Source organism: Globicephala melas, chromosome 18 (genome assembly GCF_963455315.2).
Source record: "Globicephala melas chromosome 18, mGloMel1.2, whole genome shotgun sequence".
NCBI classification, from domain to species: Eukaryota; Metazoa; Chordata; class Mammalia; order Artiodactyla; family Delphinidae; genus Globicephala; species Globicephala melas.
Genome location: NC_083331.1, coordinates 21648468 through 21720556, shown reverse-complemented (window position 1 = coordinate 21720556; position 72089 = coordinate 21648468). Strand labels below are relative to the sequence as shown.

Here is a 72089-nt window from a genome sequence, read left to right as displayed (position 1 = left end):
GTGACACCATTTTACAGATGAAAGGACTGAAATGTGACCTGAAACTTAGCCAACATCTGAGTTCTATGTAGAGGCAGATATTTTGCAGACAGCCCGGAAAAGAATAAATAAAATAACACGCAAGTTTCATTAACCCTAATGAAAGTTTCTGAATATGGGTGAAAATGAGGAGTCAGGGATACTCACATTTAAGAATTCTGTTGCGCGCACGCGCCTGAGCGTGCGCCCTTGGGCCGCGGCTTGGCGCCAGCTCCGCCTTCCGCTTGAGACGCGCTGTCGGTAGAGCCGGTGTATGTGCGGCAGTAACATGTCGGCCCCGCTGTCCGCCATTGTGCCCGCCGTCCGGAAGGCCACCGACGCGGTAATTTTCCTTCATGGATTGGGAGACACGGGGCATGAATGGACAGAAGCCTTTGCAGGTATCAGAAGCGCCCACATCAAATACATCTGCCCGCACGCACCAGTTATGCCTGTAACATTAAATGTGAACATGGCCGTGCCTTCTTGGTTTAACATTATTGGGCTTTCACTAGATTCCCAGGAAGATGAAACTGGAATTAAACAGGCAGCAGAAAGTGTAAAAGCTTCAATAGAGCAAGAGGTGAAGAATGGCATTCCTTCTAACAGAATGATTTTGGGAGGATTTTCTCAGGGAGGGGCTTTATTTCTGTTCACAGCACTGACCACACAGCAGAAGCTGGCCGGCGTCACCGCTCTCAGCTGCTGGCTGCCCCTGCGGGCCTCCTTTCCACAGGATCCTATCAGTGGTGTGAATAGAGACGTTTCTGTTCTTCAGTGCCATGGAGAGTTGGGTCCTTTAGTTCCCCTAATGTTCGGTTCTCTTACTGTTGAAAAGGCTAAAAACATCGGTAAATCCAGCCAATGTAACCTTCAAAACCTATGGAGGCATGATGCACAGTTCATGTGAACAGGAAGTGATGGATATCAGGCAGTTCATTGATAAACTCCTACCTCCCATTGTTTGATGTCACTGAGAGGCCTTGTGGAGAAGTGCACACCAGCATCATCGTCGTAGAGTAAAACTTTTTCCTGTGCCCAATCTTGAAACCTCTAATGTTTGCAGTGTTAAAATGTTTTGCAAATACACACAAGTGACACAGACTAAATAAATCTCCTCATGGGAAATTTATGATCATTTAAGTTTCTATGTATGTATTTGTATAATATGATCCAGAATATATGAGTATAAAAATAGGTGAAGCAGCTAGCATCTTTCTCCCAAATGTAATTAAGAAAAATAATAAAATACGGCAACCAGACTTTTTATTACATCACTTGGAAATGATTAGTATGCTTAATGAAAACTTGTTCAGGTATAAGTGAGCAGTTAAGACATAAACAGTTTATGCGTGCTGTGACTTAGTCTCTGGGCTTATTCCCAAATTACTTAGTCACCATGCAGTATCTGTATTTTTATTATATGTGTTCATAGGTACTTAATGATTATAAAACATAATAAGAATGAGGTGTTATTACATTATTCCTCATAATAGGATAATGCTTCTAAGTGTCAATAAATAGTAATATTGCTGTCTTCAAAAAAAAAAAAGAATTCTGTTAACTCAGCAGTGGGGCATTTCCTAACCATCATGGGTGGACAAAATGACGGCTTATTCAAAGCCAAATGCTACCCTGGAATGCCACCGCAGAGCAGCGCGAAGAAATACAAAGTTTAATTAAAAAGAGCTCCTTGAGAGTGCCAAGATCAGCCCTGTTGTTTAATTAAATTGTTGATATTTTGGAGAACTGACTGTTCAACTGATCTCATTTCTCAGGCACCCTTTGTCTCATCTTAGACTCTCCAAAATGCAAAGCCAGTGAGATGGTGGATGTCTTGTTTCTCCCCAAGGACACTGCTCGGTGCTCTACAATTCTACCTGCTAGTCCTCTTCCAGGCCTTGAAGAGTGGGAGTGTGGTGACGTTTTCACCCCATGCTCCTCAAGGGGGCTTCTCTCTAGACCGTTTGCACATTTGGAAGTGGCATCACAATCCGGTCTTTAAAAGGCCACAGGAGTCATCCTGTGCCAAGGTGACTCCTGGATGGTTCTGGAGATGCAGAGGGAAGGATAATGGTGGGACTTCAAATCTTTGCTTTTCATGTTTCCTCTTACGTCATGACCCTGAGGCAGGCAACCTGTGAAGAGCTAGGTTATCTCTCTGGATTTAGCAGAGACCTGAGGATCCTTTCTGCCCTCTGGGAGCTAGAACACAGGGGTGATGTCTGGTGATGACTTTCCTATTATCTTGACTCTCCACCTTCTTCCATGGGAGAAGACCCTTGGATGGTTATTCTTAGACCACTGGGGGCCGGGGGGTGGGGAGGGTGGGGCGGGGCAGGGCTCACAACCAGTTAACTGTAGTCTTTCATGTTTCCATCAAATGATCCCCACTGGAATGAGATGTACCCTATGGGCCTGAAGCATAACGCTACTTTATTTGATTGTTCTCACTGACCTATCCCCAAATCCTTTCCATTTAAATAACTGGTCCTCAGGGACCTCCCTGGCAGTCCAGTGGTTAAGACTCTGTGCTTCCACTGCAGGGGGCACGCGTTTGATCCCTGGTCGGGGAACTAAGATCCCGCAAGCTGCACCAGGTGGTGCGGCCAAAAAGTAAAAAATAAAAAAAAGTATCCGGGGCTTCCCTGTGGCGCAGTGGTTAAGAATCCGCCTGCCAATGCAGGGGACACGGGTTCGAGCCCTGGTCCGGGAAGATTCCACGTGCCGTGGAGCAACTAAGCCTGTGCACTACAACTCCTGAGCCTGCACTCTAGAGCCCGTGAGCCACAACTACTGAGCACACGTGCCACAACCACTGAAGCCCGTGCACCTAGAGCCCGTGCCACCGCAATGAGAAGCTGGCACACCACAACGAAGAGTAGCCCCCGCTCGCCACAACTAGAGAAAGCCCGCGCACAGCAACGAAGACCCAAGCAGCCAAAAAAAACCCCCCAAAATTAAATAAATTAAAAAAATTTTTTAAGTATCTGTAATTATAAAAAATAAATAAATAACTGGTCGTCACAGTCCTGACTGTCAATGGATGTCAGTGGAGAGAGTGACTTGAGGGCTACTAGAGTCTGGACTCCCTGAAGTAATATACTCCCATAGGCCTGCCTCAATAGTTACATACAGTCAATATGGAAATAAACCCTTTGGAATAAGGGAAGACAAAATTCCTCAGGGCACCCAAGGTAAACTTCAAAAATGTGACCTGGAAGAGGAAATATATTAGCCCAGTTAATACCCACTAACATTTTACTGAGGTTTGGTTCCTCATATCAGACTGGTTTTGTTGAGTGATGAGGACATTAATGTTCATCTAAACCATGCGTTTTTCACAAGTGGAAAGTGAGACTCAGCATTGAAGTGACCTGCTCAAGGCCTGGAGTGGCACAGAACCGGAATCCAGGTCTTTTACTCTAGTCCAGAGATCTTCCCACACCTGTTTCTTGTGACTTGAGAAAGCTTGGCACACCTGGAAGAGGCTGGGTTCGGCCATCCACAGGGAAGAGGCAGCACTGGGGGACACACTGAGTTCTAGACCATGGGAAGAGGGGGAGCCACGTCCAAGAGTGGGAACCTGCATCCTCACCTGTTAAGGACTGAATTGTTCCCACAATTCCCACAGGCCCTGTGCCTATGGGTGACAGCTGTAGGACAGAATGTGGATCGCACGCATCTCTGAGGCACAGCCCCCAGGGAACAGGAAGCCTTTCCACATCTTAAGGGAAGAGATTTAGGAAAGGTGGTCCGCATGCAAGACCCTTGCCAAAAACAGGTTCAGGAGATCCACTTGAGTCTGATGAAGTAAGGCTGCAAGTGCCTTACAAAGACATGAAGCAGCTCAAGACCAATTGTTCTCCACATTTTTATCTAGAACGGGGCCTGTCGTATAATAATGACTCAGACTGGTGCTCTCAGGGGCCAAATAAGAGCCATACTGAACCCAGAAGTGGGTAAAACCCCACCCTGATGCTTAACACCTTGAAACTGTGAAGCAAGTTGTGGTCTCTTGGCTCCTCTGTGAGATTTTTCACACAATTTTCCTGTGAAATAGGTCAGCAGTATGGATTTCAAGTTATTTCAAGAAAGGGAAAAAAAAAAAGAGAGAGAGAACAAAGTGGCCAAAACTTGCCCAAGAACATAAAATGCTTGAAGGCTAGCAGTGGTCTGTACTTCAAGTCCTTAAATCCAGAACTTTGTCCATGGCTGAACCATAGTTTCAAGTGGAATTCTGGGAGTTGCAGCAGTCTCTGCTCCTCTGTTATTATTTGTGTTACAAAATTAGGTTTTTAAGTACAAAATTAAGGCACATTTTCTAATTAAAATTCTTTTTTTAAATTGAAGGATAGTTGATTTACAAAGTTGTGTTAGTTTCTGGTGTACAGCAAAGTGATTCAGTTTTTTATATATATATATATATATTCTTTTCCATTATATGATAAACTATTATAAAATATGATATTCAATATCTTATAATAAAATATTGAATATAGTTCCCTGTGCTATACAGCAGGACCTTGTTGTTTATCTATTTTATATATAGTAGTTTGTATCTGTTAACCCCAAACTCCTAATTTATCCCCCCACTTTCCCCTTTGATAACCCATTTGTATCATATTTTAGATTCCACATATAAGTGTTATCATATGATATTTGTCTTTGTCTGACTTACTTCACTTAGTGTGATAATCTTTAGGTCCATCCATGTTGCTGCAAATGGCATTATTTCATTCTTTTTTATGGCTGAGTAATATTCCATTACACACACACACACACACACACACACACCACATGTTCTTTATCCATTCATCTGTCATTGGACACCTGTGTTGCTTCCCTGTCTTGGCTATTGTAAATAGTGCTGCTATGAACATTGGGGTGCATGTATCTTTTCAATAAAATTCTTTCTTTCTCAGTATTTCTTTAAACATCTGTACTATCTTCCTGCCTCACTAGCTGCTGCTTTACAGTGAGTTTTCCCAGCTCCTTCCTTGTCTTCGGACCTCAAAACATTGCCCTCCAGAGCAATAGATATAGTCTCTCCTTGGGTGATCTCATCCTGTACCACGACTTTACGGATCCACTGTATACGCGGGACCCTCAAATGTAGTTCTCCAGGCCTTAGCCCCTTTCCAAGCCCCACACCCATACCCAGCTCTCCACTCAGCCTCCCCATGCAGATGACTAGTAGGCATTTCAAATTCAACATGTTTAGGAAGGAGCTCTTGGTTTCACAGACCCTTCACTTCCCACATCCAAACCTACTCCTCCCCAGCCTTCTCCATCCTGGTGTCACCACTATTCACCTATTTGCTCTAAACCTAAAAGTCTTTCTTCTCACGCGCCCATATCCCGCCAAATTCTGTCAGTTCTGTCTTCCAAATACATTCATAATCGTGACCTCTTTCACCACTTCCACCTCTACCATCATCTCTCAACTGCCTGGCCTTTTAGGATCTCCAGGACGCCACTCTTCACCTCAACAATCCTTTTCCCACTCAGCAGGCAGAGTGGCCCAATACTTAAATCAGATCATGTTGCCTCTCTACTCAGACGCCTCCCATAACTTCCCACTGCCCATAACATAGAACCTCAGCTCCCCATGTGGCCTTTCTAGCCCTCATGACCTGGTCCCCACCCACCCAGTCCAGCTCCGCTACTAACTTGCGACTTCACTGCGGTCATGCTGGCCTTCTTGCTTTTCTCTAACCTGTGAGTTCTTAGCATTTTCCATGCCATGGATCCCTTCAGCCGTCTGGTAAAGCCTAGGGATCACCTCTCAGAGGAACGTTTTTCAATGCATCAAAGAAACTACATAAGGTTACAAAAGACAATATTATGTTGAAATATGGTCATCAGAATATTAAAGATCAAATTTGTGATAAAGATTATTAAAGATCATATTTGTGCTTCTCCAGCCACATATTAAATAACAGAATGGAGCAGCAGCTCTGATAACTATCATAATTTTGAAGTCATGATGAGCACCCCTGACATTTGCAAATATACGTAGCAACTGTAACGTGATATGAAAATGTCCGTGATTTCTATTAGCGACAGGTTCACAGATGCTGTTAATACTCCTGCAGTTTGGTTGCCTGTATTCACTAGCGGAGGAAATGCTACATTTCAGTTAGAAGTTAGTGAAAATAGTGATGTACCTTTTCCCCCATTCGAGCTCAGGGACCCCTGATTCTATCCATGGACCACCCCCCCCCCCAAGCCCAGTGAAGAACACCTGCTTAACACGCCAAGCTCCTTTCTGCCTCTGGGACTTTATACTTGCTATTTCCTCACCTGGAATGCTCACTCTCACCTCACTCAAGCTTCTGTCCAAAGGTGGCTTTCCCAGAGGGTCCCGCCCTCATCCCCCTAGGGAAGACAGTACCCCCAATCTGCCTGTCACACCCCTTCCCCTTGTTCTGCTCCATCTCCTGACCTTACTTACCACTCTTTGAGGTCATGTCACTTTTGTGTCTGTTTGCTTGTTCACTGATTTCCTGAAGGTAATGTGTGCCTTGTTGTCCAAGGCCTCCCAGCATCTAGAACTGGACCTGGTATAAGAGAGCACTTAGCAAATCTCTGTGGGATGAGTAAATGGCTATAAAGGGATGAACATGGTCTAGACTTTTATACACATAAAAGTATGTCTCTCAGGAAGAGATGTTCTGTTCCAAATTCCAATCAAAATGAACATATTTCTACAGGTTTTCCATTTTTTTTCCAATATCAGATTTCTAACAGAGAAAATTATGTTCCATATTTTATAGTCTTATAAATATGGTTCATGACACAGCTGGGGCATGTGCCTGGATCCCTATCCAGAGGATTGACTAGTAGACCAGCAGAAGGTTGGTAAACCTTTATCACAATGAGTAATGACTTGGTTTGACTACCTCAATTCAAATATAACAGATTACTTTGAATAATAGCTATTTTCTTTTAAACTCACTCTTACCATTTTGAATTTGGCTGACTGTGAAATGGGAATTTCATGGAATTGGTATTATGTTCACTCAAAAGAAAGTAAAATTACAGAGCAAACATGATGGCTTCTCACGTTATGTGGAGGCAAATTAATCCTTTATCAAAAAAAGGGGTTTAATACTGGATACAAGTTTGAGGCACTGGAAGACTTCCTGTTGGTAACTCATGAGTCATTCAAAATATAGGTCTCTGGACTTCCCTGGTGGCACAGTGGTTAAGAATCTGCCTGCCAATGCAGGGGACACAGGTTCAAGCCCTGGTCCAGGAAGATCCCACACGCCACGGAGCAAACAAGCTCGTGCGCCACAACTATTGAGCCTGCTCTCTAGAGCCCGTGACGCAAAACTACTGAAGCCCACGTGCCTAGAGGCCATGCTCCACAACAAGAGAAGCCACTGCTGTGAGGAGCCTGCACACCACAATGAAGAGAAGTCCCTGCTTGCCGCAACTAGAGAAAGGCCGTGCGCAGCAACGAAGACCCAATGCAGCCGTAAATAAATAAATTAATTAATTAAAAATATGGGTCTCGAACTCAGGAATGTAGACATGGCCTTAGAGATAAACGGATGTCATTCTTGCACTGTGATGCTGGAGCAATGGCTGTGGGTGGGATTTCCCAGGTAGAATGGGTAGAACAAGAGAAGGAACTCAAATTAGCTTCCAAGGAATCCACAGAAGAGAAAAAAACCAGGAAAGAAAACTTGGGATCAGAAATACGAAGTTGTGGGACTTTCCTGGTGGTACAGTGGTTAAGAATCCGGCTGCCAATGCAAGGGACATGGGTTTGAGCCCTGGTGTGGGAAGATCTCACATGCCGCGGAGCAACTAAGCCCGTGCACCACAACTATTAAGCCTACGCTCTACAGCCTGCGAGCCACAACTACTGAGCCCGTGTGCCACAACTACTGAAGCCAGCATGCCTAGAGACCCTGCAGTGCAATGAGGAGTAGCCCCCACTCACTGCAACTAGAGAAAGCGCGTGCAGCAACGAAGACACAACACAGCCAAAAATAAAATAAATAGGGAGACCTTCAAGATGGCGGAGGAGTAAGACGTGGAGATCGCCTTTCTCCCCACAAATACGTCAGAAATACATCTACATGTGGAGCAACTCCTACAGAACACCTACTGAATGCTGGCAGAAGACCTCAGACTTCCCAAAAGGCAAGAAACTCCCCACGTACCTGGGTAGGGCAAAAGAATAAAGAAAAAACAGAGACAAAAGAATAGGGACAGGACCTGCACCTCTGGGAGGGAGCTGTGAAGGAGGAAAAGTTTCCACACACTAGGAAGGCCTTTCACTGGTGGAGATGGTGGGTGGGCAGGGGGGAAGCTTCAGAGCCATGGAGGAGAGCACAGCAACAGGGGCGCAGAGGGCAAAGCAGAGAGATTCCCGCACACAGGACTGGTGCCGACTAACACTCACCAGCCCGAGGGGCTTGTCTGCTCACCTGCCGGGGTGGGCGGAGGCTGGGAGCTGAGGCTCGGGCTTCGGAGGTCAGATCCCAGGGAGAGGACTGGGGTTGGCCACGTGAACAAGCCTGAAGGGGGCTGATGCGCTACAGCTAGCCGGGAGGGAGTCCAGGAAAAAGTCTGCCGCTGCCAAAGAGGCAAGAGACCACTGTTTAGGGGTGCACGAGGAGAGGGATTCAGAGCACCGCCTAAATGAGCTCCACAGAAGGGCGCGAGCCGTGGCTATCAGCGAGGACGCCAGAGATGGGCGTGAAATGCTAAGACTGCTGCTGCAGCCACCAAGAAGCCTGTGTGCAAGCACAGGTCACTCTCCTCACCTCCCCTCCCGGGAGCCTGTGCAGCCCGCCACTGCCAGGGTCCCGGGATCCAGGGACAACTTCCCCAGGAGAACACATGGCGTGTCTCAGGCTGGTGCAATGTCATGCCGGCCTCTGCTGCCGCAGGCTCACCCCGCATCCATACCCCTCCTTCCCCCCGGCCTGAGTGAGCCAGAGCCCCCGAGTCAGCTGCTCCTTTAACCCCGTCCTGTCTGAGCGAAGAACAGACGCCCTTAGGTGACCTACACGCAGAGGCAGGGCCAAATCCAAAGCTGAACCCCAGGAGCTGTGTGAACAAAGAAGAGAAAGGGAAATCTCTCCCAGCAGCCTCGGGAGTAGCGGATTAAATCTCCACGATCAACTTGATGTACGCTGTATCTGTGGAATACCTGAACAGACAATGAACCATCCCAAAATTGAGGCGGTGGATTTTGGGAGCAACTGTCGACTTGGGGTTTGCTTTCTGCATCTAATTTGTTTCTGATTTTAAGTTTATCTTAGTTTAGTATTTAGAGTTTATTATCATTGGTAGGTTTGTTTAGTGATTTGGTTCTCTTCCTCCTTTTTTTTAATATATAAATATATATATATTTTTCCTTTTTCTCTTTTTGTGAGTGTGTATGTGTATGCTTCTTTGAGTGATTTTGTCTGTGTAGCTTTGCTTTTACCATTTGTCCTACGGCTCTGTCTGTCCATTTTTTTTTTGTTTGTTTTCTTTTTGTTTTTGTTTTTTTTAAGTATAATTTTTAGTGCTTGTTATCATTGGTGGATTTTTTTGGGGGGTTGGCTGCTCTCTTCTTTCTTTTTGCTTTTTTAAATTACTTTTTAATTTTTGTATTTTTAATAATTTTTTAATTCTTTATTTTAATAACTTTATTATTTTTTATTTATTTCTTCCTTCCTTTCTTTCTTTCTTTTCCTTTCTTTTTTTCTCCCTTTTCTTCTGAGCTGTGTGGCAGACAGGGTCTTGGTGCTCTGGCCGGGTGTCAGGCCCGTGCCTCTGAGGTGGGAGAGCAGAGTTCACACATTGGTCCACCAGAGACCTCCCAGCTCCACGTAATATCAAACGGCAAAAGTTCTCCAGGAGATCTCCATCTCAACACTAAGACCCAGCTCCATTCAACGACCAGCAAGCTATAGTGCTAGGTGCCTATGATAAGCACCTAGCAATACAGGAACACAATATTAGCAGAGAGGCTGTATAAAATCATAGGGTCACAGGCACCCCCAAACACACCACCAGACGTGGTCCTGCCCACCAGAAAGATAAGATCCAGCCTCATCCACCAGAACACAGGCACCAGTTCCCTCCACCAGCCAACTGAACCAACCTAACCCACTGGGGGCAGACATCAAAAACAATGGGAACTACGAACATGCAGCCTATGAAAAGGAGACCACAAACACAGTAATTTAAGTAAAATGAGAAGACAGAGAAACACACAGCAGATGAAGGAGCAAGGTAAAAACCCATGAGACCAAACAAATGAAGAGGAAATAGGCAGTCTACCCAAAAAAGAATTCAGAGTAATGGTAGTAAAGATGATCCAAAATCTTGGAAGTAGAATGGAGAAAATACAAGAACCATTTAACAAGGACCTAAAAGAACTAAAGAGCAAACAAACAATGATGAACAACACAACAAATGAAATTAAAAATTCTCTAGAAAGAATTAATAACAGAATAACTGAGGCAGAAGAACGAATAAGTGACCTGGAAAAGGAAATAGTGGAAATAACTACTGCAGAGAAGAATAAAGAAAAAAGAATGAAAAGAATTGAGGACAGTCTCAGAGACTTCTGGGACAACATTAAATGCACCAACATTTGAATTATAGAGGTCCCAGAAGAAGAAGAGCAAAAGAAAGGGACTGGGAAAATATTTGAAGAGATTATAGTTGAAATTTCCCTAACATGGGAAAGAAAATAATCAAGTCCAGGAAGCACAGAGAGTCCCATACAGGATAAATCCAAGGAGAAACATGCTGAGACACAAATTAATCAAACTATCAAAAATTAAATACAAAGAAAAATGTTAAAAACAGCAAGGGAAAAACAACAAATAACATACAAGGGAAAATCCATAAGGTTAAAAGCTGATCTTTCAGCGGAAACTCTGCAAGCCAGAAGAGAGTGACAGGACATATTTAAAGTGATGAAAGGGAAAAACCTACAGCCAAGATTACTCTACCCAGCAAGGATTTCATTCAGATTCGATGGAGAAACTAAAACCTTTACCAAGCAGCAAAAGCTAAGAGAATTCAGTACCACCAAACCAACTTTCCAACAAATGCTAAAGGAACTTCTCTAGGCAGGAAACACAAGAGAAGGAAAAGACCTACAATAACAAACCCAAAACAATTAAGAAAATGGTAATAGGAAGATACATATCAATAATTACCTTAAATTTAAATGGATTAAATGCTCCAACTAAAAGACATAGACTGGCTGAATGGATACAAAAACAAGACCTGTATATGCTGTCTACAAGAGACCAACTGTAGACCTAGGGACACATACAGACTGAAAGTGAGGGGGTGGAAAAAGATATTCCGTGCAAATGGAAATCAAAAGAAAGCTGGAGTAGCAATTCTCATATCAGACAAAATAAATTTTAAAATAAAGACTATTACAAGAAACAAAGAAGGACACTACATAATGATCAAGGGATTGATCCAAGAAGAAGATATAACAATTATAAATATTTATGCACCCAACATAGGAGCACCTCAATCATAAGGCAAATGCCAACAGCCATAAAAGTGGAAGTCGACAGTAACACAATCATAATAGGGAACTTTACACCCCACTTTCACCAATGGAAAGATCATCCAAAATGAAAATAAATAGGGAAACACAAGCTTTGAATGACACATTAAACAAGATGGACTTAATTGATATTTATAGGACATTCCATCCAAAAACAGCAGAATACACTTACTTCTCAAGTGCTCATGGAACATTCTCCAGGATAGATCATATCTTGGGGCACAAATCAAGCCTTGGTAAATTTAAGAAAACTGAAATCATATCAAGTATCTTTTCCAGCCACAATGCTATGAGACTGGATATCAATTACGGAAAAAAATCTGTAAAAAATACTAACACATGGAGGCTAAACAGTACATTACTTAATAACCAAGAGACCACTGAAGAAATTAAAGAGGAAATCAAAAAATGCCTAGAAACAAATGACAATGAAAACACGATGACCCAAAACCTATAGGATGCAGCAAAAGCAGTTCTAAGAGGGAAGTTTATAGCAATACAATCCTACTTCAAGAAACAAGAAACGGGCTTCCCTGGTGGCGCAGTGGTTGAGAGTCCGCCTGCCGATGCAGGGGACATGGATTCGTGCCCCAGTCCGGGAAGATCCCACATGCCGCGGAGCGGCTGGGCCGGTGAGCCATGGCCGCCGGCTCGCCGGCTCTGTGCATCCGGAACCTGTGCTCCACAACAGAGGCCACAACAGTGAAAGGCCCGCGTACTGCAAAAAAAATAAAAATAAAAAGAAACAAGAAACATCTAAAATAAACAACTTAACCTTACACCTAAAGCAATTAGAGAAAGAAGAATTTAAAAAAACCCAATGTTAGCAGAAGGAAAGAAATCATAAAGATCAGATCAGAAATAAATGCAAAAGAAATGAAGGAAACAAAGATCAATAAAACTAAAAGCTGGTTCCTTGAGAAGATAAACAAAATTAAGAAACTGTTAGTGAGATTCATCCAGAAAAAAAAGGGAGAAGACTCAAATCAATAGAATTAGAAATGAAAAAGGAGAAGTAACAACTGACACTGCAGAAATATAAAGGATCATGAGAGATTACTACAAGCAACTCTATGCCAATAAAATGGACAACCTGGAAGAAATGGATAAATTCTTAGAAAGGCACAACCTGCCAAGACTGAACCAGGGAGAAATAGAAAATATGAACAGACCAATCACAAGCACTGAAATTGAAACTGTGATTTAAAATCTTCCAACAAACAAAAGCCCAGGACCAGATGGCTTCACAGGAGAATTCTATCAAACATTTAGAGAAGAGCTAACACCTATCCTTCTCAAACTCTTCCAAAATATAACAGAGGGAGGAACACTCCCAAACTCATTCTATGAGGCCACCATCACCCTGATACCAAAACCAGACAAAGATGCCACAAAGAAAGAAAACTACAGGCCAATATCACTGATGAACATAGATGCAAAAATCCTTAACAAAATACTAGCAAGCAGAATCCAACAGCACAATAAAAGGATCATACACCATGATCAAGTGGGGTTTATCCCAGGAATGCAAGGATTCTTCAACATACGCAAATCAATCAGTGTGATAAACCATATTAACAAACTGAAGGAGAAAAACTATATGATCATCTCAATAGATGCAGAAAAAGCTTTTGACAAAATTCAACACCCATTTGTGGTAAAAACCCTCCAGGAAGTAGGCATAGAGGGAACTTACCTCAACATGATAAAGGCCATATATGACAAACCCACAGCCAAGATCATCCTCAATGGTGAAAAACTGAAACCACTTCCTCTAACATCAGGAAGAAGACAAAGTTGTTGTCTCTCACCACTATTATTCAAAATAGTTTTGGAAGTTTTAGTCACAGCAGTCAGATATGAAAAAGAAATAAAAGGAATCCAAATTGGAAAAGAAGTAAATCTGTCACTGTTTGCAGATAACATGACACTATACATAGAAAATCCTAAAGAGGCCTAGAAAATTACTAGAGTTCATCAACGAATTTGGTAAAGTAGCAGGATACAAAATTAATGCACAGAAATCTCTGGCATTCCTATACACTAATGATGAAAAATCTGAAATAGAAATTAAGGAAACACTCCCATTTACCATTGCAACAAAAAGAATAAAATATCTAGGAATAAACCTACCTAAGGAGATGAAAGACCTGTATGCAGAAAACTATAAGACACTGATGAAAGAAATTAAAGATGATACAAGCAGATGGAGAGATATACCATGTTCTTGGATTGGAAGAATCAACATTGTGAAAATGACTGTACTACCCAAAGCAATCTACAGATTCAATGCAATCCCTATCAAACTACCACTGGCATTTTTCACAGAACTAGAACAAAAAATTTCACAATGTTTATGGAAACACAAAAGACCCCAAATAGTCAACGTAGTCTTGAGAAAGAAAAATGGAGCTGGAGGAATCAGGCTCCGGGACTTCAGAGTATACTACAAAGCTACAGTAATCAAGACAGTATGGTACTGGCACAAAAACAGAAATATAGATCAATAGAACAAGATAGGAAGCCCAGAGGTAAACCTATGCACATATGGTCACCTTATTTTTTATAAAGGAGGCAAGAATATACAATGGAGAAAAGACAGCCTCTTCAATAAATGTGCTGGGAAAACTGGACAGCTACATGTAAAAGAATGAAATTAGAACACTCCCTGACACCGTACACAAAAATAAACTCAAAATGGATTAAAGACCTAAATGTAAGGCCAGACGCTATCAAACTCGTAGAGGAAAACATAGGCAGAACACTCTATGACATAAATCACAGCAAGATCCTTTTTGACCCACCTAGAGAAGTGGACATAAAAACAAAAATAAACAAATGGGACCTAATGAAACTTCAAAGCTTTTGCACAACAAAGGAAACCATAAACAAGACAAAAAGACAACCCTCAAAATGGGAGAAAATATTTGCAAACGAAGCAACTTACAAAGGATTAATCTCCAAAATTTACAAGCAGCTCATGCAGCTCAGTATCAGAAAAACAAAAAACCCAATCCAAAAATGGACAGAAGACCTAAATAGACGTTTCTCCAAAGAAGATATACAGACTGTCAACAAACACATGAAAGAATGCTCAACATCACTAATCATTAGAGAAATGCAAATCAAAACTGCAGTGAGGTATCATTTCACACCAGTCAGAATGGCCATCATCAAAAAATCTACAAACAGTAAATGCTGGAGAAGGTGTGGAGAAAAGGGAACCCTCTTGCGCTGTTGGTGGGAATGTAAATTGATACAGCCACTATGGAGAACAGTATGGAGGTTCCTTGAAATACTAAAAATAGAACTACCATATGACCCAGCAATCGCACTACTGGGCATATACCCTGAGAAAGCCATAATTCAAAAAGAGTCATGTACCACAATGTTCATTGCAGCTCTATTTACAATAGCCAGGACATGGAAGCAACCTAAGTGTTCATCAACAGATGAATGGATAAAGAAGATGTGGCACATGTATACAATGGAATATTACTCAGCCATAAAAAGAAACGAAATTGAGTTATTTGTAATGAGGTGGATGGATCTAGAGTCTGTCATACAGAGTGAAGTAAGTCAGAAAGAGAAAAATACCATATGCTAACACATGTATATGGAATCTAAATAATAAAAATAAAAAGGGGGCTTCCCTGCTGGCGCCGTGGTTGAGAGTCCACCTGCCAATGCAGGGGACACAGGTTCGTGCCCTGGTCCGGGAGGATCCCACATACCGCGGAGCGGCTGGGCCCGTGAGCCATGGCCACTGAGCCTGCGCGTCCGGAGCCTGTGCTCCGCAACGGGAGAGGCCACAACAGTGAGAGGCCCGCGTATTGCAAAAATAAATAAATAAATAAATAATAAAAAGGTTCTGAAGAACCTAAGGACAGGACCGGAATAAAGACACAGACGTAGAGAATGGTCTTGAGGACACCGGGAGGGGGAAGGGTAAGCTGGGACGAAGTGAGAGAGTGGCATGGACATATATACACTACCAAACATAAAATAGATAGCTAGTGGGAAGCAGCCGCATAGCACAGGGAGATCAGCCCGTGCTTTTTGACCACCTAGAGTGGTGGTATAGGGAGAGTGGGAGGGAGATGCAAGAGGGAGGAGATATGGGGATATATGTATATGTATAGCTGATTCACTTTGTTATATAGCAGAAACTAACACACCATTGGAAAGCAATTATACTGCAATAAAGGTGTTAAAAAAAAAGACACACACAAATAAGTACATTAAAAGATGTTCAATGTGATTCATCGTTATGGCTATGGCAGTGCAAATTAAGAACATGATGAGCTATCACTATACACCTATTAGAAGAGTCAAATTTTTAAAAAATAGCAATAATGGCAAATTCTAGCAAGAATACAGAGAAACTCGATCTCTCATATATTGTTAAAATATAAAATGTGCAGTATCTGTAGAGTGGTTTGGTGGTTTCTTAAAAAATTAAACACACACTTACAATAGGACCCAACAATCACACTTTCATGGAATTATCCCAGAAGAATGAAAACTTATGTCTACACGAAAACCTGCCCACTAACATTCAAAGGAGCTTTATTTGCTATAGCCAAAACCCAGAAGTAATCAAAAAATCCTCTGAAAAGAATGGTTAAAACACCTGTGGAATATCTATACCATGGATTACTACTCAACAATAAAAAGGAATGAACAATTGATATACACAACAACTTTGATGGAATTCAAAGGATATTAGGCTGAGTGAAAAAAAGCCAGTCTCAAATCAGACATACTGTTGGATTCCAATTGTATAACATTCTCAAAATGACAAAATTATGGAGATGGAGTAGAGATTAGTTGCTGCCAAAAATTACGGATGGCGAGGGCTGGGGGGTATCATGACAAAGACTTTGTGGTGATAGAGTAGTTCTGTATCTTGTAGTGGCCGTTACACGAATCTACAGTGACAAAATGACAAAGCACACCACACATTATAAGAGTGTTATATCTCCCGGTTTTAATCTTTCTGGTCTAGTCACATAATGTGGGGAGGTGACTCCCCTATCTAGCCACAGGAAAGTCACACATGACAAAGAAAACTATGGCTTTTCTAAGTCTTTAAGGACTGAAGACGAGGATTTAGGGCCTTGCTTTCAGTAAAGCCTTTGGACGATCTCCATCTGCTGTTGCCACCAACTAACCCAGGGCTCAGGAAATTGGATGAAGGGGACATGGGACCTTGCTGTACTCTTTTTGCAATTTCCTGTGAATATATCATTATTTCCAAGTAAAAATGTTTTAATAAGTACAAAAATAAAATAAATAAATAAGAAATACGATGTTGTTCAAGTATCTACTTGTTCAAGTCTAAATTGACTTACTAATTGCCTAAGGTATGTAATTCCTGACTAGTTCTTGAAGATAAGGAAGAAGAAAGAGGGAAAGGTAATACACGTCCTATGACCTTTATAAAAAAAGAGAATGAGATATAGCACAAAGGTAGCAAACAACATCTGAAAAATGCTAATCATTTTGCAAATTATCTTACAAAAGCAAACACCTAAATGGAAGAGCTGGCAGAATGTAGAGCTTGATAAAGAAATCCAGAGAAAAATACTAGGGCAAACCTCAAGTGGATACAGGAATAACTCTGAGAGCTAAAAAGGAAAGTTAAAAAAAAAAATACACGACACTTACTAAATGCCAGCCAGTGAATGTGTCCCTGTTGTACCAAGAAATTACAGATGTTCCCAGAGTATCTGTGTTAAATAACTGAAACAAAAATTTTTTTTTCAAACAATTGCATTTTAAACAGGAAACTGAAAGCAAGGTAAAGCGGCAGTAACGCAATCCTGAAAGGAACTGACATCGTATTGTACGAACATGTAATAGTGAAACACAGAAGAGGAAAAATTATTTAACTGCATTTATGCAAGGGTTTTGACGAATAATCATTGACAAATAAATTGATAATATTTCTGAATGGCAGAGTACAAATCTGGGATGCATAACACTTGTTCCTGATGAAAATAAACTGATCGGAAAAAATTTTCAAACTTTTAAGCAAAATGCTTTCATTGAATGGAAATCTTTCATAGAGCCTCAGTAAATAAAACAGTTGATCCCAGTGCTGTGGCCTGGTGGGAAGGAGAGGCCTGGTAGACAGAGCTGAGTAAGTTTGTCCATGAGTACATGGAAACTTCCAGAAACACTAGGGATACGTGCTGCAGAGCACTAAGGACATCTGGGCTTAGCTGGCATGGGCACGAACTAGTGAAATTTGGTTTATTACTATGAATGTAGTCTCGCTTTAGGTAGGTGAGGCTGGGGAGACTAAGATTACGTTTGCATTCCCAGGGTGGGGAGTTGGGGCTCTCGGGGGTAACACAGTCAGGGGACCTGGGTGTTACCTGCTGTGTCACTTTATGCCTCTGCTTCCTCATCTGTAGAAGTTTGAAGTCGATGCCAGTGCCAGAAGGATGCCCTGTATAGCATCTGCTAGCTCTAAAATTCTACATTATGCTAAGTGAAATAAGTCAGACAGACAAAAACAAATTCTATATGATAATCACTTACATGTGGACTCTCAAAAATACAACAAATTAGTAAATAAAACAAAAAAAGAAGCAGACTCACAGAGAACAAACTAGTGGTTACCAGTGGGGAGAGGGAAGAGGGGAGGGTCAAGATAGGGGTCAGGGGGGAAAAGGGGGTTATTATGCGATTATATGAAATCATGTGTGTGAAACTTTTGACAATTGTAAAGCACTATAGAATTTAAAGAATCTTTCATTCAATTTTTTTAAATGTGAAAAACATTTTCTACGGTTCTCAATGAAACTCTTCATGGGCCTTCCAGGGTAACATGGAGCAATTACAAGAGATTTTTTTTTTTAGAAAAGAGGACACGTTGAAGAAAGGCAAAACAAAATGCTCCCAGCACGGTTGCCTCCTGGACATTTTTGCCAGTTTCAATAATGCGCAAATAAATGTCATCAAATGAGGAAGTCGGACTCTCTCTCACAGGCCCACACACACATACTGCACTGGGCATCTATCAACACAATAAAGATCTGATTCTTTTTCATCTGGGCTCACCATTCACTGCAGCATCTGGAATGTTGGGGAATCATCTCACTGGGACCAGTTAAAGATGAGATCTACCAGGTGATGATATATAGATGCTTCCCCCACTCCCACCACCCAAACGCAGGAGAACAAACCTATGTGTACAGAGACTGCTGGTTTCTGAAGACAAAGACAATCCTGACTTATAGCTTATCAGTTCTCGTGAGAGAGGGGGATATTTTAAAAGACGACATTTTTGAAAAAAATTATTTTATTCAAGTATAGTTGATTTACAATGTTGTGTTAATTTCTGCTGTACAGCAAAGTGATTCAGTTATACATATGTATACATTCTTTTTCATATTCTTTTCCATTACGGTCTCTCACAGGATATTAAATATAGTTCCCTGTGCTATACAGTAGGATCTTGTTGTTTATCCATTCTATACATAATAGTTTGCACCTGCTAATCCCAAACTCCCACTCCATCCCTCCCCTACCCCCTCTCCCCTTTGGCAACCACAAGTCTGCTCTCTATGTTAAATGGCCATATTTAATTGTAGATATTTATTTTTATTTATTTTTAATTATTTTTCTTTTTGGCTTTTTATTATGATCTTATGGACTAGAAGTTTTATTATATTTTTTATTAAAGTATAAATGAATTACAAAATTATATTTGTTTCAGGTGTACAACAAAATGACTCAATATTTTTATGCATTACTAAATGATCATTAGTATAAGTCTAGTTACAACATGTCACCACACAAAGATACTACGATATTATTGAATATATTCTCTATGCTGTACATTACATCATTCTGACTTATTTATTTTATAACTGGAAGGTTGTACCTTTTAATCTCCTTCACCGTTTTCACTCAGTCCCCCAGCCCTCTCCCCTCTGGAAACCACCTGTTTGTTTTCTATATCTATCTATGAGTCTGTTTCTGTTTTGTTTTGTTTTTTATTTGATTTGATTTATTTTTTTATACAGCAGGTTCTTATTAGTCATCCATTTTATACACATCAGTGTATACATGTCAATCCCAATCTCCCAATTCATCACACCACCACCACCACCACCTCCCGCCTCTTTCCCCGCTTGGTGTCCCTATGTTTTTTCTCTACTTCTATGTCTCAATTTCTGCCCTGCAAACCGGTTCATCTGTACCATTTTCTAGGTTCCACATATATGCGTTAATATACGATATTTGTTTTTCTCTTTCTGACTTACTTCACTCTGTATGACAGTCTCTAGATGCACCCACATCTCTACAAATGACCCAATTTCGTTCCTTTTTATGGCTGAGTAATATTCCACTGTATATATGTACCATGTCTTCTTTATCCATTCATCTGTAATTGTGGATATTTAGATGATCGTAAAGAGCTGAGCATGGCTGCTCTTTGAATGATATAAAGAGATGCCTTATAATGGGGGTTTCTTCCATGGTTGCTTTCTGAGAGATACTGGATCTTCATTTGACTAAGCTGGGAAATGGCTCCAAGGGATCATCAAATCTGAAATGGGTAAACAAGGGGCCAGAGGGAAGAATTCAGCCTCATATCTGGCTATTGAAGTCTTCAAATATTCTATCAGCGAGATTATATACAAATTGTTTCAAACGTGCACATAGCTGGGCTCCCACACACCTAGAGAAAGCGACGTTTGGAATCACTCTGAGACCTGGAAAACACCTGTCGATTTCTAAATGAACAAAATGAAGCCCAGAGAAAACCAGGGACTTCTCTGGTGCTGCATGTCTCAGAAGCACAAATGCAACTGGAATCTGGGGCCGTCGAAGAGCTGAAATTCAAAGAACAGTGCTTCTGCCAGGGCTGCTGAATGGGGCAATGGGGGAAGGTGGCTGAGGTCACCGTGACCAAAGAATGAGTGCCAGTGGCTCGCTTAGAATTGTGTTGTGTGTCACCTGCTCAACCTGACACGGCGGCCCTGCTCTGTCCCCCTTCTCCCAATTCAGAATCATTTAGCTCCAAATCCTATGACTAGCAGTCCCAGGGGAAGGAAGGGCAGAGGCGCTGGAGTGGACCTTTGCCCTTCCCACTGCCTTTTCCACTCCCAGGAATGCATTTTTTTTTAAGTTGCTTACAAGTGGAATTGATGGCTTTCCCAGATGCCCTGCAATCAGACAAAGTTGCAAACACCCAGAAAGCGCAAATGAATTTTAATGCACGTCAGAAAGGTTAGAAATGACAACAGGAAATTAGGGAATCATGAGGAAAACTGAAAATTCTTAGTTTATTTAGGAAGATGGCAGGCTGGGATTCTCCGGTCTCTTGCTTCTCTGCTAAGCATAGCTGCTGCTAAGGAGAATATGGACCAAAATGTAGCTCAGCCTCCTTCAAGATGGCAGCCTTTGGAAAGCAGGGGGCTCAGGTGGAGGGACACAGAGGAGCAGGCCAAAAAACACCCAAAGAAGACAAAAAGTCAGATTCTTCATGCAGAAGTAAGCAGCAGACCTACCTTTCCTCAAGCACGCCCACTGACTTCACTGGCTTCTATTAAAATTACTCTAAGATACGGCAGAAAATGGCCAAAAGATTGTATAGCCCAATCCATCCTGCTCATGCGTTCTTCCTGATGACGCCACAGAGCTTACGCACATGAAGAGCCCCCCCCCACTCTTCCTCTGGGAAAAGTCACCCCTACAGAGTTTTCCTCAGTTTTTCTTCTATGTTCCCTGTGTACAATGCCATGTCCAAGGAGAAACTGATACCACAAACTCAGTAAGATGAATGCTCAGACCATTGAATCTCAATCCTGGCTACACAGTGCAATCATCTGGGGAGGTTTGTGAAAATGCCCATGCTTCACTCACACTCCAGACCAAATAAATCATCACCTCGGGCTGTAAGCAGAGCCCTGGCATGCCTTATAAGCTGGTGCAGGTCAAGGCATCCTCCAGCTCTGAGTTAAACCAGCGATTCTCAAAGTTGGTTCAAATTCAAAGCTCTTTTCTTTGAATGTCAACTCTCTAGGAGCCCCAGATTCTGGCTGCGTGTCTTGGGGAGGTTTAACAAAGCCCAATGCCCAGATTGCACCCCGAATCCATTAAATCAGAATTTCTGGGAGTGGGAACCAGGCATCAGTATTTTTTCAGATTTCCAAGATGCTTCCAAAATTTAGCCAAATCTGAGAACCAATGAACTAAATGATAACAATACAACCCAAACACCAAGGATCGGTGCGGGGCACCCGAAAGGCAGAATGTCTTCCAAGCCAGGGACAGGAAACCAGCAGAGTTTGGCCTGAGCTTTCTCCGTGGTATTAACAAATCTAAAGATAGAACGTGTCAACAAAAGGGGGCTGTCTGCATGGAGAGAGAAAGTGGGAGTCGGAGGGAAGGACTGCAGAGGGAAGAGGGCATGGGTCCATCTCCAAAGAGGCAGTGAAAGCATGAGCTTAAGAAAATGTGACACCCTTTGACATGAAAACCATTCCCCTAATATCTCTGCTCAGGCTGTGTACTCAAGCTCTGTTCTCATTACCATTTGTCTTCCTATTTCGATTCCTACTGGGAGAGGATGTGTTAGTCAAGGTGACACAAATGTCCACTCTGCTTAGAAGTTCTTATTTCTCTTGCAAATTAATCAGTTGCGATTTGGGTTTATATAGCAGTCTCTCAAGACCTTGACTGATGTGAATCTGTCCCTGAGAACCTGATCACTCTCGCTTGTTGATATGTCCGCAAATCAATTTCACCAAAGCAACACCATCTCAAAATTCCTAGGCCTTAGCACAGAGCCTTTTTCATGATAATTCTCCTCCAGGCGATCCTGGAAGACAGGGGTCGATGTTTTATTCTTCTGTGTACCACAGATGCCCAGCTCAGTGCTGGGACATTAGAGGCAAGGGTGATAGTCTAAATATTTACACCCATGTCAGTGGCATGGCCCTTTCCACATAATATGAGTCTTGCTGCAGCAGAGTCCTGGAGCCCCCGGTGAGGCCAGGTGTGTATCTCATAGGTCCTTGGTCTTACGGAATTCTGGGGGTGCTTGGTCTTAGGGAATTCAGGAGGTACGAGGGGGGCTTGGCATGTCTGGGGCAGAGGGGGACACTGGGAAGGCTCAGGGTCATGACATTTTACCAATCAGTGTGGAAGTATTCTGATATTTTGAAAACTGGTAGATACAGCCATACTGGTGCAGAACAGCTAAGTATCAGCTTTGTTTGTAGATAACAAATATTTGCTGATGAAATGAATGCCTCTCACTGAAGCACCCTTCTCATCGCTGCTGGGACTCCATTATCAGTTCCCTCCCACCCACCCCCACCCCCACCCCCACCCGCCAGCAAACGCCAAAGACTTTCCTTCCCAGAACTCCTCGAGGCTGCAGAGAGTGTGACTAAGCATGGTCTTAGCCTTAGGGCACATAACCCCAGGAGCTGGTTAGGTCTGGCGGCTGGGACCTGAGACGCGAGAAGAGAAAGGAATGTGGCCTTTTCAAGGGATTCGTAGTACAAAGCACAGGCCTGCTCTCACTTTAATTTAAAAAGAAGTTAATGAAGCCCATGTCTTTTGCAGCTGTGAAAGTCCCTGGCAAAATCTGTGTTCTTTACGTAGTATTTGAAAGCTATGCTCTAATATGAAAGCAAAAAACCCATTAATCTAATATATGTGGCCTGATCAGATGTGAACAACACTTCTGATCCCCTTGAAAGCGGGATCTACTGTGATTTCCCAACAAAGTAACTAAGAACCGCCTCTTTAGCATTTTGCTCTATCTCTTTTCCTGCATTTGATATTTCGCAACAAGTGATCGCTGGGGGTTGTCACTGGGTGAGAACGCTGGAAAGCACTTGTTTACCGTGTCATTCCTGCTTTGTCATTCTTCTGGTGACTTGTCCGTTTCCCACCTCAGGGCACCTTAAAGGGACATGGGCAACCAATGAAATAGAAAGATCTAGAGTTCTTTATGGTTAATTGTGCCGTTATTGTTAAATATAAAATATGTCCGTCCATAGCTTATCACGCTATCCGAAGTTTTGGCTTTTCAGAGTTTTTCCCCAGCTACCTTACTTTACTCCACTCCCCACTCCCCATACCCCTAAAGTTTACTGAACCGTGTCTGGTTGTGCTATTGAGAAATCTAATCTAGAGATGTATTCAGAGAAGTTGCGTATTCCTCCTAAAATGATTCATACTCTCACCAATACACAAATTATTTCATAGCTTCTGAGGGCATACAGTTAGAATGAGGGTGATTTGGTGCTCACTCATGATCAAAAAAGAGATGTCTAAGCAGATGGATGGATACCTATCAAATTATAGCAGCAAAATCTATGTAGAACAACTCTGAGGATGGGCCCCAACAGCAAGACATTTTTTCCCCAAGTTGCTATTTCGGTGTCATCTCAGAAAGCTCTCGGCTGAGACAGGAACAGGAAAGGTTTCGTGATCCAAAAGGAAAAATCTCTTCTATTTTATAAGCCCCGAGTGAAAACAGCCTGTGAACTTAGGGCTGCCAGCGTAGCCTCGTGCCAGCTGGTTCAATGGGCAGAAGTGAGAATGTTAATAAACACTCTAATGAAAGGAAGTTGTTGGATAGTAATTAACATATGCCATTAGTATCTGCCCTTTTGGCCAGACGCTGCAGACAGGCTGAAACCATACATACAAATGAGTGTCTGCTAGGACTGCACAGGGAAGAAGGGGGCCCGGGGCATTGTGAGCAGTTGGTGCTATCAGCAGCTTTAAATCACAGGCCACTTAGTAACAAAAACAGAGAAGGCTTTTGTGTTGTGGAACAATCAGGAAACTGAAACTTTTTAATGTTAATAAACATTTTTCATTCTTGTTTACTTTTCTTTCACTTCAAAACATGCTATACATACTCTTTTTCCGATGAAAATACTGACTTCTCTTTTTTTGGCGGGGGGGGGGGGGTTAAACAATGAGTACAGGACTGCAACTTAGGGCTTTTTCGTTTTCAACCACAATTTCCTAATCTCTCCAAGAAGAGGAGTGATTACATGAGTCTCATGGGCACCCTGGTAGTTGTACTTCTCAAGATTTACATTATCCCTTTCTGATTGACCTAAAATGGTTTATAAATCATACCAGCTACTTCCAACTGCTGTTTCTCACAACACAGTGGAAAGTCAGAACGGAAAACACAGTGGCCAGTCGGCTTCAATAGCCTCATTTTGCCGATGGGAAACTGAATCTTAGAAAGGTGGACCCAGGTCCTTAAAGCACAGGCCTGGTCTAGTGACTGTGGATCAAGCTTGTTTCCCACCCTAGGCTGCGCTACCTTGTTGCTTGCTTCTTTCTCACTTTGACCATGACCCGAAGAGGCATTCAAAAGAGACCAAACTACACGAAATCCTTCTTCATGTGTGTTGATTTGCTGGGAGCACACAAATTTAGGGGGAAAAACCATTTCAGAAACACCAGCTTGGTGCTACTTGGCCATGAGATGTTAGGAAGCGTTAAAACTAGAGAATCTACTGGAAACAAGGATCAGCAGAAAAAGAAAAGAGTTTGAAATCAGAGAGATTACAGTTACCTATGAGCTGACAAAGACTGACGCCACAAATCAGTACATAGGAGCCTCTGGAAGAGTCAAATGTGAAAGTTAATAATTGTTCTAACAAATTTATTTGAATGACTGAATTTAAGCGTTTGTGATCATTAAAGTTGGTGGAACTATTTACAAGAGGCAAGACACGGAAGCAACCTAAGTGTCCATCAACAGATGAATGGATAAAGAAGACATGGTACATATGTACAAGGGACTATTACTCAGCCATAAAAAAAGAATGAAATAATGCCATTTGTAGCAACATGGATGGACCTAGAGATTATCATACTAAGTGAAGTAAGTCAGACAAAGACAAAGATATGATATCACTTATATGTGGAATCTCAAAAAATGATACAAAAGAATTTATTTACAGAACAGAAATAGGCTCACAGACATAGAAAACAAACTTATGGTTCCCAAAGGGGAAAGGGGGGGAGAGATAAATTAGGGATTAACAGATACACACTACTATATACCAAATAGATAAACAACAAAGTCCTACTCTATAGCACAGGGAACTATATTCAATATCTTGTAATAACCTATAATGGAAAAGAATCTGGAAAAGAATATATATATATATAACTGAATCACTTTGCTGTACACCTGAAACTAACACAACTTTGTAAATCAACTATACTTCAATTAAAAAAAATTAAAGTTGGCTGAAGTTAATCTTTGTTTATTAAAGAGAGAACTTATTAAACCAATTAAAGGATAGACAAAAGTATAGACAAATTAGTTTAACCTACTTAAAGATAACGAAATGACTTTCAAGAATTGTTCAAGCTTTTTTTTTTAAATGCAATGTACTGCCTTTAAATGAGTAACATCTACTTGCTGAAACAGACCCAGAAAAACATTCATTTGCATCTCTTCAGTAGTGTTTGTTCAACTCCTAACTCTAATTAAAAAATAAAGGTTCTATTTGGGGATGGGTTAAAACTGCCTTTCTTGGAGAATATCCTGTGGAGAGGCATAGCCAGTCTCAGAGGGTGACAAGTGTTCTTTTTCTCACCTACTGCACCTCAGGAAACTCTCAGCCAATCCAGGAGAACTTCCAGGAGGAGGAGGCAATTCAAGGCTGTCAGAGGGCTGTGGGTTCCAAGAGAGTCTTCAAGCTGGCCTGCAAGTTCCATCAGGAAGCCAGTTTTTTCTCTAATCAGATTGGCCTTTCTCTCAGCTGGTGATGTCATTTATGCGCTAATATAGGAGGGGTTAGTTTTTTGCTTGGAAAGGACAAGGGAGCAATCAAAAGAGAAAGGGTTTAAAATTCATTTATGCTATAAATCTGTGGGCTCATAGTGCCCCCCACAGCTCTGGGCAGTGGGTATACGTTCACTCAAAGGTTCATGGGCTGGGATATAAATGTCAGCACTTACAGAGAGTCTGGAGATCACCTAGTCCAACTTTTTCATGTAACAGATAAGGACACTGAAGGCCAGAGAAGAAAACAATTCTGTTCAAGATTGTCCAGAAGGCTCCAGGCACAGTCAGCCTCCAGGGCTCTGTCTCCTGCACCAACTTTGCACAAAAACAACCAACAAAATTTTTCTTTGAGCAGAAACAATTTGAGAGTCAATAAATATGTACTAGGAAGAAAGATGAATTGAGACAACTTTACCTAAAAAACAGAACACCAAAGAGTAACTTAAGGATACCCTTCAAAATTGTATATGAATGCTTCTTTTAAAAAGTCTTGTTGAGATGTCCCTTTCAGAGGCTCCAATGTGAATTGAACACACTTAAATACGGCCAGAGTGGCCGGGATTACACATGGGGAGGAAAGGTGGGTGAATTCCAGCCTGCACTTCCAACGTGGACCCTTGAATCCTCTCCTGAAATGGTTTCCACCAGGAAAGAAAACCATTCGTCCCCGATTTAGGAACAAAGGTGACCAGGCAGGGGAAGGCTCAGGTTCCTTCCTAGGATTATGTTACTGTGGGGTCGCCGGTGACAAGCTCACATTTCCCCGGGCAGCCAGGACAGATCCTAACAGAGGACAGTGGCTTCAGCTCTCGGTGTGGCCCACTGACCCTTCCTCTCTCCAGGTTTCTAAGTCCTCTGTGTGTTTACTGCAATTCTAGCACGCTCTGCCTCGGGAATTTCCTCTCATCATGATTTGCTGCCATTCCTGTTTTTAATTGCAAACATAACATGCATTTATTATAACAAATTCAAATAACACAGAAATATAAAGAATAAGAACAGAACATTATCCCTCACTTCCCAACCCCTGCCCTTCATCCTTCCCTTCCAATTCCTTTCCTTAGAGGTAACTGCTTTGAACCATTTAATATACATATTCTTCCAGGAAAAAAAAAAAAACAAAACACTGTATAAATGTGTGTGTGTATATGTGTGTGTGTGTGTACACAATTTAAATTTTTAGTTTACATTTATATGCACTTACACAGAAAGTTTTCCCAACATTAATTGTATTGTACCATATATTTTGTTTTGAAACTTGCCCTTTTCACAAAACTACATATTTTGCATATTTTCCCATGATGGTATGATGTGTTACAAGGTACGGATATACTCCAATTTATTTAAGGAGTACCCAGTTGTTGAACATTTAGGTTGTTTCCAATTCTTTACTTTTATGAAGAACATTCAATTAGCATTAGGTAATTTTCTGAATTCTCTTCCCCACCCCCTGCTTTGAATTCAGTTATATAAATTCACTTCCGTATCTCAGTCCTGATATAAATGATTACATTTCAATTCTGGACTAGTTAAGTCGCTGCTGTACCAAATGAAGGGATGAGTATAAAGCAGAGGGAGGGATGAAGGGGATAGAGAAGGATGATGGGGGAGAGGAGAGGGTGGGCAGGGGAGGATCCTCTGAACTGAGCCTGGATGAATGAAGGAATGAAACATGCATTCCAGGCAGAGGTATTAGAGAGGGTGGGTAGGACCCAGGGGCCAATCATATGGGGCCTTATAGGTTTGGGGATTTTGTTCTGGGTGTGATCAGACATCACTGGAGTGTTTGGGGTAGAGGAATGACATGATCTGGTTCACAGTTATGATCCCTCTGTTACAGGTGGGGAATCTGAGGCTCAGAGAGGTAAGGAAGTTGCCCCATGTCACACAGCTGGTAAGTCTCAGAGCCTAGGCTCCAGTCGTGTCAGCGTGGACCCAATCCTGTGCTCCCAGAAGGAAAAAAAAGACCCCCTAGGGACTTCCCTGGTGGTCCAGTAGTTAGGACTCCATGCTTTCACTGCAGAGGGGCCGGGTTCAATCCCTAGTCGGGGAACTAAGATCCCGCAAGCCGCAGGGCACAGACAAAAAAAAAAGAGAAGGAAAAAACGTCCCTGGAGCAAACATTCCCTGCCTGAAGAGAAGACCAATTCCTGCGCCCTGCCACTGGAGTCATTCTCTTTATCGCTGAGCTCCTTGACCCTTTCCATCCGGTCTGACTTCCAGACCCTTGCCTTACTTCTGACCACGATGACCAGACACCCAGCTTCTGGAATGACTCTAGTTTCTGGCCTTAAGAGTGTTTAACCTCCGCGATCACTTGCAGGACTTGAGGAAAAGTGGCGATGGTGTTGGTTGTGGCCTGACACTGTTTTCAAGACCTGGCTCTGCTGCTCGTAGCTATGCAATGTTGGGCAAGTCATAGGGCTCTCTGTGCAGTGTCTGGCGAGGCGGGTGCTCAGCAGAAGTGAGAAGGGGGCTATTCTTCTCCACAGTCTTCCACGCCTCTGTTTCTGACATAGAGTCTGGTCCTCTGCCTACCTTCCCTGCTGGTTCCAGGTCCCCCTTTCCCACTAGCCCTCTTGCAATGTTGCACATTTCCGACGGACCACATGAAAACCTGGTGAAAAATACTTACAGGAGGAAGAGAAGTGATTTACCAAGAAAAAGAGTCCAGTTGTACATCTCTTTTCATTTTCATTCAAAATGATTCTAACCACTTCTTTGGAGCCACACCCTCTTTTCAAGATTATATCCAACTCTCAGTTTATAGGGAAAACCATGGTATGTTTTATAGGTCTATAAAAAATAAGATGGAACATTCAATTCCTTAGAAGTAATTGACACCAAAGACTATATGGTGGACAGGGGTTCCCAGAGTCCCTTAGTTACCTCCATGCACCTTTGGTACCAGTTTCTAGAAAACTTACTCATCTTTAGGGCTACTGAATAGCACTTGGAATGTAACTTATGTGCTGTGATTGGAGTTAGGGTATCATGCAGAAGAATACTTCCATGATTCTCATCTTTTAAAAAGCTTTTTCTTTTTGTATAATTTTAGACTTACAAAAAAGTTGCAAAAGGTCAATCCAGTGAGTTCCCGTATAAACCTCAATCACCTTCCTTTGGTATTAACACCTTACATAACCATGATGCAAGTAGCCATTTTAAGAAGTTAATGTTTTTTGGGGGGTTTTTTTGTGGTACGCGGGCCTCTCACTGTTGTGGCCTCTCCGGCTGCGGAGCACAGGCTCCGGACGCGCAGGCTCAGCGGCCATGGCTCACGGGCCCAGCCGCTCCGCGGCATGTGGGATCTTCCCAGACCGGGGCACGAACCCGTGTCCCCTGCATCGGCAGGCAGACTCTCAACCACTGCGCCACCAGGGAAGCCCAAGAGGTTAATGTTGATACAGTACTACTAACTGATTAAGCTATAGACTTTAATCAGATTACCCCAGTTTTTCCAGTTTCATCCTTTCTCTAGTCCAGATGCCACATCGCATTTAGTTGTCACGGCTCCTTAGTCTCTTCCAATCTGTTACAATTTCTTGGTCTTTCCTTATCATTTGTGATCTTGACACTTTTGAAGAATACTAGTCAATTACGTTGTAAAACGTCCTTCAATTTGGGTTTGTCTGACGTTGTCTCCTAGGTAGCTTGAGGTTATGAATTTGGGGGAAGAACACACCATGAGAGGTGCCCTTCTCACTGCATCATATCAGGGAGTAGATAATATTGGTATGTCTTAATTCCCAGTGATGTTACCCTTTATCATTTGTCTGCCAGGTTTCTCTGCTATCTGTTTCTCCTTAAACTTTCACTCACTAATTTTAGCATCCATAAGTGGTTCTTGCCTGTTGCAGTTATTTCTGTGGTGTTCAAATGATTCTACGGTTTTTCAGTCCTTCTGCATTTATGAATTCGAATTCTTCTGGAAGGAAGAGTTGTCTTTTCTCTTTCATTGATTAATTCACGACATTATAAACTAATGGATATTTATTTTGTCCTTTGCATTATAATCCCATATTATTGTTATTTATTTTGTTGTTCAGATTGTTCCAGTTTGGGCTATTGGAAGCTCTTTCAGGGTCCAGCAAGCCTCCCACCCTGGTTTTTGAGCACTTCCTTATGTTATAGCACCACAAGATGCTTCAGGCTTATTTTGTATCTTCCCCGCCCCATGCCTGGACTCAACTGGTTCTCTAAGGACCCTCCTTCCTTGTATTAGAGGCTGGTGTTTAGAAATCAGGATGTTAGAGGTGCTCATTGCTACTGTGGTGTCACTGTTTCTGGGCCCTCAGTGAACAGAGCTAGGAGATAATGTATACTAACCCACGCATACACACACATCTATATTTACTTCTATACAGATCTAACTCAGTGGTTCTCAACCTGGGGCAATTTTGCTCCCCGCTTCAAGGGATATTTGGCAACGCCTGGGGACATTTTGGGGTATCGAAACTCGAGGGGAGGGTGCTACAGGGATCTACTGGGTAAAGGCTAGGGATGCTGTTAACCACCCTGCAATGCACAGTACACGCCCCCAAAGCAAAGAATCGTGTAATGCAAAATGTCAATAACGCCAAAGTGGAGAAGCTCTGATCTGTCTAAATATATATTAAAAACACACACGAGCTCATACTGATATCTCCGATTTAATCCAGCACCACTGGGTTTGTTCTAACAGTCTTCCTTCACTTATTTATAACTTCTTCTTCAACTGTGAGAAACCTGTCTCTCATCATCTATTTACTTACTTTGTTCAACCCTGGTAGAGAGGTAAACTAGCTTCAAAATTTCTAAACTCTATGCTGTGAGAGATAAATTTACTCTCTAGAGTATAGTATAATTTCGCTTTTTGTCTTTGCCTTGCAATATCAACTCAAAGCACTGTTTTCCAAAATTACTTAGATTGCCTCCTTTCTCCCCCACCCCCTTAAGCATGGTGTGTATAATACTGTTAGATTCATTTGCCACGGTCTGCCTTCCAACTTAGTCCTCTGATAACCTGGTTGATTTTTTTTTTAACTTGCATACAGTGAAAATTCATTCTTTGGACTCTACAGTTCTATGGATTTTGACAAATGCAGTCATGTATTCACCGCCATAGTAACATACAGGACAGTTCCATCATCCCCCAAATTCCCCTGTGCTGACCTTTTGAAGTCAGCCTCTCTCCTATCCCCAGCCCCTAGCAACCACCCTTATAATTTTGCCTTCTTAAGAAGTCATATAAATGGAATCCTACAATAGGTAGCCTTTCGTTCTGGCTTCTTTTACTAAGCTAAAGGTATTTAAGATTCCTCCATGTTCTTGTATGGATCAGTAGTTTGTTCCTTTTTATTACTGAGTAGTATTCCACATATGGACATATCACAGTTCATTTCTCTATTCTCCTGTTAAAGAACATCTGATTTCTTTCCAGCTTTGGGAGGTTATGTGTAAACCTGCTATGTAAACATCCATGTATAGGTTTTGTGGAAGCATTAAGTTTTCAAGCACTTGAGTAAATATCTAGGATTGGGGTTGCTGGGTTGTATGGTAAGTGTGTATCTAACTGGCAAACCGTTTTCCAAAGTGGCTGTATCATTGTGAATTTCTACCAATAAGGTATGAGAGTTCATCCTTATCAGCACTTGTTTTCAGTTTTTTTCTTTTTCTTTTTAAAGCCATTCTACAAGTGTGTAGTAATCCTCATTGTGGTTTTAATTGGACTGTCTCTAATGACTAAAGATGTTGAGCATCTTTCAACAAATACGCTTATCTGCCACCTGAATGTCTTTTTGGTGAAGTGTTCATTCAGATCTTTTGCCGTTTGCTCATCATTTTAAAAACTTGTTCCCCTTTAATGGACCTAAAGCCTCACTCCTACTCCTGTTTCCCTTCATGCCCATTTATGGGGGCTGCCCTCACTCTACCTTTCCCCCGTGATAATCACCGATTCTTTTGGGTATCCCCACCAGCCACGATGGCTTGGTGAGTTTTACTCTTTGCGGTATGTATTATGCAAGCGTTTTAAATTTATAAATGTAAAATTATACTTTCATATTGATCTACTTTGTCAAACCACCACCCCTGAGATTCTGACGTGACTCCCTCAGGGATATGGTTCCAGCATTCTGTCTCCCAGTGACATGGTCCATTAGTGTTGCCGAGAGAGTTATGGAAACTGGAAATGCTCTTCGGCAGCGTGAAGCATCCTCGAGAAACTCAGTGTTGGGTCTTGGGAGGATTTCAGTGCAGGTGCCTCAGGTAGAGCAGGTGGCATCTACGTGAGTATGTTTAGGATGAAGGGAATGATTTATTTCCACAGGTTTCCTGACTTATGAAAGTATTTGGATTAACCTCACACTTTAGAGTAAAATTTCATGAATTATAATTAAAATATAATGGGGGAGGGGAGGGAAGGCTCCCATGTGCCAGAGGCTTCATATTTATTCATTCATTTAATCCTCACACCAGCTCTGAGTGGTCACTTACTCCCATTAGGCAGATGAGAAGACTGAAATTGCAGGGCCTGGGCTACATCCCAGGGCTCAGACTCCAGAACTTTCATTCTTTCCACAGTTTTATTTTACTGCCTCAGGGATCTAACGTATGCAGAATATTAGAAATAATATTTTAAGAAGGTGGCAGTTTAGAAAATCATAGAGCCCCTGAGGGGTGGGAGCCTGCTGTGATTGGGACTCAAGGACAGAATTTATTTCTGGCTCTGACTCATTTGCTTTGTGAATTTGCAGAAGTAATTCGACGTTATTTTGCTTTAGTTTGCCTCTCTTTAACGGTGGTCTCCAAATTGTTTTGATTGCACATCCCATCAGTAAAAAAATGTTCCAGCAAGCTTGCTTATGAAATGTTTATCTATTTATAAAATTATATACATATAAAGCTCCATTAACATTTATGTATGTTAAAAATATTTACTAAAATAGAAATTCCAAAAAGATGAGATGGAGATAAAATAACTGTAACTCTGCTCTCACTAGTATTTTTAGTTGGGACCATGTGATGAATTAGATTGTCCTTATTTTTACCTCATGTGACAGATGAATTATAGAGGTGTCTGCTCTACCATATTCCTGCTGTTTACTTACGTTTGCATTTCTTATTAACTTTACTCTCTGATTCCATTAGAGAAATAATTTTACACCATTAGCCTATTCTTGTCAGGGTTAGTTTTATCAAAACTAGTTTAGAAAACCTGTAAAACCATGTAACCTGCCACACATAAACTGCAGTGTGTCCTACACTGAAATCAAATACATTATGGTGACGCTATTAACATCTCCAAATTATGGGATTCCCTCAGGTTTTCTCCTCTGTTGTCCAGAACACCTGACCTTCTGACAAGTGGGCTGAGAGAGGAGACCAGTTTCAACCCATTTATTAAGTACTAGTTGAAGCTTAATTTCTGTTTTGTTTTAGATAAAAATATATCTAAGTTGGAATATTTTCTTACTCTGCTCCAAAAGATGGTCTTGCATGTCTACCAGATCCAGATACTTCATTTTAGAGAACACTGATCTATAAAGTGAGTATATGTTCCCTCCAAATAGAGGACACCTAGGAGTCAATGGTTATGAGTTCCACTAGGCATTGTTGAATTATTCAGTAAAAAGGCTAAAATGCCTTTAAGAAAAATATTATTGCCTCTCTAAACTAATTTTGCTGCAGGAATTGAGGGAATCTAAGAGGGTGGCTGATAATAACCAAAACTGGGGATCAAAGTAAATGTGAGCTCCCTGCACTTCTGAAGGTGGCCTGCTTCCTGCTGTACCTTTGACATTGTGCTCGGTCCTAGGGCAGATGGAGGACGCTACTTCGTTGAAGCTTCTATTGGTCAAGGAACCCAGATGAGTCTAAGATCCATTCAGAATACTCTTCTCTGAATTCTCTTTCCCGTCTCAGAGTATCTAAGCTTTTTAAAAATCAACTTGCTCTAGGACTTCCCTGGTGGCGCACTGGTTGCAGGGGACACGGGTTCGAGCCCTGGTCCAGGAAGATCCCACATGCCGCAGAGCAACTAAGCCCGTGCACCACGGCTACTGAAGCCCACGCACCTGGAGCCCGTGCTCTGCAACAAGAGAAGCCACCGCAATGAGAAGCCCGCGCACCGCAATGAAGAGTAGCCCCAGCTTGCCACAACTAGAGAAAGCCCGCACGCAGTGGCAAAGACCCAACGCAGCCAAAAATAAATAAATTTTCTTTTTTTTAAATCAACTTGCTCTAGAACAAGCTGGACTCAGGTCCCCAAGGTGGAAAACAACCACAGGCCGGTCCAGAGAAGATCATCTAAGGCTGGCTCATAGGAGCAGCCCCTTAGAGAGCCTGGACTAAGTTCCAACACCAGCCCAAGGGTTTTGGATGGGAATGCGGTGAATTCTACATTTAGCCCAAGTTAGTCACGGTGGCAAATAGCAGTAGAGCTGTGGCTTTTGTTCTAACTCCTTTTCAGCTGCAACAAAGGGACGAGTGGAAACAGGGCTCTAGAGAAGGAGCAGCCCAGCTTGCGTTAAGTGGGGAGCCCTGGGACCAGGCAAACCCCCAGCACTGCTTTAAGGCCTGGCCTACTTTTGTTCTACTGAAGCCAAATGCTGTACTGTTTTATTAGGAGTCTCTCTCAGCTATAGCTTAAAGAAAATAGTCCTGCAGTAGAAGAAGTAAAAGAAGCATATGATGAAACGACCTGCAATTTAAAATACTCCAATAAAATAAAATAAAATACTCCAAGAAATACACAATTCAATAGAAAGAATACAATTTAAATAAACTGGAGGAAAAGACGTTTTCAGTTTCTAAAGTAGAGTTCATCGTGTCCACTAGAACTTCTAGAGTTAAGGTGAGTGAGTCAGCAAACAAATACATATATTCTACTGAAAAATATTTTTTTTAAATAGTAGTTACTATTCGGAATGAGCAATTCTTGTACACCTTTTCATTTAAATTCAAAACTTACAACAGAGCATCATAAAGTCTCCCTCCTGACAACCCATCCTCCCAGCCACTTAATTCCTCTCCAATTCAGAGAGATGCTAAGACAGTTCATCTCTATTGGCCAACACATGTGTGACTTATGGGTAAGTTGGTCTGGCTCATGGGTACACGCAGTGATCCAAGAACAAACCTCAGCAGAAAGGAATATTTGTTAATGAAGGTTTTTTTTTAGAGAATTCTTCCATGTATGTACAATATAACAACATCAGTAGCATTATCCTCTGACATGAGCACATAGAGGTTATCGGTACTCAGGAGAAAAATATTTCGGCAGAATGGGAAGAGATAACAATTTACCTTCTTTTGATTTTCTACTGGATGTTTGGAGGCTCTTGGCGATGAGGAGATTCCTATAAGTATTTGAGTCGGGTTTTGGCATCTGGCTTGACCTGAATTGCCCAGGCACAGCTGGCCCTAATTATTACGAAATCACGTGTGAGAAGAAGAACTTTGCTTGGCTCTGGAATGTTCCAGTCCATCGGGTGTAAAGTCTAGTCATTTCTCATTAATTTTTCCTTTCTTTTTTTTTTTTTTTTTTTTTTGTGCGGTGCGCAGGCCCCTCACTCTTGTAGCCTCTCCCGTTGCAGAGCACAGGCTCCGGACGCGCAGACTCAGCGGCCACGGCTCACGGGCCCCCCCGCTCTGCGGCATGTGGGATCTTCCCGGACCGGGGCACGAACCCGCGTCCCCTGCAGCGGCAGGCGGACTCTCAACCGCTGCGCACCCAGGGAAGGCCTCTTCCTTTCTTTTGATATGATTCTAGATTCTTCCAGCCATCAGACTCTGCCTTACGGAAGAAGCCCCTTACATCCCAGCCATCACTCTGGTCCCAGATTCCAGGAACCCAAGGAGTGATTAGTCATAATTTGAGTGATTGCCAGTTAATCTCCTTTCCCAGGGGCTTGAGTGAGAGAGAAGGTAGCAACTGTTCATTCACTACCTGTTATTTTACATGCTTTATCTCATTTAATAATAGATGCCCACCCACCCCGCTTATATTTTCAATTTAACGAATGTCATGAAATGAAACTAGTAAAGACTTGCAGCTGTGGTGTATGCATTCTGGTCCTAGGCATTCCAGAACCCATCATTAACCTTAAAAGGGAGAAGGAAGGGGGAAGGGATGGGATGGGTAATAGTATTTACTAGGCAGAAATGTATAAATATATCTTTACAAATGAGCACTTAAGGTTTTTCAAGTGTCCCAGGTATCTTCCAGCCCTGGTTTATGAAACCCTGTAACGTCTCCATGTTATAATCCCCGACACCACCATCCCCAGAACAATTCACTGTAATTTAAATAACAAATGCGTGTGACTTAAACTGTCTGGGTGTTATGACAACAGACACATGGCAATAGAGAGTGGGAATTCACTGTTTCTTTAGATCAATTCACAGACTGTGGGAGCTTAAGTTTTCCAGGCTAGCATTTTCCAAAGTTTAGTCATTTGCATAACATCTTCATACCTTTTTAAACAGAATTTTGAAAATTGTATCAAAATTATATTGCAAACAGTTAAAGGTCAAAGAATTCTATAATTGTTACAAGAAGTAAAGCAGGCTTACACCCCTTGAAGTTACCACTTTCAGTGCTTCTAAATTATTATTTTCCTATCTACCTCCAATTCGTTATTTTTAAAAACAAGTCCTGATGCTTCTCTTTGATTTTTTTATTTTAGCATTATTATTGATTTACTTCTGTCGACGATCTAGATCAAGCTTAATTTCCATATTCCTTACCCAATTCCCGCTCCACTTTCCATCCTTTCCCATTCTTTCAATAGAAACATTTGGATAAAATCAATATTCAGTTGACATTACTTTAAGGATGAAAACCCTATTGACATCCGACCCATGTAGTAAAGTGTGCTTCCTTTTCCTATTCTGCACAACTTTTTGTTTTCCTTGGGAATCCTTTTGCAGCGTTAATAACAGTACCATGGTCAGATGAATTTTTTATACACTTTTCACTCATATACCTGCAAACTTTCCCTTAGTCACATAAATCTTCTCTCTGCATTCATGCTCTTGGTATCCCAACAGTTTCATCTTTTTGAAGAATTCTCTTCTGGAGTCTTCTGAACAGCTGGGTGAGGAGGACAGATTTCTGGCTCTTTGGAGTCCTACTCCTTCCTAACCAGACTTTTAATCACAGTTGTTCTGTTTTTAATCTTTTTTTTTTAATTTTATTTATTTTTTTATACAGCAGGTTCTTATTAGTTATCTATTTTATACATATTAGTGTATATATGTCAATCCTGTTTTCAATCTTACCTCCCTGCCTCTGCTTCCAGAGGTAATTGATGATACAAATCCCTAAGCCTTTCAGAGATTCTGAGATGCAAATCAGGTTGCCTCTCAACTTCACCCACTGCTGGCTTAGTATTCAGCTTTCTTGGATCTGCTCATCAATTACCCCATGTTCATCTGATGTCTACTTTCTAAGATTTTGTTGCCATGATATTTCTCTCATTTTATTTGTACTGTTAGGTGCAAATTCTGTGCTACTGTGTATGCTTTATAACAAATCCTCCTACACTATTGGTGGGAATGTAAATTTGTACAGGTACTATGGAGAACAGTACGGAAGTTCCTTAAAAAACGAAAAATAGAGCCATCCTATGATCCACCAATCTCACTCTTAGGCATGTATCTGGAGAAAATATTCAAAAAGATACATGCACCCCAATATTCATAGCAGCACTATTTACAACAGCCAAGACATGGAAGCAACCTAAGTGTCCAATGACAGATGAATGGATAAAGAAGATGTGGTACATATATACAGTGGAATGTTAGTCAGAAAAAAGGAATGAAATAATGCCATTTGCAGCAACATGGATGGACCTAGAGATTATCATACTAAGTGAAGTAAGTCAGACAGAGAAAGGTATATATCATATGACATCACTTATATGCAGAACCTAAAATATAATACAAACGAACTTATTTACAAAACAGAAACAGACTCACAGTCATAGAAACAAACTTATGGTTACCAAAGGTAAAAGAGGGAGGGATAAATTAGGAGCTTGGGATTAAAATATACACACTACTATTTATAAAATAGATAACCAACAAGGACCTACTGTATAGTGCAGGGAACTATACTCAATATCTTGTAATAACCTATAATGGTTACCTGCCATGGTTACCAGTGGTAGATACTTCACCTATGGAAACATTACTCTGGTCTAAAGCAGAAACTAAGTTCAGGGTGATTATGTGCTTTAGGTCTAACAAGTGGCAGAACTAGGACATGCTTTAGATCTCCTGAATCCCTTGATTGTCCTTACCACTAAGCCACGCTGCCTGGGCCTCTATCTAGATATACTTATTAACTATATACGTTACTTCTCTAAGTGATTCACTACTACTTCAAATGTTATACCATTATTAAATCATCCAGCCACTAAGTAATACACCTTGTTTAAAGCTCATAGTTCCAAATATGACCCACTTGTAGCCCTGAATAGGGAGACACATTGGTGGAAAAATCAATGAGGTCAGTATTACTTTCTACTCGTCTGACAAGAATGGTTACTTATTAAGTAATCAAGTTTTCCATCGCGGTTTCCAAAAGTCTTATTCATTTCACAGGGAATAAAGGAAGGGCACCAGAGAAGTGTATGTTCTTTTCTTTGCTACGTGCAATACATGGGACCTCCAAGTCACAGAGACCTTACGTATTTTCCCCAACAGAAGGTAGTTCAGTTTGTAAATGGCAGAATCTGTTTGAAAACACATTTTTTTCCAAGCCCACTATTTAAATAGAAATGGCCCGAAGCCAGCATTACTTCAAGCATAGGAATTCTCACATAGTTTATCTTCACCAACAAATTCCACAGTACCAAATTTAGCTTAGTGAGACCAGCATGATGCTGAAAATACTTCTCTGCTGTTACTTGGCAATGGTTAATAAAAGAGGAGTAGATGTTGAACTACAGAGACAGGTTAAAATTTGAAATTACAAGTGTTATTATAACTAATTAAAGCCAAAATGAAAGACACAAATCTGAGAATGATAAAATCATTGAAATAGCACTTTGGAGTTTATTTTAACAAGACTTGATCTGTGTAATATATTTTGGTTCCCTATAGGGTACATATAGAATATTATACTTTTCAACTTATAACAGTCTAACTTCAAATAATATCATTCCACTTTAAGTAGAGTATAAGTATCTTACAACAGAATGTTTATTTCTTCCTTCTTGTCTTTGTGGTATTTTCATACATTTCGCTTCAACATATATTATGAATCCCACAAAACACTGTGATTATTTTTGGTTTAAGTAGCCAGTCAACTTTTAAAGGAATTACACACATTTCTGGCACTCTTCAATCATTTGTGTAGATCTTTTTCTTGTATGGTATCCTGCCCAAAAAAACTTCCATTAATATTTCCTGAAGTGAAGAACTTCTAGTGATGAATTATTTTACCTTTGTTTGAAAAATTTTTATTTCACTTTTATTTTTGAAACATATCCACTGGGTATTAAATTCAAGATTGAAAGTTTTTCTTTCATCACTTGAAAGACGTTGCTCCACTGTCTTCTGGATTACATAGTTTCTGACATGAAATCTGCTGTCATTGTCATGTTTGTTCCCAGGTATGTAATGTTTTCCTATTCCTCTGGCTACTTTTAAGACTGTCTTACCGCTGATTTTCAACAATTTGATTATGAAGTGTCTTGGCATGGCTTTCTCAATGTTTATTCTGCTTGGTGTCGGTTGAACTCCTTGATTCTGTCAACTTATAGTTTTCCTCAAAGTTAGAAGATTTTTATTATTTCTTCAAATATTTTCCCCACCACCCACACCATTTTCTTGGCACTTTAATCATGCATGTGTAGTCTACTTGGATTATACCTGTATCATTCACATGTCACTAATGCTCTATTAACTTTTTCAGTCTTTTTTCTCTCTGTGGTTGGTTGGATAGTTTATATCTCTATGTGGATAGCTTACATTGCTCTGCCTTCAACTTCACTATCTTTTCGTCTGCAGTGTCTGATTAACTATTAATCCCAACCAGTATTTTTCATTTCAGATATTGTATTCTTCATCTTTATATATCCCATCCAGGTCTTTTTTTATATCATCAATTTATCTTCTCATCATGTTTATGTTTTCTTCTACTTTCTTATACATGGGGAGCACATTTAAAATAGCCATTTTAATGTTCTTTTTTGCTAATTCCTCATTTCTCTAATTTTCTGGGTCTGTTTCTATTGATCAGTTTTCCTCCTGGTCACGAATAATATTTTTCTGCTTTTTTTGCATACTCAGTCATTTTTGCCTAGATACCTGGCACCGTAATTCGACATTGTTGTTTGCTGAATTGTGTTATATTTCTTTAAATAGTGCAGAGCTTTATGATGGCGAAAGGTTAAGTTACTGGGATCAGTTGGACCTCTTCAAGTTTGATTTTAAGCTTTGTTATGGTGGGTTCCAGAACAACTGTTAGTCCAGGGTTTATTTAGTCCCACTACTGAGGACTCTACTAGGAGGTCTTTCTACCCTGGCCGGTGGGGACACAAACTACTCTCAGCCGTGTGTGAGCTCTAGGAAATGTTCAGCCTGCTGCTTCGGGGTGGTTCTTTCATCTCAGATACATCCTCTCATGTGCACATAGAGCAGTGCTCAGCCATTGTTTCAAAAATGACCCCTCTGCAAACCTCTGGATCTTGCTTTCTCTCTTTGCCTAAATTAGTTTGAATTAGGTTTCTGTCACCAATGGATATAGACAATCTTTTATATCAAACACCAAGATGCAGGTGAGGTATAGGGAAATGGTGAGGCACATGTCAGGACAACTGTTGATTTACAGAGAAGAGCGCCTCTCCCCACAGCCTGCTGCTACCCCTATCTGAGAAGGGGCAAGCAGAGCTGAGCCTCAGACGGTGATAACCAGGCAAAATCCAAGCCAGGAACACTGATGGGCCAAAGCTGGACAACCTTACCTATGGCTTCTTGTCATTTCCACCTGCTGCCACATGTATGCCCGTGGAGGTGGGGAAATGGATGGAAGTGCTTCATGCTGGCTTGAACACAGACCAAAATCTACTTTTCTATGCCTTGGTGGCATGTAGCTCCATGGCCCCAAGGTGCTGTTGAAAAGGCAGAGTGGTGGCTTCACATTTCACAGTGTTTCCATTCCTCAAGTCCTTGTGGAAGTTTCACTGTGTTCTACCAGTTTATCAGTTTAAGCCCTGAGTAACTACAAGCAGGTATGTACAGAGATTGGTTAGGATGGGGGACCACCCCACAGCATCAAGGTGCTGATGGGTTAGTTAGGAAAAAGTGTTGCAGCCTTCATTTCCCCTGGTTGGCTTTGGCTCCCTTTCAGGCTTGTCCTTTGGCAGAGATGCTGAATGCTGACGAGGTACCTCTTGGACCCCTACCAGAAGAGTCTTTAATTAAGGCAATTAGGTGAGAGCTGGAGCACACTGTAGTGAGCCATGCAGCGTACCAAGGGTCTCCCGGGTCAAGAGACCACGTCTCAGCTCTGCTGCTGGTCCCCTGGGGGAGTCTCAATAAAATCAAAACAAGAAGAAATCACCCTTCCTTTCGCAAAACACTCCAGGGTGTCCAAAATAATGCAGGGTGACAGTGACAGGTCAAGGCAGAGCAAGGATAATATATTTTGCAGTATCAACTTCATTTCCTGGTTGATGAATTTGGCAAGAACCACATCACTGACAGACAAATCATGATAAAATTTTTAAAATGTAAAGCTTAAAGAAAAAAAGAATATTGTGGGGAGACCCGTAATAGTGAACATTTCTGTGGGAAATCACTATGCGGTAGATACTTTCATAGGCTACTTCTCTATTTCTGTGAAAAAGGTATTAATTCCCATTTTACAGATACAGAAAGTGAGGCTCCAAAAGGTTAAATAACCACAAAACTAGACCCTAAAATGTCTAAGAAGAATCTTTCTTCAGCATCACAGTGCCTCTCGCTACACCATGCTACCCTCCCAACAGCTGAGTACCCCACTCCTGCCACTCACATGTGCATACTTGAGGAAAGCAGATGAGACTTCTTTCCTATGGGAACTTGGCCTTCTGGCTCTGTCTTCTAATTTTCTTTAGAACTCTGAGCAATGGGCCTCTTCCTCTCCATATTAGATCATGGTACCTGGTACTGTTTCACCAAAACAGTGGCAACTACATTCATGCCAATGTGATAAGCTGGCTAATGGCCACTTTTCTTTCAGTGTCACAGGGCCTTTTAATCACCAATGCTGTTTACTTAATATTTTGTGTGTGATAAAATATACATAAACATAAAATTTTCCCTTTTAACCATTTTCAAATGTACCTTCCAGTGTGTTGAGCACATTGACATTTCTGTGCAACCCTCTTCACCATTTATCCACAGAGCTTTTTTCATCCTCCCAAACTGATTTTTGTTTTAAATTTTTATTGGAGTATAGTTGATTTACAATGTTGTGTTAATTTCTGCTGTACAGAAAAGTGTATCAGTTATACATATACATATATCCACTCTTTATTAGATTCTTTTCCCATATAGGTCATTACAGAGTATTGAGTAGAGGTCCCTGTGCTATACAATAGGTCCTTATTAGTTATCTATTTTATATATAGTAGTGTGTATATGTCAATCCCATTCTCCCAATTAGTCCCTCCCCCACCTTTCCCACTTGGTAACCACAAGATTGCCCAAACTAATGTTTAACTGTACTCATTAAATAATATCTGCCCGTTCCCCAAATTCCCTAGACCCTGAAAACCACGATCCTACTTTCTGCTCCTATAAATCTGATTACTTTAGACACCTCATATGAGTGGAATCATACAGTATCTATGACTTATTTCACTTAGCATGAAGTCACAAGGTTCATCCACATTGCAGCATGTGTCACAATCCCCTTCCTTTTTAAGGCGGAATAATATTCCGTTATATGTACATACATTTTCTTTATCCATTCATCTGTGGATGGACCCAAGCCACTTTTGAACAGCTCTCAGGGGTAGAAAAGCCTTCCTTCCTTTGAACTCAATTCTGTTTCCTTCTAACCTGTGTTCACAGGCCCTAGCTCTGCCCCTCAACAGTTACACAAAACAAATTGGGTCTCTTTCCCCGTGTCGGTTCTCTACTTATTTTAAGACAATTCCAGTTGTTTCTAGGACTCCCCTCTCTGACCTGTGAAATGAAGCCTGAGAACAAACAGTGCTGCAGGAGCTGCTTCAGGGGGAGACCACTTCTTCCATTCATTCTCTGCCCCAAAGGCAGGGGGATCTTAGTGCCTTTCACCCCTCACAAAGGCCTGGAGAGCTGCTCAAGGGGGGCTCATTTCACACCATCCTGGTGGACAGTACTGTCTACCCCACTCACCCCATAGCACAGAGGGTCAGCAGAACCTCCCAGATGCCTGGCCTCCACCCCCAGGCCAAGCATAACTTCAGCCTGCACCCTCAACCAGCGTTAACAAAGCTGGCGGGGCCCATCAGCCACTAGCCCCATGAAATGTTGGTGGAAGATTTCTGAACGTACATTCGTGCCTCAGCAAATTATCTCCCAGAACGCAGTGAGGACGCAGAGAGGTAAAGGAGAGATGCCAGAGTGAGAAACTGAATTGGTTACTCCTGAGATGGCCGGTGCCAGTGGCTTGCTCCCGGTAGAAAGAGGAGACTTCACCGCACCCTTCTCCCCAGAGGTGGAGGGGGCAGATCAGGTTGCTTCTCATTCCTGCCCCACCCGGAGGAATGGACTGAGTGACACTGCAGGCCTTTCTCTTCCCCGCTATCTTTGAGACCAGGCGCCGTGTTGACCAAGTGGGTCAGATACAGGACTGCAAAAGCATTGTCTGAACCTACCAGGGAGGATGTGGCCAACATTCCTAGGTGTGTTTGCAAATGTGGCACCGAGAGAGTAGGTGCAAAGGGAGTGATGCTGGCAAAGCACTCCTACATCCGGGAACCAGTACTTCCCTCCCGCCACAGGCACTTCTGGTTAATCCTTCCAACCCAGCTGTACAGGCATTTCACATTCGACGGCAGAGGGGGATCCTGCACTCCAAACTCTATCCAGGTGGGTTCTGTAATAGGATATTGTTCATTACAACAGAACTCTGCTTTTCCAGAACTTAGAAATCCATAAACTGACAAACTTCCCTAATACATATTTTTCAGATTCTAGAAAATTCAACTCACTTATCTAATATTACTTACTCATTATTGACTTCTAAAATCATCAAAAATTACATTTGATAAATAGCTGTAAAATTATTACATCAAGGACCTCGATACAAAAGTCCAGTAATAAAATGGGCTGAAAGAAGAAAACAATTATATTAGGAGATTTAAGCTAAGGAAGTAATGAAATTAAGTATGAAGTTTCGCTCTGAGCCTCCTGGTAATAAAATAGAAAAAAAAAAAGTTAGGTTGCATTTATTTAATTAAAGAGAACATAAAGACTCATTAGGACATGCTGTCTTGATAAATTTCAAGTAGGTATTATTTGCAAAAACTGAATTTAAATGTGGCTTTTTAGGAATTCATCTACTATGTGTATAAGACCTATCTGTATGTGAGATTGTGTCTGTGTATGTATGGATGTACATAGCTATCTGTCCATCATCCCTCACCTCTTTGTGTGTCTGTGTATTTCATAGATTTAAAAAAAAAATCTATCAGGAGCCTTTGCGAGACTTCATCTGTTTCAGTTTTTAGAAATGGCTGCCTCTCATGAGAAGGAACTTGGTGGGAAGGATGGGGACAAAGGTAATCCCGTATCACCGGGACACCTGCACACTTACTCTGTCCTGCTAGTTAGCTGAGCTGATCCTACACAAGCCTATTGTTTCATAATCCGGGAACTTTGGCCACTAGTGGGGGAAGGGGAATGGGTGAGTCTTGCTGCCCTAAGCCCAGGATCCAGGTGCCTGAGGAAAGCTCTTTGGCACCCAGGTGCCCTGCAGCCAGAGCATTTGTGTCTAAACCCACCCTGTGGGCCAAGGCTGGCATGTGACTGGGCGCCCGCTCAGCTCCCATTTGGCACTGCAGTTCCCTGCTGGCCCTGGAACCCTGCCCCAAACCACAGCTGCCTGGCTTGGGGCCTGACAATCCACTTGTTCCTTGCCAAAGTACTCCCTCTCTGAAGGACTGGAACTTATCGCATCCTTTTGTCACCTGCTTTGAGGGGTCTTGCTTCCACCTTGATGGCCCAGACATTCCTCTCCCATCAAGCCACTTGCCTGCCATGAATGTTCCTTGGCCCAGAAACCCTAAAACTCCCATGCCTCCACTGCTTTGATCAAATACCCTGGAAGCTTAGACCCACGTTTGCCAAACCCCTGGGGAGTCAGATGTAGATTCCAGGCTGTCCCCCTTAGAAGCCAGCCCAGAGCAACCCTGGATCCTCCCCTCTCCCCACTGAACCACTGATTAAAAAGGTTATGAACGCAGACGGAGGTCTCATACTTCCTAGGGAGTAGCCCATGTAGAGGGTGTGTCCAGGCCTTCTGACATCGGGGTGGGAGGTTGTTGGTGGGAGAGTGACTACGGTGGGAGCTGGGCTGTCATTCAACCCCGCAAGCAGGCAGGAGGGATTCAAAAGGGTCCAAAATCACACATTGCATCGGAGTGAACAACGTTTGCTGATTTCACCTGGCCAAGCTGCTATAGGGAGACTAAGAATATGCGCCCATGACCATTCCTTGGAGGCAAATACAGGGTAAAGATTCCTTCTAGTCCCACCCTTTAAATTAAGGAAAGAGCCAGAGGAAGAGCTGAGATATTTCCAGGCCCTGAGAGGCTTGTAAGAAGTAAACACTTTGCGGTGGTTTTTTTGGTTTGTTTTTGTTTTGGCCGCATTGGGTCTTCATTGTGGTGTGTGGGCTTCTCATTGTGGTGGCTTCTCTTTGTTGCAGATCACAGGCTCTAGGCACGTGGGCTCAGTAGTTGTGGCTCGTGGGCTCTAGAGCACAGGCTCAGTAGTTGTGGCGCACGGGCTTAGTTGCTCCGCGGCATGTGGGATCTTCCCGGACCAGGGCTCGAACCTGTGTCCCCTGCATTGGCAGGCGGATTCTTAACCAGTGCACCACCAGGGAAGTCCCTGTGATGTGTTTTTAGCTAAATCCAAGGTTGGGAGCAGGGGGAAACTTGGAGCTTTAACAGCCAGTCGTGTCCTCCAGAAGTAGAGGTTACAGGTGTCCCCAACAATGGGCACAGCCAGAAGGAGTTGTGATCTTAGGGAGCCCCTCAAGGAGCCCTGCCAAGCTCAGGTGGTGGGGGAGTGTATGTACTCCCTGGGGCTGGAGCATCCCAGAGGACTAACCAACCAGCCACCGAGACAGCCATAGCAGCAGCCCCATCTGCTTGAAAGAATAGATGTTTGTAACCGATCAAAGCAATTCTGTGGTGCCTGGTCCATAGAAGGCACTCAATAAACATCCACAGCTTCCGCCCACCACAGACCAAGCAGCTGAGGTGGAGAGAGGGAAACACCCCCTGAGGTTGGCAGATACCACGTGCGGCAGCCCAGGGCTCCTTTGGGTGAAGTGGAAACGTGCCTATCCACACACCTGCTGAGGCCATGTGTCTGGGAGAGACTTTGAAAAGCCATCACCATGTGGAAGGAATAGTTTTCTCTGGGTTCCCTACTTCTCCCCCTGACCTGCCTTCCAGGAAAACGTTCCTGTGGACAGTGAGGGGAAAGTGGGCCAACGGAGGCCGAGGCAAACAGTGAGAGAATAAAACGTTGATGGTCACTGCAGTTTTGTTCTTTCACCACATGAGCTGGACCTCCCTTCTGTAACTTCAGGTACAAGTGCACAAGTATTTATTTTCATGTAGTGATGCAAAAGTAGATAAAATTCATAAAAGGTGAGCTGCATGCCTTAAGTGACCTTCCAGTGGAGTAGTAACACAAAGTCATTACATAAAGAACATCTGATTTTAGATGTGCCAGAAAGCTAAACAAAACAGAAAGAAAATCCATTTTTCAGGCCAAGTAAGACAGGGAGTGATTATGGACAACTGAGTTATTTTCTTAAAATAAGAATGACACACTGAAGTCATAACCTGCAGTTTGGCTGGAGTGCTTTAAGATGGAAAAATACCCAAACGAGCTTCTTCCATCCCCTTTTCCCTGTGGCTCCAAAAACACGCACGCACAGGCTATTACCGGCTGAAGTTTCTGCTGTGAAAAACTGACCGCGGGGCAGGTGACGGATGCTGAGCTGAGGCCAGGGATGCCTGGGCAGCACTGCCAGCTCTGTGGCCTAGAGGCTTGCTGCCGGGAAGCCACAGAGCAAAGGGCCAAGGACATGCGGACTGTGACCCTGGGAGAGGCTTGATACAGAACAGAAGCAACAGGGACAAGGTAGTTATTAAACAGCAAAAATCGTTTCAAAGCAAAGTTTGCTAATGCTGTCCAGATTAGAAAAGATGACTGATCAAACAATAGTTTTGTAAAATCTATATCCACTTTTACATCATCATAACATGTACTTGGAAAACAATTGCCCAGGTTCAGTCTCCTGTGTGTGGGAATTGGGATAACAAGCAGAGACCCTCAGCAGTCCTGGTTTTCAAAGTGTGGTCCACAAGCCTTTCTCCTTGTATCACCCAAGGGTGCCACAGACTTCCGGGCCCCCCTCAGAACTACTGAGTCAGAATCTCTGAGGGCGAGGCCCAGGAATCTGTAGTTTTTAAGTTTGTAAGTATAGTAATTTTGAAAACCATTAGCCAAGGGTAAAAAACACAAATTGTCAACATATATCACTCCCCTACACACACAATTTTGCAGTCAGGCACTGGGAAGCACATTGGATTTGGAATCAATACGCTTGGGTTAAAATTATGCTACTTAGCCTTGAACAATTCACTTACTTCCTATGGCTCCAGGTTTCCTCATTTGCAAAATGAAAATTCTATCCAGAGTTGTAAACATTAATTGACAAAGAATGTCAACACATTTGCAATATACATTCTACAGGATTATATAAACGTCTATTATTATCATTATTAACTGTCATGGTACAACAAGTCCCCACCCACGGTGCCAGGAAGCTAGTCTAAGTGACTGTATCTCTTGCCTGGATGACTCTAATACGTCCTCCTAAAGACACTCTTCCCTCCTTCTCCTTCTATCTCATACTCTGCTGATTATTCACCTCTCTCACTTAAAACCTTCATGTTGTTCTTAGACTACAGTCTAAGGTCCTTAACAAGACTAGCTCTTATCCTTAAAGACCTGATTGACTGAGAGAAGGTAGATGGAAATGCAAAATATCTAGAGTATCATTGGCTGTCCAGCAAAATCCACCCAGGCTTAATTCTAGCCATTTGCAGTCCAGGCAGCTAAGACATAGCACAGAGGATGGGGCCCTGGCTACCTCAGAAGACGCAGCTGGTGGTAGGGCAGGATTAAAAACAAAGCCTTGATCTCACAGGCATGCCTGAGGCAGCCCTATTGAAAACGGATAAAAATACAGTATTAAAAATATAGGCTTTGCAATTAGAGAAAGAAGAACAAAAAAACCCCAAAGTTAGCAGAAGGAAAGAAATCATAAATATCAGATCAGAAATAAATGAAAAAGAAATGAAGGGAGCGATAGCAAAGATGAATAAAACTAAAAGCTGGTTCTTTGAGAAGATAAACAAAATTGATAAACCATTTGCCAGACTCATCAAGAAAAAAAGGGAGAAGACTCAAATCAATAGAATTAGAAATGAAAAAAAAAAAAAAAAAGAATTAGAAATGAAAAAGGAGAAGTAACAACTGACACTGCAAAAATACAAAGGATCATGAGAGATTACTACAAGCAACTATATGCCAATAAAATGGAGAACCTGGAAGAAATGGACAAATTCTTAGAAATGCACAACGTGCCGAGACTGAACCAGGAAGAAATAGAAAATATGAACAGACCAATCACAAGCAATGAAATCGAAACTGTGATTAAAAATCTTCCAACAAACAAAAGCCCAGGACCAGATGGCTTCACAGGAGAATTCTATCAAACATTTAGAGAAGAGATAACACCTATCCTTCTCAAACTCTTCCAAAATATAGCAGAGGGAGGAACACTCCCAAACTCATTCTACGAAGCCACCATCACCCTGATACCAAAACCAGACAAAGATGTCACAAAGAAAGAAAACAGCAAGCCAGTATCAATGATGAACATAAATGCAAAAATCCTCAACAAAATACTAACAAACAGGACTTCCCTGGTGGCGCAGTGGTTGAGAGTCCGCCTACCGATGCAGGGGACATGGGTTCGTGCCCTGGTCTGGGAAGATCCCACATGCTGCGGAGCAGCTGGGCCCATGAGCCATGACTGCTGAGCCTGCGCATCTGGAGCCTGTGCTCCACAACGGGAGAGGCCACAACAATGAGAGGCCCGCATACCGCAGAAAAAAAAAATTCTAGCAAACAGAATTCAACAGCACATTAAAAGGATCATACACCATGATCAAGTGGGGTTTATTCTAGGAATGCAAGGATTCTTCAATATATACAAGTCAATCAACGTGATACACCATATTAACAAATTGAAGGAGAAAAACCATATGATCATCTCAATAGATGCAGAGAAAGCTTTCGACAAAATTCAACACCCATTTATGATAAAAACCCTGCAGAAAGTAGGCATAGAGGGAACTTTCCTCAACATAATAAAGGCCATATATGACAAACCCACAGCCAACATCGTCCTCAACAGTGAAAAACTGAAACCATTTCCACTAAGATCAGTAAGAAGACAAGGTTGCCCACTCTCACCACTATTATTCAACATAGTTTTGGAAGTTTTAGCTATAGCAATCAGAGAAGAAAAAGAAATAAAAGGAATCCAAATCGGAAAAGAAGAAGTAAATCTGTCACTGTTTGCAGATGACATGATACTATACATAAAGAATCCTAAAGATGCTACCAGAAAACTACTAGAGCTCATCAATGAATTTGGTAAAGTAGCAGGATACAAAATTAATGCACAGAAATCTCTGGCATTCCTATACACTAATGATGAAAAATCGGAAAGTGAAATCAAGAAAATACTCCCATTTAGCACTGCAACAAAAAGAATAAAATATCTAGGAATAAACCTACCTAAGGAGACAAAAGACCTGTATGCAGAAAATTATAAGACACTGATGAAAGAAATTAAAGATGATACAAATAGATGGACAGATATACCATGTTCTTGGATAGGAAGAATCAACATTGTGAAAATGACTCTACTACCCAAAGCAATCTACAGATTCAATGCAATCCCTATCAAACTACCACTGGCACTTTTCACAGAACTAGAACAAAAAATTTCACAATTTGTATGGAAACACAAAAGACCCCGAATAGCCAAAGCAATCTTGAGAACAGAAAATGGAGCTGGAAGAATCAGGCTCCCTGCTTTCAGACTATACTACAAAGCTACAGTAATCAAGACAATATGGTACTGGCACAAAAACAGAAATATAGATCAGCGGAACAGGATAGAAAGCCCAGAGATAAACCCACGCACATATGGACACCTTATCTTTGATAAAGGAGGCAAGAATATACAGTGCAGAAAAGACAGCCTCTTCAACAAGTGGTGCTGGTTAAACTGGTCAGGTACATGTAAAAGTATGAAATTAGAACACTCCCTAACACCATACACAAAAATAAACTCAAAATGGATTAAAGACCTAAATGTAAGGCCAGAAACTATCAAACTCTTAGAGGAAACCATAGGCAGAACACTCTATGACATAAATCACAGCAAGATCCTTTTTGACACACCTCCTAGAGAAATGGAAATAAAAATAAAAAATTGGACTTAATGAAACTTCAAAGCTTTTGCACAGCAAAGGAAACCATAAACAAGAACAAAAGACAACCCTCAGAATGGGAGAAAATATTTGCAAATGAAGCAACTGACAAAGGATTAATCTCCAAAATTTACAAGCAGCTCAATAACAAAAAAACAAACAACCCAATCCAAAAATGGGCAGAAGACCTAAACAGACATTTCTCCAAAGAAGACATACAGATTGCCAACAAACACATGAAAGAATGCTCAACATCATTAATCATTAGAGAAATGCAAAACAAAACTACAACGAGATATCATCTCACACCGGTTAGAATGGCCATCATCAAAAAATCTATAAGCAATAAATGCTGGAGAGGGTGTGGAGAAAGGGGAACACTCTTGCACTGTTGGTGGGAATGTGAATTGATACAGCCACTATGGAGAACAGTATGGAGGTTCCTTAAAAAACTAAAAGTAGAATTACCATATGATCCAGAAATCCCACTACTGGGCATATACCCTGAGAAATCCATAATTCAAAAAGACTCATGTACCAAAATGTTCATTGCAGCTCTATTTACAATAGCCAGGACATGGAAGTAACCTAAGTGTCCATCAACAGATGAATGGATAAAGAAGATGTGTCACATATATACAATGGAATATTGCTCAGCCATAAAAAGAAACGAAACTGAGTCATTTGTAGTGAGTCTCTGTATGACAGACAAACTAGAGTCTGTCATACAGAGTGAAGTAAGTCAGAAAGAGAAAAACAAATACCGTATGCTAACACATATATATGGAATGTAAGAAAAAAAAAAAAGGTCATGAAGAACCTAGGGGTAAGATGGGAATAAAGACACAGACCTACTAGAGAATGGACAAGAAGATATAGGAAGGAGGAAGGGTAAACTGTGACAAAATGAGAGAGTGGCATGGACATATATACACTACCAAACGTAAAACAGATAGCTAGTGGGAAGCAGCCGCATAGCACAGGGAGATCAGCTCGGTGCTTTGTGACCACCTAGGCGGGTGGGATAGGGAGGGTGGGAGGGAGGGAGACTCAAGAGGGAAGAGATATGGGAACATATGTATATGTATAACTGATTCACTTTGTTATAAGGCAGAAACTAACACACCATTGTAAAGCAATTATACTCCAATAAAGATGTTAAAAAAAAATGTAGGCTTTGGACTGTGTGAGCCTAAAGAAATGATTCTAATTCATAATGTTTATAATAACATGATTAAATATCATTTAAATGGTTAAAAGTAATTTTTTTAATATAGAAAGATGTTTGCTGATAGGCATTTTTTTAAACTTAATTTTATTTATTTTTTTACACAGCAGTTTCTTATTAGTTATCTATTTTATACATATTAGTATATACATGTCAATCCCAATCTCCCAGTTCATCCCACCACCACCAATTCCTGCCCCTGCTATTTCCCCCTTGGCGTCCATACGTTTATTCTCTACATCTGTCTCTATTTCTGCCTTGCAAACTGGTTCACCTGTACCATTTTTCTAGATTCCTCATATATACATTAATATACAATATTTGTTTTTCTCTTTCTGACTTATTTCACTCTGTATGACAGTCTCTAGATCCATCCACATCTCTACAAATGACCCAGTTTCATTCCTTTTTATGGCTAATATTCCACTGTATATATGTACCACATCTGCTTTATCCATTTGTCTGTAGATGGGCATTTAGGTTGCTTCCATGACCTGGCTATTGTAAATAGTGCTGCAATGAACATTGTGGTGCATGTGTCTTTTTGAATTATGGTTTCCTCTGGGTATATGCCCAGTAGTGGGATTGCTGGATCGTATGGTAGTACTATTTTTAGTTTTTTAAGGAACCTCCATACTGTTCTCCGTAGTGTCTGTATCAATTTACATTCCCACGAACAGTGCAAGAGGGTTCCCTTTTCTCCACACCCTCTCCAGCATTTGTTGTTTGTAGATATTCTGATGATGCCCATTCTAACTGGTGTGAGGTGATACCTCATTGTAGTTTTGATTTGCATTTCTCTAGTAATTAGTTATGCTGAGCAGCTTTTCACGTGCTTATTGGCCATCTGTATGTCTTCTGTGGAGAAATGTCCATTTAGGTCTTCTGCCCATTTTTTCATTGGGTTGTTGATAGGCATTTTTATTGATGGAAACATTTTTCAGTTTTTAAAATAAACTTTTATTTTATGATAGTTTTATATTTACAGACAAGTTACAAAGACAGTGCAGAGGGTTCCTGTAGACTCCTTACCTGGTTTCCCCTAATATCATCCTTTTTTAAAAAAAATGTTTATTTATTTATTTGGCTGTGCCAGGTCTTAGTTGCAGGACGCAGAATCTTTGATTTTCGTTGTGGCATGTAGGACCTTTAGTTGCAGCATGCAGGTTCTTTAGTTGTGGCATGCAGGATCTAGTTCCCTGACCAGGGATTGAACCCAGCCCCTGTGCATTGGGAGCATCAAGTCTTAGCCACTGGACCACCAGGGAAGTCCTCCCCTAATATCATTCTTACTAAACTTTGCTACATTTATCAAAGGTAAGAAACCAACTTTGGTTCAGTACAGTTAACTAAACTCCAGACTTTATTCAGATTTCACCAGTTTTTCCACTTATGTCCCTTTTCTGCTCAAGATCTGATTCAGGATTCCACATTGTTTTTAGTTATCACATCTCTTTGGTCTCTTCCCATATGTGACTGTTTTTCAGATTTTGTTTTTGACAACGAAACAAGATTTTGATTTTTGACAACCTTAATAGTTTTGAGGAGGGCTGGTCAGGTGTTTCTTAGAAAGTCCCTCAGTTGGGATTTGTCTGATGTTTTCTCATGATTAGACTGGATTATAGGAATTTGGGGTGGGCGGGGGGAGGAGAGGAAGACCACAGAGATGAAGTACCCTTTTCATCACGTTTATCAAGGGTACATGCTATCAACACAACTTATCATCGTTGAGGTCAATCCATCTTGATCACCTTGCAGAGGTAGTGCTTGCCAGACTTCTCCACTATAAAGTTACTTTTCTCCCCTTTCTGTACTACACTTTTTGGAATCAGGTCACTAAGGACAGCTCTCCACGCTGAAAGTGTGTGTAGTGTGGGTTAGGGGGTTAGGGATGGGGGCTGGGCTTGAAGCTCCACCTCTTGGAGGGTGGAGTATCTACGTGAATTATTTGGAATTCATCTGGAAGGAGCAGCTGTCTCTTCTCCCTCTCCCCCACTTGTTTATTTCTTCAGCCACCTTTTTATATTAGTATAGACTCATGGATATTTATTTTATAGTTTGGGTTATAATCCAATGCCATTTATTTTGTCACTCATATTGTTCCAGGTTTGGCCACTGGGAGTTCTTTCAGATTGGCACTTGCGTCCCTTTGACATGCCCTATCCTTTTGTTTTTGGAGCTTTTCCTTACTTTCTGGCACCACAAGGTACTCCAGACTCATCTTGAATTTTCCCTGCCCCAGCCCTAGTGTTGGCCATTTCTCCAAGGATCCTGGTTCCTTTTCTTGGAGAATGGTATTAGAAACCAAGGTCTGGGTGTTGAGTATAAACTAGAATTTGAAAACACTTTTTTAGTGTTTTTTTAAATTATAAAATTAATGCGCACTGTTGGAAAAATTTTCAAACAACACGGAAATGTATCAAGTAAGACATAAAAAATTCCACCTGCTGATACCACACAGGGCTCTGCGGGGCTCCTGGGCACAAAGCCTTTCTGTGTCCCCCATTTCTTTGATTATAAGGAAACAGCCTTCTTTCAGCCTCCATGACCATCCCTGAGTTCCAGTGGGCAGATCAGTTGTTAATTAGGGAAGGGAGAGGATGAGAGACCAGGGAGAAACAAATAGTCAACCTTGCGGGGACTTCCCTGGTGGCGCAGTGGTTAAGAACCCACCTGCCAATGCAGGGGACACGGGTTTGAGCCCTGGTCCGGGAAGATCCCACATGCCATGGAGCAACTAACCCCGTGAGCCACAACTGCTGAGCCCCTGTGCCACAACTACTGAAGCCCACGCACCTAGAACCCATGCTCTGCAACAACAGAAGCCACCGCAATGAGAAGCCCACGCACCGCAACGAAGAGTAGCCCCTGCTTGCCGCAACTAGAGAAAGCGCGCGCACAGCAACAAAGACCTAATGCAACCAAAATTAATTAATTAATTTTTTTTAAAAAATCTGCCTGCCAATGCAGGGGACATAGATTCGATGCCTGATCTGGGAAGATCCCACATGCCGCGGAGCAACTAAGCCCGTGCACCACAACTACTGAGCCTGCCTGGGTGGATGTAATGACCCGTGTTTCATATGGCGAAATAAATAAGCCAAGAGAAAACAAATACAAAATGAACCTACTGGATGGGTCAAGCAGAGGTGGGGTTTTGACTATATCATGAAGAGTAGAGACAATGCTTATGGGTATAATAGGGTGTCCCAGCTGAGCCAGGAGGTTGCTAGGTTGGAAAGTCCTGTCACCAGCAAGGGCAAGGTTGTCCTTCCTACAGGCAGTGTGTAAGGGAACTAGGGTTTTGCTCAGATTCTAGCAGAGAAAGCAGACAGAGCCACAGGGTAACGCAGTAACGTGATAAGCTCATACCCTCCATGAGGCCTTTGCCCATGCTGGTCCCTGTGCAGGAATGCTCTTTACATCATCAGTCTCCTTTACTTCATTCAGGTTTCAGCACTAATGTTACCCCTTAGAGAGGTTTTCCCTGATCTTGAGACTTAAATCAGCACTCACGACATCATTACCCAGTTGTCATTCCTTCAGAGTGTAGTCACTACCTGAAATTACCTTGCCCACTTGTTAACTGTCTCTCTCTTCCCCTAGGAATATAAGCTCTGTTAGAGCAAGCATCTTCACTGTCCTGTTCATTAGATGTTTTAAACAAATGAATAAGCAAAGAGAATGACTCTTCTGGCTTGAGGCTAGGTAAATATATCACATCTTTCAAACATGTTCAGCATAGCAGATCCTTCATAAAAGGCAGTTATTATAATGACTATTATTTATAGATGTCATGAAATATCAGAAGCCCTGACTTCAATGCTTCTGACTCTTCTTAGAAGCAGGGCCCAGAGGCCGGGGCAGTAGAGGCTGAGCAGGCAAAACAGGTGGAGGGGAGGAGGGAAGGCCTGGGATAGCTGCTGCTGCTTGCCTAGGAGAAGAGCTGAGGGGGATGGGATGGGCAGCTCAGGAAGACGGGCAGGGGTGGGGACTCCAGGGACTTCCAAAAGAAGCCGAGATGTGGGTTGTGGGAGCTGAGACTGGAAAGGAGCAAATCCTAACCTGAATCTTGTTTAAATCATAAATTGACGATGGCAAGGACTAGTTTCATTCAACTTCAAAATTCCAGAGTACGTCTATTGAGGGTCTATACGTTCAAAGCACTGGCTGGATGGGCTTCCCTGGTGGCGCAGTGGTTCAGAGTTTGCCTGCCGATGCGCGGGACGCGGGTTCGTGCCCCGGTCCGGGAAGATCCCACGTGCCGCGGAGCAGTTGGGCCCGTGAGCCATGGCCGCTGAGCCTGCGCGTCCGGAGCCTGTGCTCCGCTACGGGAGAGGCCACAGCAGTGAGAGGCCCGCGTACAGAAAAAAAAAAAAAAAGCACTTGCTGGTCCCAACGCAGGAGACAGTTGAGCCCAGATACGGCTCAGGCCCCTTAGGACACATTGTTCTGGAGGATACAGAGAGGTAGGTTACAGCTAACTATGATAGTATAATAACCCTATACTAGGGATTCCCAGTGGAGTTTGGGATGGTCTTACAAAGGATGCCTTGGAAAGAGAGAGTAGGGCTGGCAAAAAGGATGAAGGGGCTCTTTTTGAAGGGGATCAAAGCCACGTTGGTGATTGAAAACACAAACTCAGGGAAAATATCTATTTCTTGTTTGTTGTGGTTTTTTTCCACCGATCTTATGTCAACAAGTTCAGGGTCACTTTTGACTGGCAATAATATGGTCGGAAAAGATTATTTCACTAAGATAGACTGCATATCTGAGGTCAGCAGAGCTATCAATAATTGGTTTTTGTCTTTTCAAGAACAAAATAAGCTGAAATTCAAGAATTGGGCCTGAATGACTATCTGTGTGACTCGCCAAAGCTGAGCCCCCGCACACAGTGAGCCCGGCTGGTCACGTGATGCCCTTCAGTCTTGGGACCGTGTCTTGACCCCTTTCACAGGAACAACACAAGAAGGACTTGTCACCTCTCAGCCCCCCTGGGTTTTTTCTGACTCTGCAAAAAACAATCAAATAAAAATTTTATCTTCCCATGATCAGAAAATATTCTCCATGAGGACATTTCCTAGGACCTTGGATTTAAACTGTTGAAATTCTTTATTACCTGCTAACCTTGTCACCAGCCTTTTTGAAATGGAGAAATCATCTTTAAGGAAAATCTGCACTTTATTATATGAATGGTAAAAGTTAAGCCTTTAGTTAACGTTCAAAAAAACCCCACATTTTTGCCTTGTACTATATATATAGGAGCAAGTGTATTCTAAGAAGAGGAAGACTTAAGACACACTGACATATGGGTCGTACACCTTTAAAGATGTCTCTGTTAGTAGGATTCTGAGTGTCATATACACTGAAGTTAATTGAAACTGAGTCACAACAAAGAAAACAAATGAAACAACATGCATAAACTTTTTTTTTCTTTCTTTCTTTTTTTTTTTTTGCGGTACACAGGCCTCTCACTGCTGTGGCCTCTCCCATTGCGGAGCGCAGGCTCCAGACGCGCAGGCTCAGCGGCCATGGCCCACAGGCCCAGCCGCTCCGCGGCATGCGGGATCCTCCCAGACTGGGGCACAAACCCATGTCCCCTGCATCGGCAGGTGGACTCTCAACCACTGCGTCACCAGGGAAGCCCCCATGCATAAACTTTTATAGAGTAAAAACCTATCAAGCATAAAGTGGTCATCAAGCGCTTACCATATGTTCAGAACCACTCTGTTTATCCAAGCACAGTAGGGCTATCTCCAGTTTTGCACAGAAGGTGTGTGTCCAGATTCATTGGTAGGTTGTAGTTTGGTTTTAGGGGTATTTTTTTTAACTCAGAATAAATTTCTTGTAGGCATACATCTTTGTTTCCTATGTTATGTGTTCAATAGATTTTGTGGGCTAGCTTAGGGCGTAGCCAGCATATTGTTTATATGGAAAGTGTCACCACATTTCAGTTTATAGCTCAGTTGCTGGGACTCACCACCCTGTTCCTTTCCTCCAGCTGTGGAAAGAGCACAGGACAATGGTGGGCGGGGCAGGGTCACCACTGTGCCTTCTGATGTCTCTTCTGTTACCTCTGAACTCGGTTCCTCCTCCATTCTGTCAGTTCTTAAGGAGAGAATTGGCTCCCTTTGAGTTTGCGCCATCATAGGACTTCCGGTTTGGGACCCAGCCTCTCTTGTTGCAGGTTGAGTTGGGCTTTCTGGACTCCTCTCTTGGACCCATGTCCTCTCCACTGGCCCTTAGATGTGCAAGAGCTCCAGAGGCTGCTCATGATAGCAAAAGGAGATGGTGCCAGGCCGTCAGGAGAGAAGCAACTCTTGGCTGGCTCAGCAGTCTGGGCAAGGTGGTTTGTCTGGGGCTCCTTGGGATAAAGCAGACTAGGTCTAAGATCTCTGTCTTCAGCTTCCCACATCCAAGCAGGGAACCCAGCACTCAGTCCTTCAGGTGACAGGGAGACTCATATATCAACTTGAGAATGAGAGGAGTGGTCCTACCAAGGGATCCATGCGCCCCGTCTTTACCAACAATCCTCAAAGTTCTCTTGGGCAGCACCCAACACCCGCTTCTAGGACAAGTTCACAGGCAATTCCAGGAGTGGGAATCAAGTCATTCCTGTGTTCAGTGTGTATTCTCTACTTTTTCAGTTTTTGCAGGGCCAGGATGAGGATGTACAAAATGATTCTGGGCGGGCCTCGTCTTGTTGGAGTCATGTGTTCTCCAACTGCCCTGCCATACATGGAACTGGACTAAACTGAAGCAGAGGTTCCCTTGGGCTGGTTTCCAAAGTAGAGTCTGGTCAGAGAACTCCAGAGTGATTTCGGAGATGTGGGTGGGGACAGGCACTGGGTACGTAGAAAACTAGAACCTCATTTAGTTTCACAAAGTGCATTCAAGGTCTTGATATAGACTCGGGATAGCAGTATCTAAGGGCAGAAATTTATAAGTGAAATTGTTTTCACTACTCCCAAAGAATGGTAGAAAGGTAAACAAGAATTGCCTAAGTAGGAACCAGGGAAAACTGAGAAGGAAAGGCTGCATCCTATTCAGGGTGGAGGAGAATTACGGTCAGGAGTTCAAATTCAATGTCACATTCAGGAATAATTCAAAACAAGCTCAAATCCAGTCCTGGCAGGTAGTAAAGTCCAAGAGAGACAAGGGGGTGGGAGTGACAAGTCTGGGCAATATTTAAGCTTCTGAGGCCAATAAGAAATCTTGAATAGATCAAGGAGGAAATGACACATCAGAAATGATTCTATGAGGATTTATTAGAAGCTTATCCTAGCCCTAGGGTTTAAAGCTGGTATCTACAACTTTTGATGCAGATCTTTCTATAGAGACACTTAAAAGAAAAAAAAAGAAAGCTGTTATCAACCTGACAGACTCACCTGTTGGCTGGGTTGAGGTAGGCTCGATCCAGGCTCAAGGTCTGTTAGTCAAGCTAACTACACACAGAAAGGAGGGATGAAGGTCACCGCACAGCACCATCACTGGCATTTAGGTCTGTATCTATCTATTGGTGCAAGCATGAGTCATAACTTGGCCATGGACTCTTTATAGAGTACCTCCTTCACAGTAAGAAGTATATTAGTCAGGGCTCTTTTCATTGCAAAGGACAGAAGCTAAACTCCAAAGTCTAAAATGGAGAAAGAAATCCATGGGCTAGATAACCAAAAAGTGCATTAGTAAAACTTCAGGAATGGCTGGATCCAGGGACTCAGATGATATAATCCAGGATATGTCCTTCCCCATCTCCTGCTTTCCTTTGTGTTAGTTTCAATAGTTAGCTTAGAGTTGGCTTAAATAGTTCAATCTACATGGTGATAAGATGACCATTAACATCCCTAGGCTTACTTACTTACTTACTTACTATTTCCTCTTCTAGTGGAAACAGAGTCTGCAGTAAATTCCAGAATCCAGTTTTTATTGCCTGGTTTGGCCTTAGAATCTTTCCTGAACCAGTCATTGTGTCCAGAGTGGTACTCTGATTGGCTACATTTACATCACGTTCGACAAGCTCTAGCCAATCACATGGATTAAGAAATAGAAAAGAAGCGGTTCGCTATGGAAATTTGTTGTACTGTTATCAGAAGATCTGGTTGGGGGAAGGCAAAACCAAAAGATACCCACGACAATGAGTGATTAACTTATATTCTATCAGGTAGAGTCTCTCTGGCCTGGTTTTGGGCGGAGCTGAGCCTGCAGGTGGCCAATGACCACTAATGTTTGGGCGTTGTTAGAATAAACAGGGACAAATACAGTTATGGTGTGGTAAAGTGTAACAGCAGGTCTTATATTTGTTTAATGTTAGAGTTTCTACCAAGTGCTTTTCTCAAAGTTTATATTATTAAATATTATTTAATTAAATGAGCTACATAAGAAGAAGAAGTACATCTCCATTACAGGGATGCCAAAACTGAGGCTCTGAAGCTTAAACAAAAGGCCCTCTTAGTAGCAGGTGTCTGGTTAAAGCATAAATCCAACCTCCAAGTTCATCGCTTATTTTACTCCACCACAATTGCATCTGGGGAAAATATATTTCCAAGTGTTGAGGTTTGGGCTCTTTCTGTGTGACGTGCTAGGGATGATCATCTAATGAGACCATATCCTTGAAGGGATAGTTCAAGGATCAACCTCACTGATCCAGACAACCACATGTATGTGTATGTATGATGGTAAGCCCTTAAAATCTGATAAAAACAAAAATAAAAATAATGGGACTATCTTATGAGTTCTTAACTGTTAATATTTTTTATGTCTGTGTGCATTTATAAGTTACCTAGGAAAATACTTACTTGATAAAAACACGGAACACTCATGCAATGACTGAGAGAAAAAAATCAAGCATTTATAAAAAGTAGCTTTGAGGGAAATGGGAGTTTTAAAGTCATCTAATTAATTTTTAATGCAAATAGCCAACACAGTAGGTGGTATGTTTATATTGGTAATGGGATGTCAGGCAAAAATGTAACTCTGTGCCTATTTAAGACAGGCTGGTTTCTGTGGCTTATTAAGGCAGCTATGTCACCGTGCTCATGTATCCGTAGAGAAGCGTTTCAAATACTTTCCACAACTGGAGAAGAGTTTCAGAGAGTCATAGTTAATCTATCAAGAAGAGAGCTTCTTGAGAGAGCCTAGCCTGCACCAAGCTGGCATCTATTCCAAGAACAGAGATAATACCATATACGGTTCTATCTTCCTACTAGGAAGGGGCAGTGAGCACATCTATTAGTCAGGGAGGTGTTTATACTTCGCTTGGCAACTCCAATAATGCAGTTACTTGAACTAAGCTCTCCTCCTTTTACTATAGTCATGAGTGTTTAATATTGCATTTGAAATTCTACAACTACATTGAAATTTTTACAATCTACTGTAACCCAGCAGGTACCTAAATTTAATGACTACTTTCACATTCAAATACTACTAAAGCTAGAGAACATTATTTAAATTATTGAGTCTTCTTGATCATACAACAGTTGAATCCTCACTAAGGAATGAGTTCATTTTTCTTCTTTGGACTTTAGCCCCTGTCAAACAAGGGGCTTAAGATGTTAGAATTTTCTAGAACAGACCTCCTCATAGGGTTGTTCTTCAACATTCAAATTAGATTCTTATTGAGGCAAACTGTTCACTTAGGTACCATAAAGCACCTCCAGGCCCTCTCTACCCACAATGCTTCTGCTCTGAATTCTGCACCTAATATGGGTATTTTGAGTGGCTGTGCCTTCACAATGATATACGTACGGTCTTCCCCTTGGTATCACGGGGGATTGGTTCCAGGATACCAACATCTGAGGATGCTCAGGTCCCTTATATAAAATGGCACGGTACAGTCAGCCCTCTATAGCCGCAGATGAGGAATCCGGGGATAGGAGGATCTCAGTAAATGCCACACTCCTCACTTTATACAGTGACAAGGTTTTCAGGCACAGTGAAGATCATTTCTGGTTTCCTTTTTGGTAGAGAACATTTCTGCGTGACAACTGCCACCCTTGGGCTATGCTCTTCCGTAAGCTGAGACCTTATATATAATAGGCGTAAGCTCTTACCTATGTCACCTAACTTTTCAGGGCTCTGGAATAAAAACGTGAAAACTCCACCCACCCACCTACTCCCCCCCGCCCCCGCAAAAAAAAACTGTTGTTTGCTATCCAATTCCTGAAATTTCAGCCTTGGCTTAAATCATGATGGATAGTTTTCAACATAACTGCCAACCTTGACTGGTAATGACAGATGGGTTCTAAGACCAAATCCAGGTTCAGCAAGAACCAGTGCTGTTGGGAGGACACTGAAGCCCTCTGTAATACGAGTACCCCAGGAGGAAAACTCTTCTGAACTGTTGACAGTCATTTGCACCTTAGTGGGGATGAAACTCTTAAGAGTATATAGAAACTGGGAGGAGAGGGAATCAACAGATGATGCGCTCCCAGACACTGGGAGGAAGAGTGACCGGGGTGCAGCAGAGAGGAAGGTCAGAGATCCACACAGCTGTGGCTATAACAAAATAAAGCAACAGGGGCTTCCCTGGTGGCGCAGCGGTTGAGAGTCCGCCTGCCAATGCAGAGGACACGGGTTCGTGCCCTGGTCCAGGAAGATCCCACATGCCACGGAGCGTCTGGGCCCGTGAGCCATGGCTGCTGAGCCTGCGCATCCGGAGCCTGTGCTCCGCAATGGGAGAGGCCACAACAGTGAGAGGCCCGCGTACCACAAAAAAATAAATAAATAAAAAATAAATAAAGCAACATGTTAGCAGAACAGATTGGACTTGAGGTTATTAAGGCACAATGACAGTCCATTCTTGCTGGCTCCAGCACTTATTACAGTGTTTGGGATATAGTGACAGCTCAATGAATATTGGTGTTTTCAATGAATTTTTTTGAATGAATGAATATCTGTTTTTTTTAACAATTAAGAAAAGGCTCTTTCAACTGACAAGAGACGATTCCCCTGTCAGTGATTTTAGGAACGTACTCCTTTTATTTTTTTTATGATTATTATTATCATATCCTTACTATCATTGTCATCATCATCATGAACTAGAATACTGCTGCATCTCACCACTTAGTCCCATGCCAATAAGGGATCTGAGTAAGCTCGCATCTATGCTTATGTCCCTACAACTGATGAGTTACCAAATTAGCTATTTATTACCTTATAAAGGAATGTACTCCTTTGAATCAAAAGGTATGGATGAGAGAACACTAGTTTCATGCTCTCCCTTGATTGAGAGCTCAGGGTCCAAAGAAACCTTACCTTGCTTGAACAAGCAGAACAGATGCAGATGGCCTAAGGGGTAGAAGGTGAAAATTTCAGCAACTGGAGCTCACCTTAGAACATTTTCTCATTGCACCCAACTTTAAAAGAAAGCTTCCAATCACCCCCCACCCTTACAGAACACCCTACCACACAGAGACATACACATGCGTACACCAGTCTTTGGTTGTCTCCCCTTGAAATCGTTTTACGGTTAACAAAGAGATAATCTATGCTAGGAACCTGAGGCTAAAACAGATGAGGTGAAATACCTCTTCGTTCCCTGAACCCAAGCCCAGTGTTCTTCCCTGGGAAAATAATGAAACTAGAACTACTGCTCAGATGTATAATCCCAGTCTACCTAGGTCCCTGTATATTTCATAATAGCAATAATGTTGGAGATGCTTGAAAAGAGAATATTTAAATGGAACTAGAGTGCAGGGCCCTTAATTTAAGGAGTGTAGTAGGAGGTCAATGGGAATTTCAAACCATCTACCATGTTTTATCTTCTTTTCACGTTGTTGCTTCCCTCTGCTCAGTGACTGGGTCAGGATTCTTCCATCACCTGGTAACATGTTAAATTCCCTTTCATCCTGAGTATTCTGCATTCTCCATTTGAGGTTATGGCATTATTAATCGGAGCCAGAATTCGTTACATACCTTCCCCACATTTGCTATGTGGTCCTTATCTATTAATACTAGACTCTGGGAGGATATAAGAAGATCCTAGATCTCCACGGTACTGAGATGTGGGCATCCATAGGAGGACTTCTCCAGCACTAAGGGGTGCATACCATGTACCATCAGATGGCAAGAACCAGCAATAAGGACATAAAGTCGGTGGCAAGCCCACCGAGATAAAATCCTCTAACTGGTTGTAAATGTAACATAAGCATATTTTCCCTTCTCACCTCTGTAGATCAGAAGTCAGTCAACTTTTTCTGTAAAGGACCAGGAAGTAAGTATTTTAGATTTGGGGCTCGTACAATCTCTGTCACAGCTCTGCTGTTGCAGCAGAAAGCTACTTAGACGATCCACAAACAAATGGACATGGTTGGATTTGACCCACAAGCCATAGTTTGGCGACGCTTACTCTAGATGGTGATGATAATAAATAATATTTTTTAAGACCAGGTGACTTCTTTATTATACAGCATCCCCTAATATTTTATTTTTCTGATATATTGTTTTTTTGAGGTACAGTTGATGTAGGATATTATATAAGTACACTATATATTATACAATATAATTGAGGTATAGTTGATGTACAATATTATATAAGCTTCAGGTGTACAAAATAGTGATTCACAATTTTTAAAGGTTATATTCCATTTATTGTTTTTATAAAATATTGGCTATATCCCCTGTCTTTTACTATATATCCTTGTAGCTTACTATAATAAATAATAGTGAGTGCTATATACCAGGTCCATTACTTTACTTAACTTTCTCAGCAATTCTATGAAGGGGATACTATTATTTTTTATTCCCATTTACAGATGTAAAATTTAAATCTTATACAGTTTAAAGGAAGGTTCTTCCTATCATATAGCTGGAAATCAACATCGCCGGTATTTGAATCTGAGGTTTGCTAACTCAGAGGCTGCTTTGATCCTTTTTAAGGGGTAAGACTTGATGTGCTGATGGGCAGGGAGGTGCTAGCTTGGAAGGAATGGGAAAGATGTTAGAAGATGGAAAGAGAATTTAACTGTTAACCTTTGGTTGATGTTTATTCTTCTGAGTTAGACTTGAGATGTATCTTCAAGACTTTGACACTGGGCAATCAGGCTCACTCTGAGATTCTGTAAGCTGATAAACTGGCCTCTTCTCTAAATCACCGTGTTATCTTATTGCCTAGAGAGGCCGTGACTTTGAACAGCAGCCCCACTAGAGGTAACAAGTAACACTTCATAACTAAATAGTGCTTTATACTATACAGACTCATTTGATTCTCATGGTGACCAATCCCGTGCTTTGCTCTCATTCTATCTCTATCTGGAAAGCCTTTCTTCCAAATCATCCTCCTTCAAGGTCTTGTTTAAATGCTTCTGCTTCCATGAAGCCTTCCCCAGTGACGCCAGCCAGAATTAATGTTTCTTTTCCTCGTGTCTGGATCACTCTGCACCCTTATCACCTAGAAGCCGTGATATGTTTTATTGTAAACACGTATGTACTGGTCTTCCCTCTTATACTGGTCCATAAGTTCCATGAGGGCAGGAAGCATGCCTTGTTCCTTCTTTTGTGCCCACAGAATTTGACATGGTTTAGGGGACACTACATATGTGCTTAATTGACTTAAATTTAATGATCTTCATAACAACCTTGGAATTAAGCTGAACAAATGCTGTCCTCTTTTGCAGATAAGGAACCTGAGGATGAGAGAAAGAATTATTTGTCTTGGGAGAAGGTGTTTGCTAGAATCTTCACATAGTCTCTACTACATGGCTCCTCATTGCAATGAAACTGCTCTGGGGTTTTCAAGTTCCTGGTGGTAATGGGCTTCCAATGGCTCTAATTATATATACAGAAATTATAAAAGTTAAATTTGAGCACGTGTGACCTTTGAAGAATGATTGCTTACGACACTTCTCGTAGCAACAAGCATTATCTTTGCACAACAATATCTTTGCACAACAATTGATCTTTGCACAACAATTATCTTTGCACAACAATTGATCACTGGGAACAGTGATCAATTCATAAATTCGCTCAAGAGATGCTTAAACTCTCTTCAAATTTACTGCAAATTTGTAAGCACAAAACCTCTTTTTCTTATTGAGGGAAAATTTACGTATAATAAAAAGTACAGATTTTCAGCTCGATGAGTTTGGCAATTGTACATACTCTTTGTAAATACATAACTTTATGTATGATTAAGTATGATTATGTATGATTATGTAAATTACTGCTTAAAGAGATGCTTAAACTCTCTTCAAATTTTTTCTTATTGAGGGAAAATTTACGTATAATAAAAAGTACAGATTTTCAGCTCGATGAGTTTGGCAATTGTACATACTCTTTGTAAATACATAACTTTATGTAAATTTAAATGTGTGTATGTGTGCAAGAGATTATAGGACATATTTGAGACAGAAAGGAACATGGACAGGCACAAAGAGATAGACCTGGGGCTTCCCTGGTGGCGCAGTGGTTGAGAGTCCGCCTGCCGATGCAGGGAACACGGGTTCGTGCCCCGGTCCAGCAAAAACAATAAACTTTAAGTTTTTAATTCAACCGAACAAGAGTAAATCATGTTTCCATATTTCATATCCCTAATAACCAGACTGAGTTACTAAGAAGTCAGTTTTAAGGAATATTCCAGGAACTCTGGCTACAGATTATATTATAGGATCTGAAAGTGTTTTATGACTCAGGACTTTCTTATCTGATCTGGATGGTAAACTCCCTAGGTGGGCACGAGGCTTCTAATAACCGAGATAGTCCTATATACCACTCCCTCAATGAAACTGTTTTATCAAACCAGTAATGTCTAGAACTTCATTACCGAACTGAATTCTATTTCTGAGGTCTTTAAACAGAATGCCATTTAACCAAAGAAAAGCTATAAGTCAAACTGATATACTCTCTCCACAGCTGTTTCTAATTTGTGGATACTCCTGTTGTACAAGCCTCTGGACTTAGACTGCCTGGGTTTGGATCCTGATTCTACCACTCCATTGGCTGTGTGACCTTGGGTAAGTTACTTAACCTCTCTGTGCCAATTTGCTCATCTGCAAAGAGGGGGAAATAGTACCTGTTTCATAAAGATACTGTGAGGCTTAAATGAATACTATCCATCCATTTATTTAACAAATACCATCGGCCCTTTGTATCTGAGTGTTCCGCATCCAAGGATTCAACCAATCACAGATCAAAAATATATATTTTTTAATTCCAGAAAGTTCCAAAAAGCAAGCTTTGAATTTGCTTTGCACTGAGAACTATTTATATAGCATTTACATAGTATTAGGTAGTATAAATAATCTAGAGATGGTTTAAAGTGTACAGGAGGATGTGCATAGGTTACATGCAAATATTAGGCCTTTTATATAAGGTACTTGAGCAACCATGGATTTGGGTAGCCACGGGGGTCCTGGAACCAATCCCCCGCAGATACCAAGGGACCACAGTTGCATTTCTTGAGTGTCAAGCATGTGCCAGGCGATGGGTTAAGTTCTGGGGGAAACTGCAATGAACAAAATAGGCAAAAGTACCTGCCCTCATGAAGGTTACATTCCAACCAGAGAGGCAGACCATAAACAAGGACATACACAATGTCAGAAGGTGGTAAGTGCTATAAGAGAAAAGAAAAACAGAGTAAAGGAAATAGGAGTTGGGGGCTGCTCTTTAGTGCCCAGGGACAGCCTCGCTGAGGGGACATTTGACGCTAAGAATGATATCTGACGCATAAGTAAGCGTTTAATAAGTGTTAGTGTCGTCATAATTATCACTATTAATTAGAACCGTACTTAACCAAATTTGCTTATGACAAACTCCCCAGGGAAGTGAAAAAGGTTAAATTTCTGCCAGGGAGATTATAAATGGTACAAAATAAAACACCAAGGGTCACTTTTGCTTTGGCAACCTATAGGCTGTCCTGTCTCCTCCTCCCATCCCATCCCTGCCCTCTCCCCTGCATCCTTGACATCTATGCATAAATATCATCTTCCCACGTGCTCCTGCCTGGAGGTAGGTTGTACACTAGCACAGCACCTTATGTTTTTTCTTCCTAGCATTTAAGTCTCATATCATCAGTGTCTCATGTTGTTTATTCTTATTGTTTTAAGTCTGTCTCCCCACTAGACTGTACTCTCCATGCGGGCAGGGACAGTGTCTGCCTTATTAACTTCTAACCCCAACTCCCTTCATAACTGGCCTAGTTAATGGATGAATGTGTGGTTAGAGGTCTCTACCCAACTGTGCCCGTGATTAAGCAAATGATTGGCGGCGTACTTGCATCTTTGGCATCCGTGTCATGTACCTCTTCTTGCACTTTCATTCAACACAGTTTGAACTTCCCATCATTTTAATTGTAGACAAAGTTCGAAGCTCATCTGCAAGACAGTCTTTAAAGAAACACAATAACTGTGCAGAGTAAAGAACCAAGCTTACTATTCTAGGAAAACAAAAAGTCCCCCAAGTGGACTTCCCTGGTGGCACAGTGGTTAAGAATCGGCCTGCCAATGCAGGGGATACAGGTTCAAGCCCTTGTCCGGGAAGATCCCACATGCTGCGGGGCAACTAAGCCCGTGCGCCACAACTACTGAGCCTGCGCTCTAAAGCCCACAAGCCACAACTACTGAGCCCACGTGCCACATCTACTGAAGCCCACGTGCCTAGAGCCAGTGCTCTGCAACGAAGAGTAGCCCCCGCTCACCGCAACTAGAGAAAGCCTGTGCGCTGCAACGAAAGACCCAATGCAGTCAAAAATAAATAAATTAAATAAATAAATTTATTTTTTTAAAAACGTCCCCCGAGGAGTAATGGTAGTCTCATTTATGTAGTCTGGTATTTAGGTCATCTTGGCACGATCTTATTTGTCGTCGTTATTCTGAAACGGCCGTAAGCATCTTGACAAGGCAAATCATCACAAACTCTTAATTCATGACCTATGGAGAAAGATCAACGGACCCAGCTTTTAAGTAATTACCCATAAGATACACAGAGATAGTAAATGTGTGAGTGTGCACACACAGGACGGGGCTCAGGCCTAAAAATTAAAGCCGATCTGAATTGGTCAGATCAAAACTGACCAATTCTCGTGTGTTTTGAGGGGCAAAACGTGTGTGTTTTGATTTTTCTCTACAAAGCAGGATTGCTAGGGAGCAATAATAACCATATCGTTACCTCCTAGGGTATCACAACACACACATCACAGAAGTGATTAGAAGAGGCAAGCCAAGGCCAAACAGGACAGAGGTAGGGAACGATTTTCAGAACATGGTCTGACTCACCCAGAGCAGCAGTGAAACGATTTAGCAGGACCAGGAAATGTGCGAAATGTAGTACAGCTAGGGGCTATCTGTCTGGTTTATAGATTATCCACTCCCTTTGCCTTTTTCCCCCCTCGGCCTACATTTTCTAAATGTAAGCCTTGATCGTTCTCCATCAGTAGATAATAAACAGCAAGTAGAAGTAAACTGTGATCTTCAGTTGCCAACCGTTACTCCAAGCAAAAGATGGAATGTCATTAGCATAGCTCTTGGTTAATTTATTTAACTAGACACAGGTTTCACTTTTCCAAGCTATTTTTGCTTTACTCCTGGGCCCACCCTCTACTACAATAGATTTGCAAGAACAGATTGTCAGAAGCTTTCTCCTTGTCCATTTCTACAATAGGGCTTCCCAGAGGTGAAAGAGAGTTGCTGGGGGAAGGCTAGCATGAGTCTGCACGAGGCCTGGGCCATCCTAAGGAAGAAAGCGGCATCCCAAGGGTGAAAGGTTGAAGGGGAAGGTAAAGAAAATGGCCAGGGTTCAGAAACTGACTCACACTGAGAAATGAGCCGGAGGGAACGTCACTGGCTTTATCTGAAGCAGAGGCCACGTCCAAGGGACAGGTTGATACCAGGGAGGAGAGTGGACTGTTAACGGTTTGGTCATGGTTTCTTTATACAAAGCAAATGAGAATCCCAGAGTGAGCTGCCATATCAAAAGAGGAAGCCCCCTGGAGAGGAGCCAGCAGGGAAGTTGTGGGGTGAAGGGCTGGGGGTAGGTGAGGGGCGGGCAGGGAAGGAATCGAGTCATTGGCCATGTTTGTAGAGTGAGCTGAGACGGCTGTCCCCGCAGTGCCACAGGGGACCCAGCCATGACATGATTGATTTCACACCCCGGGAAGGAGCATTTACAAAGAAGCCTGGCTGGTTGTGAAATATGAGGCCATGGTGTGGGCGACTGTATATCTCTGGCTATTTTTTTCTGTAAGGCAATTACATTAAGTACTTAACATCAATCCAGAGAGGAAAAATGAGGGCACTGTGCTTTGGGCGGCAAGGTTGAGGAAGGGGATCTAAACTGTCTCCCTGCCATAAACAAACATGCACATACAGAAAATGAACCCTCTCAGATGCTGACTTCTGACGACAGGGGCAAGGGAACACGCCAAGACCCAAGAGCATGAGGGAATATTAGTGGTGTCAACAACTGCATGTGACAAACGCTGAAGGGGAGTGAAACGTGCCAAGTGTTAATGGATCTGCTGGAAGTGGAGAAAACTGGGCACCTGCCGTGCGCCGCCTGACCTGTCTCTCCCCACCTGAGCTGTGGCCAAGCGAGCTGTCTCTCTCTTTTCTTCTTTCCTGTAGAGCCAAAATAAAGGTTGCTCTTAAATGTTTTTCAGAACCTGGCCTGACCCCAGAGCCATCAACTGATGTGTCAAGGCCTGCTGGGTATCCGATGCCAGGGAAGAAATGCCACTTGCAGGTGCAAATGCCCCAGGGGCCTCCTGAGCGCTCACTCCAATCATTCCTCAGGCTGGCAGCGTCCCATCACAGAGGGACAGCCCAGCAGCCACGCAAACGGGAGTCCCCAGGACATTTTACGGAACGTGTGCAAAGGGCTGATGTCACGTGAAGGAAATACACAAACACCCCGAACTGCCAGGGCTATTAGCTCACCTGGAAGCAAGAGACACTGCCTCAGCTCTAGGAAGCCCTCAATACATACCCTGTACTTGTAAAACTGATTAAGTAATTATGCCCTTCAAGAAACACCAAACAATGGAGGAGACCAGGCAAACAGGGCATCGCTAAAAAAAACTGTACAGAAAAATACATTCACTTCAAAAGGGTCCAAGGAAGGAGCATAATGACACAGAATAATCCCTTTGTATTTTTCTAACTTTTTAAATAGACATTTTCAAAACTAAAGTATAGAGAATAATAGAATGAACCCCCCATGTACCCATCACTCAGCTTCAAACAATATCAGGCTATGTCCTTCCTCTCCCGTTGCAGAGCACAGGCTCCGGACACGCAGGCTCAGCGGCCATGGCTCACAGGCCCAGCCGCTCCGCGGCAGGTGGGATTCTCCCGGACCGGGGCACGAACCCACGTCCTCTGCACCGGCAGGCGGACTCCCAACCACTGCGCCACCAGGGAAGCCCTGTCCTTCTTATTTTATCTGGTCCCATCCCTCTTTTTTCCTGGAGTATTTTAAGAAAACTCCCAGACCTTTTGCTATTTTACCCAGAAATATTTCAGAATGTATATGTAAGAGATCCTTGCATTTGCATTTTTTACAGAAATTTCTATCTCAAGTATTGAGAATTTAAAGAGAAAAATTATTGCCTGGGGAGGCAATAACTGAGAATTTGGAGCATTCTTTCTGCCTACCTGCTCTACCCTGAAGCCTTTCAAAGTCTTGGGTAGGCATGTGTTGCAAAACACTTTAATGTGTGGCTTCCTTACCATACAGTGTTTTCTTTTGCCTGGAAACTACCCCAGAACCCAC

The 72089-nt window shown here is 42.0% G+C and overlaps 1 pseudogene; it reads left to right on the top strand.

Moving 5' to 3' along the window:
- Positions 1-292: 292 nt before the first annotated feature.
- LOC115866544 (acyl-protein thioesterase 1 pseudogene) lies at positions 293-986 on the top strand (annotated as a pseudogene).
- Positions 987-72089: the final 71103 nt, after the last annotated feature.